The sequence below is a fragment of the Camellia sinensis genome, chromosome 1 (assembly GCF_055761805.1).
Source record: "Camellia sinensis isolate YWXY chromosome 1, ASM5576180v1, whole genome shotgun sequence".
Lineage (NCBI taxonomy): Eukaryota > Viridiplantae > Streptophyta > Magnoliopsida > Ericales > Theaceae > Camellia > Camellia sinensis.
This window is the reverse complement of record NC_138961.1, coordinates 6,926,549-6,998,637: the sequence shown is the minus strand read 5'-3', so window position 1 is coordinate 6,998,637 and position 72,089 is coordinate 6,926,549. Positions and strand designations below refer to the sequence as shown.

The window sequence follows — 72,089 nt, the reverse complement described above, 5'->3', positions numbered from 1 at the left end:
TCAAACCATTTCCAAATAAACAAACATGAAATGTTTCGTTCCAATTCAGGCGATCCAGTCTAATACTTATATGCTGCGTGCATCACATAGTAACCTAGGCTAATAACCGGAATAAGAACATACAATGTTTTCAAAAATAGATATCATGGTTAGTAGAGGCCGGTCTTTGACCGGGCGAGCGGGGGTGCTCACGAAGTGACCTTCCCCAATCGTACCCAAGTTCCCGAGTCGAGGCAACTTTGGTGATGACGGACACGTGGCCTTTGGCACCGAGTCAGGGTTTCCTAAATTTCCCATTAAAAAATATTTAGGTGGCGACTTTGTATCTGGCAAAGCAGTCCATGTTTGGCACTTCTTTCAAAAATCTGTTTTCTCAAAACGATTTGCCGGATTTGGACTCTTTGGTTCAGATTAAGAACCGTGACACAAATCGAGTCCGAGCTGTAGCGAGGTCCCCCGCGGGCTTGTTACACTCTCACAACTGATGGAGCCGATACTAGGTCCTGAGTGGTAACAGCATACACGCGCCCTGTAGGCCCCTGATCCACCTACTCACTTCTAGGAGCAAAAGACTGCTGCACAGACTGGGATGACGAAGCTCCCGGATTGGCCCTCGAGGCCTGCATAGACTGAGTTGGCTGAAAACCCTGCGTCTGCCTAGAACCAAATGCTCCTGATGTGGCGCTCAACTGCGGGAAAAACCTCTTCAGGTGCCCAGGCTGACCACACTGATAGTAAGACAAGGCTGGCCCCTGCCCTGACTCTGGCCCTGAGGTCTAGCTGAAGAAGAAGTAGCTCGCTGACCCCCTCCCTTCTGTGGGTAAACCGAAGACTTGTGACCCAGCTGGCCACATGTAAAACAAGTCAAGCCTCCCTGACTAGCCCTCCCGGAGCCTGCACTCGGCACTGGAAAAGTCGATCTAGCCAAACCACCCTGAGACTGCTGAGGGTTAGAACCCCTCTGTCTTCTGCCGTCACCCTGACCATCTTAGCTCCTCTTGGAGCCTCTCTGTCCTTCCTCCTCCTCCTGCATCATAATCCCCATATGAGCTACAACATCTACCAGGCGTCTATACTCTTGAATAAAAGACCCTCCAACCCTCAACTTGAGTCCACGCCTCAACTTCCGCTCAAACTCTAAGCAACGGCGTTCCTCGGACGCCACAAGTTTAGGTGCAAACCTGGACAGACTAGTAAAAGTAGCCTCAAACTCGGCCACTAACAAACCCTGCTGTTTAAGCTGGCAAAACAGCTCCCTCAGCTTTTCCCTAGCAGCTGAAGATAAAAACTTCTTCTGGAAAACATTCACAAAAGCCTCCCATGCGCCACCAACACTGCCTTTCTCGTACTTCCACCATTGACCCGCATCTCCCTTCAGTTAGAAGGATGCCAAGGTCACATTTAATGCCTCATCCTCGATGCCAAGCATCTCGAACGTCTTCTCCATCTGTTCCAACCACTCGTCAGCCTTAAGTGGCTCATTCGGATCCCCAACAAATTCATCCGGATTAGATCGGAAGAATTTCCTCTTCAAGAAAGAAGGCCCTGCCTTAGTAACGTGGGCCTGATCCTGATTCCCAGCTCTGAGAATACCCAAAGCTCCTACTATTTCTAGGGCCAAGGCACTCATAGCCTGCTGACCCGCTGGCTCGGCTACATTGGCCTGACCAACTCCCTCTTGCTGTGCCGGAATATCATCCGATAAAGGCATCTCCTGCCTACCACGCCTGCCACGCCTACCACGTCCTCGTCCTGACATCCTAATAAAGGTAACCAAGACTATTAGCACATTCACAAATGTGCCGAAGCTATAACACTCACGTCCTAATCCATGGACAACTGTAATTCACTCCATGTAAGCACATAATCACATAAGCAATTACGAATTTCATTTCCGGATAATGACAGTCCCGAGGCGTTACTAGAGTTCCGGTTAGAAACAGCATTGATCAAGTGTTTTTCCAACAAGACTCCCAGAAACCCAAGGATCCAATCAACATCCTAGAAATTACATTCCATACCCATATAGTCACATAAGCATGTTATTAATTAAACATATAACATATGACACTACATCTAAGTCCTTATCAAGCGAGACAAACCCATTGTGATCCTAATCACTTCCCACATACCCAAAGTATTCGAACCCGATACGCTCTGATACCAAGTTGTAACGCCCTCAAAATAATACATAATATCTATCAATTAGACATGCAGTAATATAAGAGAACCAACACCTTTCCATTCATCAGAGTAGTTCTTACAACAGTATTACATGTTAACAACAAAAGCAAATGCCCTACGGGCTTACAGCTTTCCAAGTCAACACTTGGTTACACAAAAGAAGAGTATTAACTCCATACAAAATAGCCCTTGGCTTGATATACATGTAATACAAACAAAATAATCAAAAAGAGTCTTCAACTCCCTTAACCATCCAAACTATGTCCTCGGAAGTGGCATACTACCTGTACCTGAAAATAATGTCCCATATAGGGTGAGCCAACGCCCATTAGAGATATGCTAAACACAGTATGAGAAGTAACTAAGACATTAGTAATTGATAAATGTTTAATTCCCATAAATCAATTCATACACCATTTCCATTACATGAGCACTATGTCCATGTTTCATTTCGTTTTCCATTTCTTATCAAGTTCACACTTTACAACAACGACTCAGAACCTGGCCAACAACTTACATGAGACAGTGACTCATATTAAACGTTTCTCATTTTACAATAGAAAAGCATATGAACTATATCAACACTTTCATAGATGAGCATATAAGCTATATCAACATCTCAACAGATAAGCATACAAGCTGTATACACACTTCAACAGATAAGAACATGAGCTATATCAATACTTCCATAGATAAGCATATGAGCTATATCAACACATTAACTGATAAGCATATGAGCTGTATCAGTGGAATCCATCCCCTATCTCCTCCCAAACAATATCCGGTTTAGAGGTCCATCCTCTATCTTCCCCTAAACCGTGGAGTACATCCCTTATCTCCTCACACACAACACAACGTATATACACATAGGTCATATACACAATCAATCAATACATAACGTTAATGTATTCTATCAACCGTCATACTCTATGACGCGTCTAATTGATTAGTTTTAGTTTGCCTAATCATCAAGCATTGTCTACAACAATCACAGCTACCCTCCACCGCTAGCCCAAAGAAATTATTTCTAAACAGATAATAAAAGCTCCAACAGATAAAATATCAATGTTTTCAAAAGTGAGCGATTAATAAATCCAACTCCACCATTTTACAATATAATGAGCCAATTTCATTATTTCCAACTCAATTCCATATAATCACAATTTTTCCAAATTAATTATACCAATTAATTTATACAACAAATTAGGGTTTCTACCATATTTCCCAATATTGACCCAATGGCCTATATATCAACAACCAACAACAATATCATTATTTTGAAATCCAAAATACACATTTTAGAATCAAAATAACAAAACCCTCTTTTAACATTTTCAAACCCTAACTTCCCAAAATCAACCATTTAACAAAATGCCCAAAAATCTAGGTCAAAACCCATAGTAGTGAGTAGGAATCCCTACCTCAAAAGTTGACACCCAACGAAAAAGATGAAGAAAACGAAAATGCTCCAAATCTCGAGATTCTTAGATCAAACGATAGCCCTCGACGATCAACAACTTTTTTATAAAGGCCAAAGGTGAGGAAACAACTCCTACTAGATCAATACCTAGAGAGAAGGCAAGGTTCTAGAGAGAGAGGCTCTCCAATGGAGTTTTGGAAAAGTAAGAGAGAGAAGGGATGTGAAAAAGTGATTTTAAAAAGTCAAAACTCGGAGCCTTAAACTAGTCGCCCCGCTCGAGCGTGGAAACCCCCGCTCGAGCGTCACTCACAAACTTCCGCTCGAGCGGCCAAACCCCCGCTCGAGCGGCGGATACGCACTCCCAGCACTTTTGCAGAACCAGGTCCCCGCTCGAGCGTCACACACAAACCCCCACTCGAGCGTCCAAACTCCCGCTCGAGCGGCCAACACTACAGTGGAAATACTGGGAGGGTGATTTTCCCGCTCGAGCGCCAAAACCCCCACTCGAGCGGAGAAGCTACAACAAAGGCCCCGCTCGAGCGTCAAAAGCTCCGCTCGAGCGGACAGGCCAAAAACTGGGCAACTACTCTTGGTTCCTAGCTCAACCAACCTGTTTCAAACCTGCCCAACACAACCCAAGACTCAAATACAAAGAGTAAAGGATGCAAACAAGACAAACACAACAACCAACTCCACGGAACCTAAGTCCGGATACAACAATTAAAGAAAAGGGAAACTGGGATCGCTATACATTATATGGGTGTTAGGTTATCTAAGCTACACCCAGGATTATAGGCTGCATTATACTAGATATCCAACAGTACTAGAAGGGTATAGATGCTAATTTTATATATGATATAAAGGACTTCAAATCCACTAGAAGTTATGTGTTTACCCTCGGAGGGGCAGCCGTATCTTGAAAATTTTCCAAGCAAATGTGTATATCGAGATCAACGACGGAATCTGAGTCTATTGCTTTGGATAAAGCAACTGAAGAAGCTAAATGGCTTCTCCAGTTCGTTGAGGATATTTCACGTTGACTGAGACCTGTGCTTGCTATCTGTATTTATTATGATAGCTAATCGGTGATTGAACAAGCACCGAGTCATATGTATAATGGAAAGTCCAGACATAACCGTCGTAGACATAATTCCATAAGACAACTACTTCCTAATGTCATTATTTCTCTAGACTATGTAAAGCTTAAGGACAACATTGCGGATTCGCTAACCAAAAGGTTAACTCGAGAGTTAGTAGAAACGTCGTCAAGAGGAATGGGGTTAAGGCCTTTAGTATTGTTATTGGAACAGAAAGCCCAACCTAATTGACTGGAGATCCCAAGATCTAGGTTCAAAGGGACAATCTAATTTCGTGTAACAGGTGAGTCACTGAAGAAGTAAATTCTCTTGCCCATTCCTTTGTACAGTGATACCCTATGGGGGTGGTAGGTTAAGCTAATGTTTTTAATGACCTAAGTGATATGAGTAATCAACCGTGGTATAATGAGATACCTTATATAGGTCACCTATGTGAGTGCGAAGTGGGGTTTCTTACGCAGGGCTTCTTTTTTAAGAATTGGTGAGGTCAAATTCTTTAAAGCCACTCACTGAACCAGGCTAGCGTTCCAGGGCCATACTGGACACACCAGTGAAAACAAGAACAATGGTTGGACTAACTCCTGTGTGAGGTCTATTGTCTCGATTTACACAAACGGCAGAACAGTTCAAGATATCACGTTCACTGGTCAGCTAGTAAATCCGATAGGCTTTCACTACGAAAGGTTCAAGGCCAACAGCTACCTTTTCTGATGCAGGGTTTGTCTGTGTGCTCTCTCTCTGAGTCTTTGTTGTAAATATTGTCAGTTTTCTTTATTCGGTCAATTTTTATTCATGTGGAGGAGTGTTGGAAAAAATGGGTTTTTTGGTAACTTTAATGTGAAATTAAAGTAGATCCCAACCATTGGTTAAGGTTGGATTAAATGGGTTTAGATTATTTGTAACAAGGTCTTTACACCACAAAAAGAATGACCAAAAACCATTAAGAATTGAATGAGAAATTGTCTCATAAAGTTGACCCATAAATAAGGTATTGGAAATTGTGTATAACTACCAATCCCACATTTATTGTAGAGGAAAGCTTTGATGGGTATTTAAATCTCAAGATTTTGACAAGGACATGAGCCCTTTGGGGCATCCAATTTTCCAAAAGAAGAGAATTATGGATGCTTCAAGGATGGGCTTGGGCCAAGACTATGATCCAAGTTGGTTATAAAAAAATTACCACATGTGCGCCGCCCGCCTGCTCGCTCAGGCCGGGCGAGGTCCGGATCCGGGTCCGTGGTCCGTGGTCCGTGATTCGTGATCCATGGATCATGGGTCTTGGATCTTAGAACTTGGGACTTGCTGGAATGGGTTAGGTTTGGGCTGGGCCGGATTAGTGGTCCACCAACCTAATATTTTTGGGCCAAGTCTGCTGCAGATATACACACTTGTGTGTATAGAATATATATCTCATATCTTATTGTCCCATCAGTTTTGGTCCATTACTCCAGCAGTTTTGCAAGAGTAATGAGCATTGGTTGCCATTCTTCATGAGCATTGGTTACTAGCCTTCATGGCTAGAGGCTCCTTCTCTCTCCTCCATTGTGTATAAAATGAGGCCTATCTTTCTTGGTTTGTTATCGAATTTTTGCCTTCCAATCATATAGTCAATTTACTTGCTCTTATAATATTCTTCCTGTATGAGAGAGTGCTACCATTATCAGTTCGCCAAAGCTAACAGAAGGTGCTTCTGCATTAGTCGATCTAAACCGTCATATCCAAGGATACATAAGTCGACGTATCTCCAGCACCCACGGTGAGGCGATTAATCTGTTTTAAGGAGACTGTGGTACCATACAGGCTTCGATTTGATTTCTCGTCTTTCAATATATCATGTGATACGTATTTTTGTTTCATGTTCTATAATGTAATTTGTCAAGTATTTATTTATTTGCTTTGTTTAATTACACAAATTGTACAACAATATGTGAAATAGTGGCCAATACAAATTTACAATTGGCCAAGGAAGAAAAAGCTCTGTAGAAAACACAATAAGTTCATATGTTTGTTTTTTTCTACCATGCAATGTGAAAACCATCATTCTTGACCAAAAGTTGGTCTTTGCTATGTATTAGACATGACGTTTTTATACTCCAGATTGTCTTCGAAGTGGATATGTAAACAACTATCATTTTGACTTTGTTATTGGTCAATGTGTGTTCTTTGAAAGCCCTTTTGCTATAATTTTTTAAGCTTTGAAGAACTCCATCTTGCACCTACAACAACTTCGAAGAAAAAAATATAATGGTGGTTGTGAACCTTCGAAGCTTTGCCGAGTATTTCCAAGGATGTAATTAGTCCTTTGTTGGCACCTTCGACCTTCGAAGGATCATTTTAGCCCTCTAGTAATACCTTTAGAGGATGGTTTTCATTCTTTAAATTACAGCTCTTCAAGAATTCGAGACGTCTTATAATTTATTTTTGCCATGATGTTGGCTACTATCAAGTGAGACATTTGTTACTTTTACATGGCGGTAAACTTCGAATCATTTCGGAGTGGCTTCTAAGCATTCTGAATTAGTTTTGAAGTAGCTTCAAGGAGGCTTTAATATGTTCTTCTTTATAATGAACCTTCTAGTAAGCTTCGAAATGTGCTAGAAAAGCTTTGAAGGATTCCAAAAGAGTTTTGAAGAGGTTTTCTTAATAATGAACATAGTAGTGTTGCCATGTCATTGAAGTATTAGCCATGGTTTTTGGACACCATACACAGTGAGTACATGCATTCATTGATTACAAATTGGTGTCTCATATTGAAATTTTGAACTTGCCACCTAAGAAAGTACAAAGCTTCTACTCATGACTCATACCAAACATGATTGGTATGTATTGTGTCCAAATCGAATTGGTGCTTCTTGATTCGAATTGATCACTTTGAAGCACTGATATTGAATTCGAAGCACATGCCTTTAGTGTAATGTCCCTTTGAAGCACTTCATTGGTGCTGTTGTGATATTCAAAGCACTTTATTACTCATATCAATTCTGTGCTTGGTGTGGCTCTTCAAAAATTCAAATAAACATCATTTTTAAAAAGCCGCAGGGGGTAATGTCGGCACCATAAATAGTAATGTTATTATTATTACTATTATTATTATTGCAGGACACATGGCACTCTCTTGATCAATCAGAAGTTAAGAGAAGTTACAAAGTTAGTGGTCTTGCATGGTGGAACATGGAAGACAATGTGGAAGAAGTTAAAACATATGTGAAGAGTATGATGGACAAAGTGACTTAGTGGAAAACATGGAGGGATATGTGGCATTGTGAGAATGAAGAGGAAGAGTGGGTATTTTTAGGTGGTTATTGAGTAGTTATTGCTAGAAGTTTTTTTCCCTATAACTAGCCATTGATGGCTACATTGGAGGGCAACCAAAACTAGATCCAGAAACCAGTTTATTTCGACTTTATATTTTCTAGTCTTTTTACATTTCCAGTCCTTTAATTTCCAATCTTTTACTTTCCTGTACTGCACTTCAAATTTCTAGGAGTAGTTTCAAGCTAGTCTGTTGCTGTAAATCCCTTTGAAGCTGTGAAAGTGTGAATGTACAATTGTCAACTCTCGTTTACTTAATGAAATTTGCTTTATGACACTGTTTTTCCCTATACTTTTGGTGATTAGGTTTTTTGAATTTTCTCCTAAAACAAGCCACCAGTAAAAGTCCTCTTCAATGAGGCTAAAAAAACTTCAAAGCAATTGTCTTTTAATTGGTTGGCATTTAACATTTCTATAAGGACTTATTGATTATTGTTGGCACACTCAAATTATATTTTTAACTTTTGAAAGCCAAAAAAAGCCAATACTTAGCAAATGTGAGTTTCTTCTTCTTATATATATTGTAACACATATCTCACACTTTTACCCGTGTCATATCCGATGGACACGGGTATTATAGGAGAAATAAAAGAGTCCATGTAACACAATAAAAGTGCCATGTGTGTGCGTGCACACACACACACAAAGAAAAAAAATCAGTTAGAACAAGTTAACAGAGATAGATGGAGGGTTGAAACTATATCAATGTAGAAGGTTTAGAGTTTAAATTGAGCAAATTAAAAATTCAAGGTTTGATTTGTTATAAAAGTCACACTCTAGATTTTATTTTTGTAATTTTTCCAATTATTTTTTGTTTTGCTACAGTTGAATTTTTTTTTTTTTGGTTGTATTACTTTAATTGTTCAAATTTTATTTTGACATAGCCAAAAACTTCAATTGTCCAAATGTTATTTTGACGCAACCAATTCCAAGATTAAATTTTTTTCATTGAATCTACTCATCAAAAAATTTCTTCTGATCATGATTTAGAATTGTTGATGTAGCAAAAATGGCTTTGCAAAATATTTGTTTATGTCTAACTAATATTTTTTTTTAATGAATGATATACATTGAGGGTGTGATGCTCAAGTACACTAAGATGTGAATATAACCCCCCCCCCCCAAAAAAAAAAAAAAGGGGAAAAACATCAGTCCTTAGCCAAACCTCCAATTAAATTCCATGTACATATAGAAAATATATAATATTTATCATATACTTTTCGATAACAAATGCATATGTAACATAAAGGAATAAGATTGCCTCCCATTTTAATGAAAAAAATAGATTGATCTAATAATTAGAGTCACATTATTTTATTATATTTTCCTTTAAAGAAATAAATAACAAGTGTAATTTTAAAAATAAATCATCATTTTTTTTATTGCAAAAAACATAATAATAATAATATTAGGAAAATTCTATTATTACATAAAAATCATACATAAAATTTGACAAGAATGATATAGCAATGTTATATTTGTAAATAAATTCATGTTCAATGGTATATTATTTTGAAGTGAAAGATTCACAATTAGTCACATCATTATGTATAAAAATTATATATGAATTTTTTGTTTGTGTTAATGTATATATGGTATATATTCCTAGATATATTTGGTATTGATTTCCTAGATATATGTATTGCCATAGTTAGGTTTCTAGTAGAATACTCTTTCTCAACCTATATATACAGGCCTTCTATTGTATAAGATCAATTAATTGAATACAATACATATTATTTTCTCTCTCTCTCTCTCTCTCTCTCTCTCTCTCTCTCTCTCTCTCTCTCTCTACTATTGTAACATGGTATTAGAGTTAGGTTAAGTACCTAGTAATTTAGTTTCATTGGCGGGTGGCAGCCTTGCCTAGGCCGTCTGCCAGACCTCAATCCATTCCACTGCCATATTTTCTTTCAGTATCATTTCGTGGTAATCTCTTCATTTGTCCACTAGTTTATTCCTATCTGAAATATCTCTATCATATAAATATTTTTTTTACTCCCAATCTATTTTTTTGTGTGTTTCTGCTTTAATTTGTCTTTCTCTCTGTTTCAACCTTAAATAGGTTTCCATCTTCAAACCTATTTGAGTTTGAGGGGGGTATTATACTTATACCATGGTAAGCATGGTGATATACCATGTGAACCACCTAAGCCGTCCCTTCTAGCGCACTATCCAAGCCGTTCCCTCTAGCGCACAACCTAAGCCGCCTCTTGGCACACCATCCAAGTCATCCCCTCTGGAACACAACCCAAGTTGCCCCCTCTAACACACCATCCAAGTCGCCCCTTGGTGTACCACCAAAGCCGCCTCCTGGTGCACTCAATCATCTGTTACCATCATCGTTTAGCACCACGTCATAAGTTATGTGTGTGTCACGATTGTTGGTTCAACATTCAATTCTCTACATCGATCTGGCATGACCCCTTTAAATTGTCCCGACATTGATTCCGTTTAGTCTTTACAACGGTCCGACATGACTTCTTAAACTGTCCTGACATTGATTTCGGTCAGTTCCTATAACGGTCCGGCATGACCCCGTAAACTCTCCTAATATTGATTCCGGTCAATTCCAAAAATGGTCCGGCATGACCTTAAACTATCCCGGCATTAGTTTCAGCTAGTTCCTACAACAGTCTGACACGACCATAAACTGTCTCCCAATATTAGCTCCGGCCTCTGATATATCTCAATTGCCTTTGCGCTCCTGTTCAAACTTTGCAATCTATTTGCCTTTTATTTTATTTAATTTTATTTCATGTTTTAGTTTCTCTCTCCAAACTCAAGATGTTTATCCTCTTTGAGTTTAAGAGGGATATTAATGTATATATGGTATATATTCCTAGATATATTAGGTATTGATTTCCTAAATATATTTGTATTGCCCTAGTTAGGTTTCTTGTAGGGTACTCTTTCTCATAGTTATGTTTCTAGTAAGATACTCTTTCTCAGCCTATATATACAGGCCTTCTGTTGTATAGGATCAATTAATTGAATATAATATATATTATTTCCTCTCTCTCTCTCTCTCTACTATTTTAACAGTTTGCATAATTGTTACCATAATTAGCCATGTCATTAAAAATTGACATTTAATGACGTTTTTCTGTGACGATTTTCTAAATTTGTCACTAAAAATGACAATTAGTGATATTTTTCTGTGACGAATTTTTCAATTGTCATTAAAAACTAACAAGTAGTGATGTTTTTCTATGACAAATTTTTTAACTTTTGCTAAAAACTAGCAATTAGTGATACTTTTTTTTATTTATGAAAACACCCCTAAAAGTAAAAGTAAAAGTAAAAAAGACTTTGTGGTAACAATTAAAATGAACAAGACTTTTTGGCGGACCAAAAAATCAAGAGGATTTATTGGTGCACAGAACTTTTCAATCGATTCCCCTTTTTTGTATTGATGAATCTACACATAAAGACCAATACAACCTATATGAGTCCCAAAATAAATAGTTAAAATATCCAAAATACAACTTATATGAGTCTCACAGGCCTAACAATACTCTCCATATGAGCTGTAACCCTTTAACCAAATATCAACTATTGCACATATAGCATCGATATGTAGCGCAAGGCATGAGTTCGCACTATTAATGACCCTATATGCACAAATCTTGAATCTCATAATAGTTTTAGAAACTAGTCCTATTCCCATGGTCACGGACGTTGGTGGTTAAATTTTAGGAAAATCAATAAGGAAGAGGTGAGCAGAGCTAGGAATGAGGGAGGAGTTGAGATGTGGCAACGGTGGGTTTGTTGGAAGATAGTCATAGATGGTTTATCTAGTCATTTAACATTAACAATAGATTTGCAATATTTAAAATACAAAATTTGTAAGTGACATTTGATTTGGGCACATAATACTTTCACAGCTTTTATTACAAATCAATCGTCACACTTATTTTGAAATAGTTGAACATACATTGTTCTGCATATTTCTATGAATGACTGCATGAACATGATCAAATCAGAACAAGATAGATCCTTTTTCTCAAAACATGATCAAATTGAAACAGATATAGGTTGTTTTCATACATAGCTGCACATGCTCACATAAGATTCCAACTTGCAAAGCCATAAATTTTTCTTGCAGCTACCAATAACAAAAAGCGAATTGATATGACAAGCAAAGCCAGAGCGCCATTGGTTGATATTGCCTTTATCAAGCACATATAAGTTCCAAACAGAGCCAAAACTGAGATTTGAGGCCATGGCTTGAAGGGAAATTCATGCATGAGGAATAGGGTCATTACCACCAAAGCAATGAACACCACGGAGTTGAACAACATGAATGTACTGGACAAGAGTGAATACTATTTATTCAGTTGGAAGGTGCCAGTTATGTAGTTATGAACATAGCCCATTTTGGAAGCGCTTCCAAGGACGTGAAATGGGACTTGGTAGGTTATTGTTGTGAGTCGTGTGGCTATCAGTAGCAATACATTTCTGGATCCCATGATGGACTTAATGGTGCTTATATCTGATGACTGTTGGATAACCCTCTATAACTACAATCATCATTGTGCTCCATTCTTTGATTAACTAAATCACACATGTTCGATAACCCCATATGACTATAATGATCATTGTGCTCGATTCTTTGATCAGTTAAATCACAGGCTCTAGCTCCAGCTTTTGTAACAATTGTGTCAAATTTGATATCTATGTTCTCTGAATTAGGCAGATCACATGGGATGTCCAGAGCCTTGAAAGAAGTCAATGCATTGACATCCGCCAATTCCTTGTTGGGCAACACTCTTAATGTCTGCAATTACAGTATATGTGAGTTCCTCTGTATGAAAATAGAGCACAATAATATGAGAGATAATATACAAGAAAATGTAGTACATAAGCAAAAGCTCTAAATTTTTCAATTTTTTTTTCCTGTTTTTAAGGCTTTGTTTATTTCAATGTAAAATGTTTTACATTGAAAAATGTTATCATATAAAACTTTTTAAAAGAATAACTTTATCATTCTTACTATATTCCACTATTTGTTTGGATGATACCTTAAAAAGGAAAACAAATATGTTTTCAAGAAAAAAGTCTCAAAAGGTTTGTTTATCTGAGAACATTGACAACTGAGAACCGTATTGGTCGTTACTAGGTAAAGAGAAAGACAAGGTGGATCAGAGAGGGAGGCAAAGGGAATTCTCTTATTAAACGATGGTTGGAAATTGATGTCCATGGAAGAGGAGCTCCAACTTTTATAATGTAACTATTTATTAAATATGTTTATTAAATGATGGTTGAATATTGTGGTGTATAGAGTGATATAACTGTTTATTAAATATGTTTTTGAATAATTATTTTATAAGTACCACCATGGAGGTCACATGTCTTGGGGGACTTAAATAACCATTGGCACTCTGAATTGTCACTTTAGTGACCCTCTGACGATCCCACGCCTTAGGAGACTTAAATAACCATTGGCCCTCTAATTAGTCACTTTGTGGCCCTCTGTTCTGTTTTATACCGTTGTTATGATTGTTTTGCATATACGATTTTTGTATTATATATCTATTATTTTAAATAATTTATTCGAACCAAACTATTCATTGTTTAGCCTAAATAATTATCCATGGTGATTTGTATACCTTATACTCTTAGTATAATATTCCTCACTCTGCCATGTGCTTATAGCTATTAAATCCTTTTCAGGTGAAGAAACTTAAGGAAGAATGTGAATATCATGTTTCGTTTCTTTTCTTTTCTTGTGTTTGTTTGTAATTATTATCTGACTTATGTTACACAAATAATCCTTCTCATATACGTTTCGGATTATCTGCCATGTGCTTATAATTATCCTCACTCTACCATGTGCTTATAGCTATTATTTCTTTTCTTTTCTTTTCGTTTCAAATATATTTTTTGTTAAGTTGTGGAAGACAAAAATATTTCATCACCAATAATAATTTTTTTGTTATGGTATTGAAGGATACAAAAATATTTTATCACTAATCATTTCTCTTTATTAAAATGCCTTGGTTTTGTGTTTCGAAGCATTGAAACTGTGACTCCAAGAGATACACTCTGACGCTTATCACTCATTTTCTTGTATACAGACCTTGAAGTCGTGACCCAAGAAGACACTTTCTACAAACCCTCATTTCTCTCTCGCACTTGAGTCTACTCCTCTCTCACAAGTATTGAAGTCGTGACTCAAGAAGACACTCTGTAAACCATTTCTTCTATTTCACGCTAAAACCCCTCTCTTCTGTCTCACACTTAAGCCCTTTGTGCATGTCAGCATTGAAGCTGTTATCCAATAAGGCACCCTATGTACGCAAGCACTTTTTCTCATTGTCTGAACCAACTCTACCCTTTTCGTCTAGAACACCCATTTCAGAAAAATCGAAGGTCAAAACCTCTCTCCACAAAAAAAAAAAAAAAAAAAAAACCAAAAAAAAAAGATAATTAATGTAGCTATTTTTTGTGAGAAAAAATACAGAGAAACAAATAATAAAAAATTTGTAATTTTCAAAATTAATAGAAAACATTATCTTGTTTAGTATGGAGTTTTCAATAACTAATTTTTAAAATTTGGTGATAAAATTTATTTTCGTTTTAGAATGTAACCCAAACATGACCAAATATTACTTTTGTCGTTTCTTTTAATTCTTCTCAAAACTATAGGAGATGAAAAAATAAATTCATCAGAAAAAAAGAGGCCCCAACTTTTTTTCTTGTTGGCGCCAATTATTTTAGCTCATTGGAGACGAACATTTTTGTCACAAAATTTAAAGTTTTTTGCGACAAAAGAAATTCGTCACCAATAAATTCAAAACTTATTAGACGATGTCGTTTCATTTTCTTATTTATTTGGTGACAAATATATTTTTTGTCTGAGAAGGATAAGTTATGGGAGACGAAAATATTTTGTCACCAATAAACTCTTCATGCTCGTTTTATCTTTCTGTTAATTAGGCGACAAATATATTTTTGTCTCAGAAGGATATGTTTTGGGAGACAAAAATATTTCGTCACTAATAAATTCTCCATGTGTCGTGTTGCATTTTGATTGATTGTACGACGAATATATTTTCATCTCATATGGTTAAGTTGAAGGAGACGAAAATATTTCATCACCAATAAATTCTTCATCTCCACACAACGTTGTTTTTGTATTTTTGTTGATTAGGCAACAAACATATGAGTTTGAGACGAGAATATTTTATTACTAATTATTTCTCTTTATTAAAATGTCTTCAGAAACTAAGGCTTGGTTTGTGATACACTAAATAATACAAAAAGTCAAAAAGTCACTATTCTATTTAAGTCACATCATCTTATTTAAATCACATCACTTCTCTAACACATCACATCAAACCCAACCCAAACCCAACCCATATAAACCAATAAGTCAAAAAGTACACTTTTTTAGAACATCCCAAACCAACCCTTACACTCTCACCTTAATCACTTACTTTCGCACACACACAAATACTAAAGTCGTGACCCGAAAAGACACCCTCTACAAACCCTCATTTCTATCTCGCACTTGAGTCTCCTCTCTTACAAGTATTGAAGCTGTGACTCGAGAAAACAATCTCTATAAACCATCTCTTCTATTTGGCACTGAAGCTCCTCTATTCTCGCCGTTTGTGCATGCAAACATTATTATCCAAGAAGATATTTTGTGCAAAGCTATTATTCTTTCTCACAGTAAGCCCCTCACCACAAAAAGAAGAAAAAATAATAATAATTAAACAAGGAAACAAAATACAAGAAATTTAGGCTATTGTGACAAAATTTGGTGACAAAAATTTTTTGTCTTAAAATTTAACCCAAAGATGATAAAATATTAATTTTGTCATTTGTTTTAATTTTTCTCAAACGTATAGGAGACGAAAAAAAATTTCATTTGGAAAATTCAGGCGTCAATTTCATTTGCTTTGGCGCGAATTATTTTAGCTCATTGGAGACGAACATTTTTGTCACAAAATATTTTTTTTTTTTGAGACGAACGTAATTCGTCACCAATAAATTCCCTACCTATTAAACGATGTCGTTGCATATTTCCATTTATTAGGCGACAAATATATTTTTGTCTAGGAATGAGAAGTTATGGAAGACAAATATATTTCGTCACCAATAAACACTCCATCATGCAAACGATGCCGTTTCATCTTTCTATTAAATGGGCGACAAATCTATTTTTGTCTTGGAAGAATAAGTTGTGGGAGATGAAAATATTTAGTCACTAATAAATTATGATTGATTGCGCAACGAATATATTTTTCGTCTCATAAGGTTATGTTGTGGAAGACAAAAATATTTCGTCACCAATAATAAATTCTCTGTTCTTGTATTTAAGGAGACAAAAATATTTTATCACTAATTATTTATCTTTATTAATATGCTATGGTTTTGTGTTTCGGAGCACTAAAACCGTGACCCCAAGAGACACACTCTGACCCTTATCACTCATTTTCATGTGCACGGACACTCAAGTCGTGACCCAAGAAGACACTTCCTACAAACCCTCATTTCTCTCTCGCACTTGAGCCTACTCCTCTCTCACAAGTATTGAAGTCGTGAAGCAAGAAGACACTCTGTAAACCATTTCTTCTATTTTCGATCTAAAGCCCCTCTCATACGTCTCACAATTAAGCCCTTCATGCATGCCAGTATTGAATCTATTATACAAGAAGGCACCCTATGCAAAACCGACTATTCTTGCTCATAGTGAAGGCGCCTCTTGCATAAGCACTTTTTCTTATTATCTGAACCAACTCTACCCTTTCCGTCTAGAACACCCATTTTAGAAAAATCGCAAGTCAAAACCCCTCTCCACAATAAAATAAAATAAAAAATAAGATAATTAATGTAGCTATTTTTTGTTGTGAGAAAAAAAACAGAGGAAAAATTAATAATAATTTTTTAATTTTCAAAATTAATAGAAAACATTACCTTGTTTAGTATGGAGTTTTCAATAAGTAATTTTTAATTTTTAATCTATATTTTTTTAGTGAACATTTTTTAATATTATAATTTTTTTTTTACTTTTTAAATCCCTTTAATTTAAATGAGAGCAAATTGCAGCAGTTGTCCCGGTACTTTGGTCCTTGTGTCATATAAATGGTATGTGTCATATCTATATCTATCTATCTATCGATCTATATATTACTATCTATATCTATCTATCTATCTATCTATCTATATATTAAGCAAAACGGAGTTTTTAACCCTAAGTCTTGTGGGAGCTCCAATCTCCCAATCTAAATTTCTTGATTTTTTGATTAAAAAAAAAAAAACCATAGCATTTATTAACTTCTCCCAACCCCCAAGTCTTACTCTCATAATAACATTTTAATGCATTAAGAACAATCATAAAAAAAAAATTCTTTGAAATCCAACACATATAAATTCCTTGAAAAGTCCCAACACATATGATTATTATCCCTCATAATAACACTTTAATGCACTAAGGACAAGCATAAAAAAATTTCTTGAAATGTCTAACACATATGAATATTATCAAAATATTAAACTTTATCTAATATAATACAAAAAAAGACATTTAATTCCTTGAAAAATCTAACACATTTGATTATTATCAAAATATTAAACTTTAATATAATATAAAAAAGAAAAAAAGAAGACATTTAAAAATCGCAATTCACATATATAGATAACTAGCCTATCACCCGTGCTATGCACGGGATAATTAGAGGTATTTATATTTGTTTTAGATTTTATTTTTAATATATAAATTCATTTTTTTTAAGATTTTTTATAAAAATAATTTAACAATCTTATCACTAATCATAGTGTATGAGAGAAGTTGAAAAGGGTACTGCAGTAACTATACACAAATTGTATCTATATGAGGGGATTTTAAATGCTGATCAAGGGATTTTGACCAAATCAATAAATGCAGGCATGTGGATTGAAAAAAAATTAATAAATGCTGATCAGGGGATTTTGACCAAATCAATAAATACTTAGTGTTTTTTTTAATAAAAAATTTAAAAAATTCAGATTGAAATTATTTAGAGCCATTGAACAAACTACAAACACGTTTTTCTTTTTGTGAGTTAACTTCAATCATATTAAAAAATCAAATTATAAACAAAAGAAGATAACTTCAATCACACAAATTACAATTTTTTTAATGCTATCTAACTACAATGACATTTTTTTCATAATAAAAAAAAATAATTGAAAAAAATAACCATTAAAATAGTAAATAAAGAAAGATTATTTAAAACCATTGAACTAACTACAATCACATTTTTCTTTTTGTGAGTGTTTATGTTTATCTAACTTCAATCATATTAAAAAATAAAATTATAAACAAAAGGAGATAATTTCAATCATATAAATCACAATTTTTTTAATGCTATCTAATCATCATCAATAATTAAAAAAATGCAATAATTTATTTTTCAAAAAACATAGTGAGTTAAAAAGATCAATTACAATTTTTTTTGGTCAAAATACAATCTAATCATCATCAATAATTGGTACATTATGTGACCGTAATGAGTATAATCCATTTTATTTTTCAAAAAACACAGTGAGTTAAAAATCAAATCACAAATTAAGTGAAATGATAGTTAAAAAAACACAATAATTTTTTTTCAAAAAACACAGTGAGTTAAAAAAATCAATTACAATTTTTTTTTTCAAAATACAATCTAATCATTATCAATAATTGGTACTTTAAAAATCAAATCAAATCACAAATATTTTTATCCTATCTAACTACAATCATATTTTTTTCATAAATAATTGTAAAGAAAAACCATTAAAACAATAAATAAAAGATTAAATCACATTAAAAAAAAAAAGAACCATTGAACAAACTACAATCACATCACATTTTTTCCATAATAAAAAAAATAAATAAATGAAAAAAAGAACTATTGACTAACTATAATCACATTAAAAAAAAAGAACCATTGAACTAAGTACAATCACATTTTTTTTCTTTGTGAGTATTTATGTTTATCTAACTTCAATCATATTAAAAATAAACTTAAAATAGTAAATAAAAAGATTAAATAACATTAAAAAAAAAAAACCATTGAACTAACTACAACAATCATATTAAAAAAAAGAGCCATTGAACAAACTACAATCATATCACATTTTTCCCATAATAAAATAAATAAATGAAAAAAAAAACTATTAAACTAACTACAATCACATTAAAAAAAAAAAAGAATCATTCAACTAATTATAATCACATTTTTCTCTTTGTGAGGGTTTATATTTATCTAACTTCAATCATATTAAAAAAATCAAATTATAATTTTTTATTCGCTAGACAAATCACAAATATTTATGCGCTATCTAACTACAATATTAAAACAGTAAACAAAAGGAAAAGTCAAGAAGGAGAAAACAAAAAGAAAACTTACTGTTTGCATACGTGGTCACTGAAGTTGAATGTAACGCCCTCAAAATAATATATAAAACCCATCATTCTTGACATACATCAACATGTGATAAATAAACATCTTTCTATTCATCAGAGTAGTTCTTACAAAAGTATTACATGTTAACAATAAAAGGAAATGCCCTACGGGCTTACAGCTTTCCAAGTTAACACTTGGTTACAAAAAGAAGAGTGCTAACTCAATACATATTAAGCCCTTGGCTTGAAATTTTACATGTAATACATCAAAAGAAAACAATCAACCAAAAGGTCTGTCTGCCTCTAGCCTCCCAAGCTATGTCCTTGGAGGTGGCATGCAACCTGTACCTGAAAATGATGTCCCATATAGGGTGAACCAACGCCCAGTAGAGATATGCTAAACACAATATGAGCAGTAACTAAGACATTAGTAATTGATAAATGTTGACTCACATAAACCAATTCATAAACCATTTTCATTACATGACATATGTATACATGTTTCATTTCATTTTTCCATTTCTTATCAATTTTCTCAATCCACAACTACGCCTCAGAACTTGGCCAACAATTTAAATGAGGTAATGACTCAAATTAAATATTTTCCCACTTTACAATAGATAAGCATACTAGCTGTATCAACATTTCATCCAATAAGCATATGAGCTATATCAACACATCCACAGATAAGCATTTGAGCTATATCAACACTTCCACAGATAAGCATATGAGCTATATCAACACTTCCACAGATAAGCATATGAGCTATATCAACACATCAAATGATACACATTTTAGTGTTGTATCAACGGAGTCCATCCCTTATCTCCTCCCAACAACATCCGGTTTAGAGGTCCATCTCCTATCTTCCCCTAAACCGTGGAGTACATCCCCTATCTCCTCCCACACGTCACAATGTATATAAACACATATCATATACACAATCAATCAATACATAAAGTTAATGTATTCTATCAACCGTCATACTCTATGACACATCCAATTGATTAGTTTTAGTTTGCCTAATCAACATGCATTGTCTACAACAATCACAACTACCCTCCACCGGTAGCCCAAAGCAATTATATCTAAACAGATAATAAATGCATTAACAGATAAATTATCAATGTTTTCAAAAGTGAGCGATTAATAAATCCAACTCCACTAGTCCGTCTCATAATGAGCCAATTTCATTATTTACAACTCAATTTCATAAATCCATAACTTTCCAAAATTAATTATACCAATTAATTTATACACAAATTAGGGCTTTCTTCTCCATTCCTCAATATTAACCCAAAGGTTCAAATATCAACAATCAACAACCATAACCTCATTTTGGAACCCAAAATACGTATTTAGGAATCAAAATAACAAAACCCCCCTTTAAACATTTTGGAACCCTAAGTCCCAAAATTACCCAACTCCAACACTTCATCTATAGCGGTCCCGGGTTTTACCCTTTGTTGTACAATGATCCGGACGTGTGTCCGTGGATGTTAGCAGTTGTTATTATGTTGTTTACATCCTTTACTCTTTATAGTTGAGTCTTGGGTGGTGTTGGATAGGTTTGTAACAGGATTGGCTGAACTTGGAAACCAAAACTAGTTGCCCAAATTTTGGCCTGTCCGCTCGAGTGGGGCTCTTGACGCTCGAGCGGGACCTTTTGTCGCTTGTCCGCTCGAGCGGGAGTTTGGGCGCTCGAGCGGGGAAAATACCCATCCAGTATTTTTTTCTCTGCAGTGGTCGGGCGCTCGAGCGGGGGTTTGACCCTCGAACGGGCCCTTTTGGTTTTGCCTTTCCGCTCGAGCGGGGAGTTGGACGCTCGAGCGGGGACCGGGTCTGTCGAGATGCTGGGAATGTGCATCCGCCGCTCGAGCGGGAGTTTGGCCGCTTGAGAGGGAGTCTGTGAGTGCCGTTCGAGCGGGGGTTTGGCCGCTCGAGCGGGGCGACTGGTTTAAAGCTCCGTGTTTTGACTTTTTAAATCACTTTTTCCCATTCTCTTCTCTCTCTTACTTTTCCAAAAACACTATTGTTGAGCCTCTCACTCTAGAACTCTACCTTCTCTCTAGGTATTGATCTAGTAGGAGTGATTTTCTCACCCTTGGCCTTTACAAAAAAGTTGTTGATCGTCGAGGGCTATCTTTTGATCCGAGAAATTCGTGGTTTGGAGCATTTTCGTTTTCTTCATCTTTTTGGTTGGGTGTCATCTTTTGAGGTAGGGATATCCTACTCCTCTTTATGAGCTTTGTCTTTAAATTTTAGCATTTCAATATGTTGGGGTTGGTTTGGTAATTTTGTGAAGGTTTGGGGCTTTTGTGTAATTTTACAAAAGTTAGGGTTTTGTTTATATAAACCTATATGCATGATTGGCATAGAAAGAAATGAGATTAATATTGATCTATTGAAGAAAATGGAACCTTAGGGTGGTAATGTTAATTATGGAAAATGCCCTAATTACATTGACAAATTAATTAGTGAAATTAATTTGAGAAATGGGAAATTGATTTGGAAATGTTGAGATTGGGAATGTATGAGATTAAAAGGTGTAATTGGATTATCTATCGCGCACCTAGTTGGAATGTTGATTATATATCCATTTGTTGCATTTATATTCTGTATAAAAATAACTGCTTTGGGCTATCGGTGGAGGATAGTCTTGATTGTTGTAGACAATGCATGATGATTAGGCAAACGAAAACTAGTCTGAGGAATGTGTCATTGAGTATGACGGTTTAGTGAATACATTGACTTTATGTATTGATTGATGATGTGTATAATAATTGTTTATATGCATAGTGTTGTGTTGGAGAAGATAGGGGATGAACTCCACGGTTTAGGGGGAGATAGGGGATGGACCTCTAAACTAGATGATGTTGGGAGGAGATAGGGGATGGACTCCGTAGATAGAGCTCATATGCTTATCTATTGATGTGTTGATACAGCTCATATGCTTATCTTTGGGAGTGTGATATAGTTCTTATACTTATCAGTGGAAGTGTTGATATAGCTCATATGCTTATCTGTTGATGTGTTGATATAGCTAGTAGGCTTGTCTATTAAGAAATGGGAAAATATTTAATATGAGTTACTGTCTCATATAAGTTGTTTGGCCAGGTTCTGAGCCATGGATATGAATTGAGAATTGAAAAGAAGTGGAAAAATGAAATGGAACATGGACTCGAATGTCATGAAACTGTAATGTGTTATGAAGGAATGTAAAAGTATTGACCATCTATCAACTGTTAATCTTTTAGCCATTGTTCATAACTGGTTTAATATATTTCTACTGGGCTGTGACTCACCCTATATTAGAACATCCTTTTCAGGTACAGGTAGCATGCCACCTCCAAGGACATAGCTTGGGAGGCTAGAGGCGGACAAACTTTTGTTGTCTTTCTTTCTTTTAATGTATTACATGTAGATTCAAGCCAAGGGCTTAATGTGTAATTGAGTTAGTACTCTCTTTTTGTAACCAAGTGTTAACTTGGAAAGCTGTAAGCCCTTAGGGCATTTGCTTTTGTTGTTAACATGTAATACGTTTTGTAATGAAATACTCTGATGCATAGAAGAATGTGGACCTTTTATATATCAATGCATGTCTATATTGATGGGTTTAATGTTATTATTTTGAGGGCGTTACATTATCAAAACAACCAAAAATCTATATCAAAGACCATAAGAGCGAGTAGGAATCCCTACCTCAAATTCGGAGCTCAAGGGAAGAAGATGGAGAAATTGAAGATGCTCCAAATCCCAAAATTTTCGGATCAAAAGATAGCCCTCGATGATCAACACAACTTTTACAAAGGTCAAAGGTGAGGAAACAACTCCTGCTAGATCAATCCTAAGAGAGAAGTTAAGGTTTTAGTGAGAGGAGCTCTCAAAATAACTTTTTGGAAAAGTAGGAGAGAGAAAGGATGTTGAAAAATGATCCAAAAAGTCGAATCTCGGCTTTATATAAAAGTCGCCCCGCTCCAGCGTGGAAACCCCTGCTCGAGCGTCACTCACAGACTCCCGCTCAAGCGTCCAAACTGCCGCTCGAGTGCCGGATACACGCTCCCAGAACTTATGCTGAACCAGGTCCCCGCTCGAGCGTCCAACTCCCCGCTCGAGCGTCACACACAAACTCACGCTCGAGCGTTAAACTCCCCACTCGAGCGCCCAACACTACAGAGGAAAATACTGGAAGGGTGATATTCCCACTCGAGCGCCAAAACCCCCGCTCGAGCGGACAATCAACAACAAAGGCCTCGCTCGAGCGTCAAAAGCTTCACTCGAGCGTACAGGCCAAAATCTGGGCAACTAGTTTTGGTTTCTAAGCTCAACCAACCTGTTTTAAACCTGCCCAACACAACCCAAGACTCAAATACAAAGAGTAAATGATGTAAATGAAATATGTACAACAACCAACTCCACGGAACCTAAGTCCGAATACAACAAATAAGAAAAGGGAAACCGAGATCGCTATAACCTCTCCCCCTTAAAGAATTTTGTCCCTGAAATTAAGTACAAGTTTTTAAAAAACAAGTTTTCTCCATTTCCAACAATATTATAACACAATATTAAACAACTCGACCCATTACCAGTCAATCCCATCTCTTTTCAAGAGGCAATCTCCACATATCTTCTATTATGCATTATCAACATGCATCTCAAAACATTTTCAATGCCAAAAATATTTTTGCATTTCTAAACATCATTAACATATACAATGTTAAAATCAACTTCCATCATAAGGCAAGTTCTACAACATACTTCCATAAACCAAAACATACACCATGTTTTACAACTCAAGACATATATAATGCTCTTAAAGTTCAACAATATTACAAAGTCTCAATACATGATTATACATCAACAAACAAGTCCAGATAATTCTCACGGACATCCGCCTGACGTTCCCAAGTGGCTTCCTCCACTCCGTGATGCTTCCATAGAACTTTTGCCAAGGGAATGGTCTTGCCTCCCAAGACTTGATCCCGCCTATCCAAGACCCGAACCGGTCTCTCCTCATACGAGGCATTCTCATCTACCTCCAAGTCAGTCCAATCCAACACATGTAATGGATCTGGCTCGTACTTCCGAAGCATACTAACATGAAATACGTCATGTACCTCGGACAACTGCGGTGGCAAAGCCAAACGATACGCAACCTCCCTAATCCTCTCAAGGATCTCAACGGGACCGATAAACCGAGGGGATAACTTCCCACTCTTCCCAAACCTCATCAAACCTCGCCTAGGTGATATTTTTAAGAAAACATGATCACCCGTCTCAAATGCCAAAGGCCTCCTCCTACGGTCGGCATAACTCTTTTGGCGACTCTGGGCTGTAACAAGCCTCCTACGGATAAGCTCAACTTTCTCTGTCGTCTCTCTAACCAACTCCGGGCCCAACAAAGGTGCATCACCCACCTCGGCCCAACAAACTGGAGACCTACAAGGTCGGCCATACAAGGCCTCAAACGGTGCCATACCGATACTCGACTGAAAACTGTTGTTGTAGGCAAACTCCACCAAGGGCAAGTGCCTCTCCCACGTCCCATTGAAGTCAAGGACACAACCTCGAAGCATATCCTCAAGGATCTGAATAGTATGCTCGGACTGCCCGTCAGTCTGAGGGTGATAAGCCGTACTAAAGGTCAACTTAGTGCCCAAGGCACTCTGCAAACTCTACCACAACCTAGCAGTAAAACGAGGGTCTCTATCTGAGATGATCGTCACTGGGACCCCGTGCAATCTCACTATGTCCCGGATATACAAATCAGCTAGATGATCTACCGAATCTCTCACGCACATAGGAATGAAGTGCGCCGACTTAGTCAACCAGTCTACAACCACCCAAATAGTATCACTATCCCGCTGAGTCCTCGGAAGACCTACAACGAAGTCCATAGTGACATGCTCCCATTTCCACTCGGCAATAGGCAAGGGTTGCAACAAACCCGCTGGCCTCTGATGCTCGGCCTTCACTTGCTGACAAGTAAGGCACCTGGACACAAACACTGCCACATTCCTCTTCATTCCCCACCACCAAAACTGGCGACCCAAATCCCGATACATCTTGGTGCCTCCCGGATGCACCGCAAGGTGCGAATGGTGAAACTTTCGGAGTACCTCCTCTCGGCAAGACTCCGGCACAAACAAACGGTTTCAGTATCTCACACTCTAGTCGGGATACACCGCCAAACCCTTCTCAACCTTCCCACTGGAGATCTTCTCTCGGAGGGATTCTACCTCAAGGTCACCTCCCTGTGCCTCTAACACTCGTGTCACAAGTGTAAGCTGCGCAACAACTGAAAACAAGGCCACAGCCTCAACGGATTCGCCCAGAAACAAATTAAACTCGCTAAGTGCACCCAACATCTCATATTCCCAGATGGCTATACAAGCTACATCACTAATGGGTTTTCTACTAAGGGCATCGGCCATAACATTGGCCTTTCCCGGGTGATAGTGCAACTCAAAATCATAGTCCTCAATGAACTCCATCCATCTTCTCTGCCTCAAATTTAAGTCTCTCTGTGTAAACAGATACTTCAAAATTTTATGGTCCAAGAACACCTCGAACCTCTCACCATAAAGGTAGTGCTTCCAAATTTTCAAGGCAAAGATCACTGCTGCTAACTCTAGGTCATGTGTAGGGTAATTCTTCTCGTGTATTTTCAACTGACGTGAGCCATAAGCTACCACTTTCCCCTCTTGCATCAACACACAACCCAAACCCTCTCGTGAGGCATCACAATAAACCGCATAACCCAAACCTCTCTCTAGAATAATCAAAATCGGAGTAGTGGTCAATCTAACTTTCAACTCCTGGAACGACTTTTCACAAGTCTCACTCCATACAAACTTGACCCCTTTCTGCGTCAACCTTGTCAACGGCGAAGCTAGCCTGGAGAAATCTTTCACCGGCGATAATACCCAGCTAATCCCAGAAAACTGCGGATCTCAAAAACACTCTTAGGCTGTGCCCAATCTTGCACTGCCTCTACCTTGGATGTATCAACAGACACCCCTTCCTCGGATACCACATGGCCTAAGAATTTGACCTCTCTTAGCCAGAACTCACACTTCCCAAACTTGGCATACAACTTCTGGGCTCTAAGCAACTCAAGCACCACTCTCAAGTGTTCCTCGTGCTCTTCCTCAGAAGGCAAATAAATCAGAATGTCGTCCACGAAAACGACCACAAAACGATCTAAGAATTCCCGGAAGATCCGGTTCATCAAGTCCATAAAGACTGCCGGTGCATTGGTAAGCCCAAATGGCATTACCAGAAACTCATAATAGCCATACCGCGCACGGAATGCCGTCTTCGGAATATCCTCCTCCCTGACCCTTAACTAGTGGTAACCCGATCTCAAGTCTATCTTAGAGAAACAACGGGAACCCTTCAACTGGTCAAACAAATCATCTATTCAGGGCATAAGGTACTTATTCTTGACCGTAGCCTGATTCAATTTTCGGTAATCGATGCAAAGTCTCAAGGCACCATTTTTGTTTTTAGCAAAGAGGACCGGTGCTCCCCACGGCGAAACACTAGGGCAAATAAAACCCTTATCTAGCAATTCCTGGAGCTGAATCTTCAACTCACTCAACTCGGCTGGGGAAAACGATAAGGTGCCATAGAAATCGGCACCGTGTCGGGCACTAAATCAATAGAGAACTCTATCTCTCGGTGAGGTGGCAAACTAATGAGATCTTCTGGAAAAACATCCGAATACTCACAAACCACTCTCGGTAATACAATCTGGGTCTCATCACACTTACCACTCATAAAGCTAGCGAGAAGACCACTAAGCTCACTCCGCCCTCGCGGATCATACACCGGTGGCAACACACTACCAACTCGGTCTCCCAAGAAATGGAAACACTCCCCGCTCAAGCTACATATTGTGACCCTCTGGCGGTAGCAATCGATAACAGCCCGGTATGACGATAGCCAGTCCATACCCAAAATAACATCAAATCCCGTCATGGGCATAACTACGAAAGGAAACGGAAGCCTACGATCGGCGACCTCTATATCATAACATCTACATCCGTGTTTCAAAATCAATTCACCCCCAACAGGTGATACTACACAAATAGGAGATGCTAATAGTGCCAACTCCAAATCCAACACAGATGCAAATGCAGCAGATACAAAAGAATGAGATGCACCTGTATCAATCAACACACTAGCAACTGAGTTGCAAAACAGAAAGGTACCTCTCACAACTGATGGAGCCGGTACTAGATCCTGTGTGGTAACAGCATACACGTGCCCTGTAGGCCCCTGATCCACCTGCTCACCCCTCGGAGCATACGACTGCTGCACAGACTGGGACGACGAAGCCCCCGGATTGGCCCTCGAGGCCTGCACAGACTGAGCTGGCTGAAAACTCTACGTCTTCCTAGAACCAGACGCTCTCGACGTGGCACCTAACTGCGGGCAAAACCTCTTCAGGTGCCCCGGCTGACCACACTGATAGCAAGACAGTGGCTGACCCCTAGCCTGACTCTGGCCCTGAGGTCTAGCTGAAGAAGAAGCAGCTCTCTGACCTCCTCCCCTCTGCGGGCAAACAGAAGCCTTGTGGCCCAACTGGCCACACTTGTAACAGGTGAACTCACCCTGATTTTCTCTCCTCGAGCCTGCACTCGTCACTGGAAAGGTCGATCTAGCAACACCGCCCTGAGACTGCTGAGGGTTAGAACCCCTCTATCTCTTGCCATCGCCCTGACCATCCTGGCTCATCTTGGAGCCTCTCTGCCCTTCCTCCTCCTCCTGCATCATGATTTCCATATGGGCAGCAGTATCTACCAAACGCCCAAAATCCCGAGTCATCGAACCCCCAACTCTCATCTTGTGTTCCCGCCTCATCTTCTTCTCAAACTCGAGGCAACGGCGTTCCTCGGACGCCACAAGTTCAGGTGCAAACCTGGACAAGCTAGTAAAAGTAGCCTCAAACTCGACCACTGACAAACCCAATTGCCTAAGCTGGCAAAACTGGTCTCTCAGCTTCTTTCTGACAGCTAGAGATAAGTACTTCTCCTGGAAAGCCTCTACAAAAGCCTCCCATTTTCCACCAATACGACCCTTCGTGTACTTCCACCATTGACCCGCATCCCCCTTAAGCTGGAAAGACGCCAAGGTCACTTTCAACGCTCCATCCTCGATGCCTAGCATCTCGAACGTCTTTGTTATCTGCTCCAACCACTCATTCGCCTTAAGTGGCTCCTTCGGATCCGCAATAAACTCGTCCGGATTTGACCAGAAGAACTCCCTCTTCAAGAAAGAAGGCCCTGCCTCAACAACTTGGGCCGGCACTTGAGCCTGAACCGGATTCTCAGCTCAGAGAATACCCATTGACTCCCTCAAAGCATCGGCTATCCCACGGGCTAAAGCGCCCATAGCCTCCTGACCTGCTGGCTCGGGCACATTGGTCTGACCATCTCCCTCCTGCACTGCCGGAATCTCATCCGGTATTGGCACTTCCTGCCTCATAGGCCTACCACGCCTACCACCTTGTCCTCGTCCTGGCATCCTAATAAAGATAACGAAGGATGTTAGCACATTCACAAATGTGCCGAAGCTAAACACTCGTGTCCTAACTCATGGACAACTGTAATTCATTCCACGTAAGCACATAAACATATAAGCAATTACGGATTTCATTTTCAGATAATGATAGTCTCGAGGCGTTACTAGAGTTCCGGTTAGAAACAGCATTGATCAAGTGCTTTTCCAACAAGACTCACAAGAACCCAAGGATCCAATCAACGTCATAGAAACTACATTTCATACCCATATAGTCACGTAAGCATGTTATCACATAAGCACCTAACATTACATCTAAGTCTCTAATCAAGCGAGACAAACCCATTGTGATACTAATCACTTCCTACGTACCCAAAGTATTCGAACCCGGTACGCTCTGATACCAAGTTGTAACGCCCTCAAAATAATATATAAAACCCATCATTCTTGACATACATCAACATGCAATAAATAAACGTCTTTCTATTCATCAGAGTAGTTCTTACAAAAGTATTACATGTTAACAACAAAAACAAATGCCCTACGGGTTTACAACTTTTCAAGTTAACACTTGGTTACAAAAAGAAGAGTGCTAACTCAATACATATTAAGCCCTTGGATTAAAATTTTACATGTAATACATCAAAAGAAAACAATCAACTAAAAGGTCTGTCTGCCTCTAGCCTCCCAAGCTATGTCCTTGGAGATGGCATGCTACCTGTACCTGAAAATGATGTCCCATATAGGATGAGCCAACGCCCAGTAAAGATATGCAAAACACAATATGAGCAACAACTAAGACCTTAGCAATTGATAAATATTGACTCACATAAACCAATTCATAAACCATTTCCATTACATGACATATGTGTACATGTTTCATTTCATTTTTCCATTTCTTATCAATTTTCTCAATCCACAACTACGGCTCAGAACCTGGCCAACAATTTAAATGAGGTAATGACTCAAATTAAATATTTTCCCCCTTTACAATAGATAAGCACACTAGCTGTATCAACATTTCATCCGATAAGCATATGAGCTATATCAACACATCCACAGATAAGCATTTGAGCTATATCAACACTTCCACAGATAAGCATATGAGCTATATCAACACTTCCATAGATAAGCATATGAGCTATATCAACACATCAAATGATACACATTTTAGTGTTGTATCAACGGAGTCCATCCCCTATTTCCTCCTAACCCCTATCTTTCCCTGAATCGTGGAGTACATCCCCTATCTCCTCCCACACGTCATAATGTATATAAACACATATCATATACACAATCAATCAATACATAAAGTTAATGTATTCTATCAACCGTCATACTCTATGACACATCCAATTGATTAGTTTTAGTTTGCCTAATCAACATGCATTGTCTACAACGATCACGACTACCCTCCACCGGTAGCCCAAAGCAATTATATCTAAACAGATAATAAATGCATTAACAGATAAATTATCAATGTTTTCAAAAGTGAGCGATTAATAAATCCAACTCCACTAGTCCGTCTCATAATGAGCCAATTTCATTATTTACAACTCAATTTCATAAATCCACAACTTTCCAAAATTAATTATACCAATTAATTTATACACAAATTAGGGCTTTCTTCCCCATTCCTCAATATTAACCCAAAGGTTCAAATATCAACAACCAACAACCATAACCTTATTTTGGAACCCAAAATACGTATTTAGGAATCAAAATAACAAAACCCCCCTTTAAACATTTTGGAACCCTAAGTCCCAAAATTACCCAACTCCAACACTTTATCAAAACAACCAAAAATCTATGTCAAAGACCATAAGAGTGAGTAGGAATCCCTACCTCAAATTCGGAGCTCAAGGGAAGAAGTTGGAGAAATTGAAGATGCTCCAAATCCCAAAATTTTCGGATCAAAAGATAGCCCTCGACAATCAACACAACTTTTACAAAGGTCAAAGGTGAGGAAACAACTCCTACTAGATCAATCCTAAGAGAGAAGTTAAGGTTTTAGTGAGAGGAGCTCTCAAAATAACTTTTTGGAAAAGTAGGAAAGAGAAAGGATGTTGAAAAATGATCCAAAAAGTCGGATCTCGGCTTTATATAAAAGTCGCCCCGCTCGAGCGTGGAAACCCCCGCTCGAGCGTCACTCACAGACTCCCACTCGAGCGTCCAAACCGCTGCTCGAGCGCCGGATACATGCTCCCAGAACTTATGCTGAACCAGGTCCCTGCTCGAGCGTCCAACTCCCCGCTCGAGCGTCACACACAAACTCACGCTCGAGCGTCACACACAAACTCACGCTCGAGCGTTAAACTCCCCGCTCGAGCGCCCAACACTACAGAGGAAAATACTGGAAGGGTGATATTCCCGCTCGAGCAGACAATCAACAACAAAGGCCCCGCTCGAGCGTCAAAAGCTCCGCTCGAGCGTGGAGGCCAAAATCTAGGCAACTAGTTTTGGTTTCTAAGCTCAACCAACCTATTTCAAACCTGCCCAACACAACCCAAGACTCAAATACAAAGAGTAAATGATGTAAACGAAATATGTACAACAACCAACTCCACGGAACCTAAGTCCGGATACAATAAATAAGAAAAGGGAAACCGGGATCGCTATATTGAAAGTGTAGAAGTGAGAAGTCAAGCAAGAGAAAATAAAAAGGAGACTCACTGTTTGCAATAGGTATGTGAAAAGTTAAAAAGAGTGTGTGTATTGGAAAAGTTAAAAAGACTTGGAAGAATTTAGTAAGTGTTAAGTTTTTTTTCAAAAAAAATAAAAAAATTAAGAAATTAAAGTTCAGATATTTAAACTCACACAAAATTTGTGGGTTAGAGATAGATATAAATAAATAGATAGATATAGATATAGATATTTATATTCTTTTAAAAAAAATTTAATATACAAATTATTTGTTTTGAAAAAGATAGTGCAATAATTATGAGATAAGTCAAAAAATCTTGTGGGTTGAGAGAAGTTAATAAATGTTGAGGTTAATTTTTTTTTTTAAAAAAAACAAAAAATTAGAAAATTAGGATTGGCATATTGGAGCTCTCACGGGCCTTGGGGGTTAGAAACCTCATTTTACTTAATATATAGTATAGATTGTAAACACAATCCGTGCATAGCACGGGTGATATGCTAGTATCTATATATTAAAGAAAATGGGATTTCTAACCCCCAAGCCTTGTGGGAGCTCCAATATCCCAATATAAATTTCCTAATTTTTTGATTTAAAAAAAAAACTCAGCATTTATTGACTTCTCCCAACCCACTTTTTGACTTCTCCTATATCTACTCCTACGCCCTTTTCAACTTCTCTCATACTATAGCGATCCGGTTTTCCCTTTCTGTATCTGTTGTATTCCAGAATTTAGTTCCGTGGAGTGGTTAGTGGTATCCATCTTGTTGTCGTCCTTTAATTCCATTTGTTTGAGTTTTAGGTTGTGATGGACTTGGTTGTTACAGATTGGTAGAGCTTTGGCTCCCATTGTTGTTGCTCAGTTTTTGACTAGTCCGCTCGAGCGGGTCTTTTTCCGCTTGAGCGGAATTTACACCTTTCCAGTATTTCGTGTCCCTGCAAAACTTCTGCAGGTGTGATTTCTATGCTCGACCGGGTTTCCTGCGCTCGAGCGGGCTCGTTGGGGCTTGAGCAGATAGTACATTTTTGGTAAAAGTTCTAGAAGGGGGGAATTTGCGCTCGAGCGGACTGATTTTTCATGCTCGAGCGGATGTGCTTTATCTTTGTGTCTTGGCGCTCGAGCGGGCCTTCTTGCGCTTGAGCGGACCTTGTGTTTTGTTCTTGACGCTTGAGCGTTGTGTTTTTCGCTCGAGCGGACCTATCGTATATCAGAAGGCAGTTAGGCATTTTTGAATCACTTTTTACATTCGCTCTCTCTCTCTAGAAACTCCCTTCTCTCTAGGGTTTGATCTAGTTAGAGTGCTTCCCTTTCCTTCAGCCTTTGTAAAAATTGTGTTGATCGTCGAGGGCTTCGTTTTGATCCGAAAAGTTTGGAGTTTGGAGCACTTTGGTTTTGGTCTCTTCTCCATTTGAGCTCTAACTTCGAGGTAGGGATATCCTACTCCATTTTATGAGCTGTGTTTAAATTTTGGTATTTCGATATGTTGGGGGTTGTTGCGTAATTTCGAAAAAGTTTGGGGTTATTGTGTAATTTTCAAAAGAGGGGTTTTCAAAGTTTAAAACCTTTTTTGTATGTAATACATTGGAAAATGGACTTGATGTTGGATTAATGATGAAAATGGAACCTTAGGGTTGGTGTTGTAATTATGGGAAAAAGCCCTAATTGTTGTTAAATTAATTTGTACAATTAATTTTGAGAAATGAGAAATTGAATAGGATATATTCAAATTGGAAATGTATGGGGTTAAAGGGTGTAGTTGGATAAATTTATCGCTCACCTAGACGAAATGTTGATATACTATCCATTTGGTGCATTTATTTTCTGTTTAGAGATAACTACTTTGGGCTATCGGTGGAGGATAGTCTTGATTGTTGTAGACAATGCATGATGATTAGACAAACTAAAACTAATCAATGGAATGTGTCATCGAATATGACGGTTGAAAGAATACATTAACTTTATGTATTGATTGAATATGTATATGATAATTGTTTATATGCATTGTGTTGTGTGGGAGGAGATAGGGGATGTACTCCACGATTTAGGGGAAGAGAGGGAATGTACCTCTAAACCGGATAGTGTTTGGGAGGAGATATAGGATGGACTCCGTAGATACAGCTCATATGCTTATCTGTGGAAGTGTTGATATAGCTCATATGCTTATCTATGAAAGTGTTGATATAGCTCATATGCTTATCTGTTGATGTGTTGATATAGCTAGTATTCTTATCTATTATGAAATAGGAAACGTTTAATATGAGTCATTATCTCAATTAAAATATATGGCCAGGTTCTGAGCCAGGATTGTGAACTGAGAAAACGAAAATGAAATGTAACATGGACATGATTGTCATGAACTGTAATATGGTGTGTTTTGGAATATAAGTGTGGACCATCTGTCGAATGCTATTATTTTAGTCATTGCTTATAGTTGGTTTAGTATATTTCTACTGGGCTGTGGCTCACCCTTTAAGGGACATCATTTTCAGGTACATGTAGCATGCCACCTCCAAGGACGTAGCTTGGGAGGCTTGGGACTATGGGACTGTTTTGTGTTTTTAGTTGTATTACATGTAAATTCAAGCCAATGGCTTAAGATGTAATTGAGTTAGTACTCTTCTTTTTGTAATCAAATGTTGACTTGGAAAGCTGTAAGCCCGTAGGGCATTTCCTTTTGTTGTTAACATGTAATACTGTTGTAAGAACTACTCTGATGAATAGAAGGGTGTTGATTTTCTTATATCACTGTATGTCTAAATGATGGGTTTTATGTATTATTTTTTAGGGCATTACACATACACTATGGCTAGTGATGAGATTGTTAAATTATTTTTATAAAAAAATCTTTAAAAAAATAATTTGTATATTAAAAAAATATCTAAAACAAACATAAATTCTTATTAAATCTATTTATTTATCTATCTATCTATCTATCTATCTTTCTATCTATCTATACTATATATTAAGTAAAATGAGTTTTTAATCCCAAGGCTTGTGGGAGCTTCAATATCCCAATTTTAGTTTTCTAAATTTTTTATTAAAAAAAAATCAGCATTTATTGATTTAGTCAAAATCTCTTGATCAGCATTTATTAACTTTTTTCAATCCACCTGTCTTTCCACATGCCTACATTTATTGATTTGGTAAAAATTTCCTGATCAGCATTTAAAATCCCCACATACAAATAATTATAGATACAATCCGTGTATAGTTATTGCAGTACCCTTTTCATGTTTGCATACGTGTCACTGAAGTTGAAAGTATAGAAGTGAGAAGTCAAGCAGGAGAAAATAAAAAGGAGACTCACTGTTTGCAATAGCTATGTGAAAAGTTAAAAAGAGTGTGTGTATTGGAGAAGTTAAAAAGATTTGGAAGAATTTAATAAGTGCTAAGTTTTTTTTAAAAAAAAAAATCAAAAAAATTAAAAAATTAAAGTTCAGATATTGGAACTCACACAAAACTTGTGGGTTAGAGATAGATATAAATAAATAGATAAATATAGATCTAGATATTTATATTTTTTTAAATTTTTTTTTAATATACATATTATTTGTTTTGGAAAAGGTAGTGCTGTAATTATGAGATAAGTAAAAAAATCTTGTAGGTTGAGAGAAGTTAATAAATGCGGAGGTTAATTTTAAAAAAAAAATTAAAAATTAAAAAATTAGGATTGGCATATTGGAGCTCCCATAGGCCTTGGGGGTTAGAAACCCCCTTTTACTTAATATATAGTATAGATTGTAAACACAATCCGTGCATGGTGATATGCTAGCCTATACTATATATTAATCAAAAGGGGATTTTTAACCCTCAAGGCTTGTGGAAGCTCCAATATGCCAATCCTAATTTCTTAATTTTTTGTTTTTTTTTTAAAACAAATTGGTGATTGGTTCAAAGATTATAATTACACTATTGATAAATAGAGGAGATAGAGGGTGGGGAAGCACGACCAACTAGAATAAAGCAATAAATGAGATGAGAGAGAGAGAGAGAGAGAGAGAGAGAGAGAGAGAGAGAGAGAGAGAGGGGCTGTGGCTATGTGTTTATGTGGTGTGTATACGTGTGATGATAAAAAGGGCATTTGCCTTTGGGACTACCTCCTCGGTCAAGCCCCCAGGTATTTACACGCCGCCACCACTTTTTGCTTCCCGAAGAGACCCATGTAATTATTGTATCAATGGCTCTTAATTTTTTTCTCTCTCTTAATTTATTTGTTTTGTTTTTCTAAAAAAAAAAAACAAACACTTATTAAATTTTTTCAAATCTTTATAAGCTCTCCAATACACAAACTTTTCTTAACTTTTCACATACCTATTGTAAACAATGAATCTCCTTTTTGCTTCCTCCTTCTTCAGTTCTCACTTCTACACTTTCAATTTCAGTGACCACGTATGCAAACAGTAAGTGTTATTTTTGTTTTCTCCTTCTTAACTTTTTCTTTTGTTTATTATTTTAATATTATAGTTAATCAAAAATTAGTTCAATGGTTTTTTTTAATGTTATTTAATCTTTTTATTTACTATTTTAATTTTATTTTTGATTTTTTAATATGACTAAAGTTAGATAAATATAAACCCTCACAAAAAGAAAAATGTGATTATAATTTCTCTTTCTTAACTTTTTCTTTTGCTTACTGTTTTAATATTGTAGTTAATCAAAAATTAGTTCAATGGTTTTTTTTAATGTTATTTAATCTTTTTATTTACTTTTTAATTTTATTTTCAATTTTTTAATATGATTAAAGTTAGATAAATATAAACCCTCATAAAAAAAATGTGATTATAATTAGTTGAATGATTCTTTTTTTTAATGTGATTGTAGTTAGTTTAATAGTTCTTTTTTTTATTTTTTTATTTTATTATGGGAAAAATGTGATACGATTGTAATTTGTTCAATGCCTTTTTTTTAATATGATAAATAAAAAATTAAAAATAAAATTAAAATAGTAAATAAAAAGATTAAATAACATTAAAAAAAATCATTGAACTAACTACAACAATCATATTAAAAAAAGAGACATTGAACAAATTACAATCACATTTTAATTTTATTTTTAATTTTTTAATATGATTAAAGTTAGATAAATATAAACCGTCACAAAAAGAAAAATGTGATTATAATTAATTGAATGATTTTTTTTTCATGTGATTGTAGTTAGTTTAATAGTTCTTTTTTTATTTATTTATTTATTATGGGAAAAATGTGATGTTCAATGGTTTTTTTTAATGTTATTTAATCTTTTTATTTACTATTTTAATTTTATTTTTAATTTTTTAATATGATTGAAGTTATTTACTATTTTAATTTTATTTTTGATTTTTTAATATGATTAAAGTTAGATAAATATAAACCCTCACAAAAAGAAAAATGTGATTATAATTAGTTGAATGATTGTTTTTTTTAATGTGATTGTAGTTAGTTTAATAGTTCTTTTATTTATTTATTTATTTATTATGAAAAAAATGTGATGTGATTGTAGTTTGTTCAATGGCTATTTTTTTAATATGATTGTTGTATTTAGTTTAATAGTTTTTTTTAATGTTATTTAATCTTTTTATTTACTATTTTAATTTTATTTTTAATTTTTTAACATGATTGAAGTTAGATAAATATAAACCTTCACAAAGAGAAAAATGTAATTATAATTAGTTGAATGATTTTTTTTTTTAATGTAATTGTAGTTTGTTTAATAGTTCTATTTTTCATTTATATATTTTATTATGGGAAAAATGTGATGTGATTGTAAGATAACGCATAAAAATATTTGTGATTTGTCTAGCGAATAAAAAATTATAATTTGATTTTTTAATATGATTGAAATTAGATAAATACAAACCCTTACAAGGAGAAAAATGTGATTATAATTAGTTGAATGATTATTTTTTTTAATGTGATTGTAGTTAGTTTAATAGTTCTTTTTTTTCATTTATTTATTTTATTATGAGAAAAATGTGATATGATTACAGTTTGTCCAAATATCTTATATAGATGTAAAACTACTCACATAATATGAGTCTTATACTATATGAGACATTTGATAAAAATTTTGATAAAATTTTTTGAGACTTCTAATATTATAATCGGCCTTAATTATTCTCCCCAGAGGTCACATCATTAATTGACAACATTTATTTGTGAAGTTAATCGAAGAGGGGCCCGGAGCGTTGCTACTGCCTTATCTATATTTATGATGGTTGCCTCCATCCTCATGAATATTGCTCTGAAAGAAGAGAATTGTATGAAAAAAAATTGTTAGAAATTCTAAATAATCTATTTAAAGTTTTATCACATTTTTTATATTGGTATAGGATCTATATAAGTCCTACATTTAAATAAAATATTTGACAAAAAGAAAAATATAATTATAATTAGTTGAATGATTCTTTTTTTAATCTGATTGTAGTTAGTTTAATAATTCTTTATTTATTTATTATGGAAAAAATGTGATGTTCAATGGTTTTTTTTTAATGTTATTTAATCTTTCTATTTACTATTTTAATTTTATTTTTAATTTTTTAATATGATTGAAGTTATTTACTATTTTAATTTTATTTCTGATTTTTTAATATGATTAAAGTTAGATAAATATAAACCCTCACAAAAAGAAAAATGTGATTATTATTAGTTGAATGATTCTTTTTTTTTAATGTAATTGTAGTTAGTTTAATAGTTCTTTTTTTATTTATTTATTTATTTATGGAAAAAATGTGATGTGATTGTAGTTTGTTCAATGACTCTTTTTTTAATATGATTGTTGCAGTTAATTCAATGGTTTTTTTTAATGTAATTTAATCTTTTTATTTACAATTTTAATTTTATTTTTTATTTTTTAATATGATTTAAGTTAGATAAATATAAACCCTCACAAAGAGAAAAATGTGATTATAATTAGTTGAACGATTTGTTTTAATGTGATTGTAATTTATTTAATAGTTCTTTTTTTTCATTTATTTATTTTATTATTGAAAAAATGTGATGTGATTGTAAGATAGCGCATAAAAATATTTGTGATTTGTCTAACGAATAAAAAATTATAATTTGATTTTTTAATATGATTGAAATTAGATAAATACAAACTCTCACAAAGAGAAAAATGTGATTATAATTGGTTGAATGATTCTTTTTTTTTTAATGTGATTGTACTTAGTTTAATAGTTTTTTTTCATTTATTTATTTTATTTTGGGAAAAATGTGATGTGATTGTAGTTTGTTCAATAGCCCTTTTTTTTAATATGATTGTTGTATTTGGTCTAGCCAAAAAAAAAATTATAATTTGATTTTTTAATATGACTCAAGTTAGATAAACATAAACACTCACAAAGAGAAAAATATGATTGTAGTTAGTTCAACGGTTCTTTTTTTTTAATATGATTGTAATTAGATTAATGGTTCTTTTTTTTCATTTATTTATCTATACTATAAATTAAGCAAAAGAGAATTTTTAACCCTCAAAGCCTGTGGAAGCTCCAATATGCCAATCCTAATTTCTTAATTTTTTGTTTTTTTTTTAAAAAAAAAATTGGTGATTGATTCAAAGATTATAATTATACTATTGATAAATAGAGGAGATAGAGGGTGGGGATGCACCACCGACTAGAATAAAGCAATAAATGAAATGAGAGAGAGAGAGAGAGAGAGAGAGACTATGGCTATGTGTTTATGTGGTGTGTATATGTGTGATGATAAAAAAGGCATTTGCCTTTGGGACTACCTCCTCGGTCAAGCCCCCAAGTATTTACACGCCACCACTTTTTGCTTCCCGAAGAGACCCACGTAATTATTGTGTCAATGGCTCTTAATTTTTTTCTCTCTCTTAATTTTTTTGTTTTGTTTTTTGTTTTAAAAAAATAAACACTTATTAATTTTTTTCAAATCTTTATAAGTTCTCCAATACACAAATTTTTCTTAACTTTTCACATACCTATTGTAAACAGTGAATCTCCTTTTTGCTTCCTCCTTCAGTTCTCACTTCTACACTTTCAACTTCAGTGACCACGTATGCAAACAGTAAGTGTTATTTTTGTTTTCTCCTTCTTAACTTTTTCTGTTGTTTATTGTTTTAATATTATAGTTAATCCAGAATTAGTTCAATGGGTTTTTTTTAATGTTATTTAATCTTTTTATTTATTATTTTAATTTTATTTTTGATTTTTTAATATGACTAAAGTTAGATAAATATAAACCCTCACAAAAAGAAAAATGTGATTATAATTTTTCCTTCTTAACTTTTTCTTTTGCTTACTGTTTTAATATTGTAGTTAATCAAAAATTAGTTCAATGATTTTTTTAATGTTATTTAATCTTTTTATTTACTATTTTAATTTTATTTTTAATTTTTTAATATGATTGAAGTTATTTACTATTTTAATTTTATCTTTGATTTTTTAATATGATTAAAGTTAGATAAATATAAACCCTCACAAAAAGAAAAATGTGATTATAATTAGTTGAATGATTTTTTTTTAATATGATTGTAGTTAGTTTAATAGTTCTTTTATTTATTTATTATGGAAAAAATGTGATGTGATTGTAGTTTGTTCAACAACTCTTTTTTAAATATAATTGTTGTAGTTAGTTCAATGGTTTTTTGTTAATGTTATTTAACCTTTTTATTTACTATTTTAATTTTATTTTTAATTTTTTTAATATGATTGAAGTTAGATAAATATAAACCCTCACAAAGAGAAAAATGTGATTATAATTAGTTGAATGATTTTTTTTAATGTGATTGTAATTTATTTAATAGTTCTTTTTTTTCATTTATTTATTTTATTATGGAAAAAATATGATGTGATTGTAAGATAACGCATAAAAATATTTGTGATTTGTCTAGCAAATAAAAAATTATAATTTGATTTTTTAATATAATTGAAGTTAGATAAATACAAACCCTGACAAAGAGAAAAATATGATTATAATTAGTTGAATGATTTTTTTTTTTTAATGTGATTGTAGTTAGTTTAATAGTTTTTTTTTTCATTTATTTATTTTATTATGGAAAAAATGTAATATGATTATAATTTATCCAAATATCTTATATAAATATAAGACTACTCACATAATATGAGTCTTATATTATATGAGACATTTGATGAAAATTTTCATAAATTTTTTTGAAATTTCTAATATTATAATCGGCCATAAATGTTCCCCCGAAAGGTCACATCATTAATTGACAACATTTATTTGTGAAGTTAATAGAAGAGGGTCTTGGTGCGTTACTACTGCCTTATCTATATTTACGGGATCTGGGGGTGCTGCTGCGAGGGGCTCACAGCAGTTACTGCTGTTAGCCGAAACGACGTCGTTTCATGCATATTCAACCCAAAAAAAAAAAAAAAAGGAAGGAAAGTTTGGTTTTTTGGAAGCTTGAACCCGGACAAGTTGAAAAAGCAACAGAGACCTCAACCACTGTGTGACTTACTCTCCTCTTTGATATTGTGGATATATATTATATTTATTACAATTTTTATTCCAGCATAAAAAAAAATTGACAACCTGCACTTACTACCATCTCTATTCCAGCATAAAAAAAAAAAAAATTACAATCTGCTCTTACTCCAATCTGTGTTTCAACATTAAAAAAATATTTACAATTTGCTATTATTACAATCTGTATTCTTGCAAAAAAAAAAATAAATTACATTCTGCAGCCATAATAAAGCTTATAAAATAAAACACAAATACAATGAAACATAATAACAGTGATTTCTCCTTAAATAAATCTTAAATTGATATCCAATTTGTATAATTTGATGCTCTATTATGTATCAAACACAAATAAAATAAAACATAATAACAGTGGAAAAGATTTATTTTGTTTAATTTAAATATTCAAAAAATTATTTTAACAAACAAATTTAAATAATTTAAATATTCAAAAAATAAAAATAATTTAAAATGTTAATATTTTAAATTTAAAAACAACTTTACACTCAAATCGTAAACAAACACGTAAAATAAAACTCAATTAATAAATTATTGTTAATAATTTATGTATTTTAAGTTCTTTTTTTTTTTTTTTTTTGCAAATATTTTTTCATGTGTTTTTTATTTTTATTTTAATTTTCAGTGAAATGATAAAAAGTGAGGTTTTATTTTATTAGGATGTGTATTTTAAATAATTGAATTTTAATTTACTTTTAAATATTTAATTTAATTTAATTTAATTTAATTTAATTTGAATTTGAATTTTATTTTAATTATAATTTTAATTTTAATGTTATTTTAAATATTTAAATAATGTAAATAATCTAACAAATTTATTTTGCAAAAAATTTAAATATTCAAAAAATTATTTTAACAAAAAGATTTAAATAATTTAAATATTCAAAAAATTTAAATAATTTAAAATGTTAATATTTTTAATTTAAAAACAACTCTACACTCAAATCGCAACCAAATACATAAAATAAAATTTTATTAGTAAATTATTTTTACAATTCATAACCAAATACATAACTTGAAACTCTATACTACTTTTAAAACTCTACACTCAAATCATAACTAAATACATAACAAAAATATTAAAAATTTTAAAAATATTTTTATAAATAGAGTTTGAATTTATTTTTATAAAATATTTTAACAAAAACCAAAAAAATGTTTTTAATTTTTTTTTTCAACAGCACAGCTTTGGCTTCCCAAACGGTGCCTAAATAGTATAGTTGTTGAGGTCTCTGTTGCTTTTTCAACTTGTCCGGGTTCAAGCTTCCAAAAAACCAAACTTTCCTTCCTTTTTTTTTTTTTTTTTTTGGGTTGAATATGCATGAAACGACGTCGTTTCGGCTCATAGCAGTAACTGCTGTGAGCCCCTCGCAGCAGCACCCCCGGATCCATATTTACGATGGTTACTCCATCCTCCGGAAGAAGAGAATTGTATTAAAAAAATATTAGGAATTCTAAATAATCTATTTAAAGTTTTATCACATTTTTTATACAGGTATAGGTTCTATATAAGTTTTACATTTATATAAAATATTTGATAAAATGAAAATATGATTATAATTAGCTGAATGATTCTTTTTTTTTAATGTGATTGTAGTTAGTTTAATAGTTCTTTATTTATTTATTTATTTATTATGAAAAAAATATGATGTTCAATGGTTTTTTTTAATGTTATTTTATCTTTTTATTTATTATTTTAATTTTATTTTTAATTTTTTTAATATGATTGAAATTATTTACTATTTTAATTTTATTTTTGATTTTTTAATATGATTAAAGTTAGATAAATATAAACTCTCATAAAAAGAAAAATGTGATTATTATTAGTTGAATGATTCTTTTTTTTAATGTGATTATGGTTAGTTTAATAGTTCTTTTTTTTTATTTATTTATTTTGGAAAAAATGTGATGTGATTGTAGTTTGTTCAATGTCTCTTTTTTTAATGTGATTGTTGTAGTTAGTTCAATAGTTTTTTTTAATGTTATTTAATCTTTTTATTTACTATTTTAATTTTATTTTTGATTTTTTAATATGATTGAAGTTAGATAAATATAAACCCTCACAAAAAGAAAAATGTGATTATAATTATTTGAATGATTTTTTTTTAATGTGATTGTAGTTTATTTAATAGTTCTTTTTTTTTCATTTATTTTTTTTATTATTGAAAAAATGTGATGTGATTGTAAGATAGCGAATAAAAATATTTGTGATTTGTCTAGCGAATAAAAAATTATAATTTGATTTTTTAATATGATTGAAGTTAGATAAATACAAACCCTCACAAAGAGAAAATGTGATTATAATTAGTTGAATGATTCTTTTTTTTTTTAATGTGATTGTACTTAGTTTAATAGTTCTTTTTTTCATTTATTTATTTTATAATGGGAAAAATGTGATGTGATTGTAATTTGTTCAATACCTCTTTTTTTTAATGTGATTGTTGTATTTGGTCTAGCCAAAAAATATTATAATTTGATTTTTTAATATGACTCGAGTTAGATAAAAATAAACACTCACAAAGAGAAATATGTGATTGTAGTTAGTTCAACGATTCTTTTTTTTAATATGATTGTAATTAGTTTAATGGTTCTTTTTTTTATTTATTTATCTATCTATACTATATATTAAGTAAAAGGAAATTTTTAACCCCAAGCCTTGTGGGAGTTCCAATATCCCAGTCTAAATTTCTTAATTTTTTGATTTTTTTAAAAAAAATCTTAGAATTTATTAACTTTTCTCAACTCCCAAGTCTTATCCTCATAATAACACTTTAATGCATTAAGAACAAACATAAAAAAAATTCTTTGAAATCCAAAACATATGAATTCCTTGAAAAGTCCTAACACATATGATTATTATCCCTCATAATAACATTTTAATGTATTAAGAACAAGCATAAAAAAATTTCTTAAAAAGTCCAACACATCTATCTATACTATATATTAAGCAAAAGAGGGTTTTTAACCCAAGCTTTGTGGGAGCTCCAATCTCCCAATCTAAATTTTTTGATTTTTTTATTTAAAAAAAAAATCTTAGCATTTATTAATTTCTCCCAAGTCTTACCCTCATAACAACACTTTAATGCATTAAGAACAAGCATAAAAAAAATTCTTTGAAATCCAACACATATGATTATTATCAAAATATTAAATTTTAATATAATATAATAAAAAAAAGACATTTAATTTCTTGAATAGTCCAACACATATTATTATTATCAAAATATTAAACTTTAATATAATATAAAAAAAGAAAAAAAAGAAGACATTTAAAAAAAAAATTAAAAATCATAATCTATCTATCTATCTATATATCTATATCTATACTATATATTAAGCAAAAAGAGGTTTTTAACCCCAAGCCTTGTGGGAGCTCCAATCTCCCAATCTAAATTTCCTGATTTTTTGATTTAAAAAAAAAACTTAGCATTTATTAATTTTTCCCAACTCCCAAGTCTTATCCTCATAATAACATTTAATAAATTAAGAACAAGCATAAAAAAAAAATTTTGAAATCCAACACATATGAATTCCTTGAAAAGTCCCAACACATATGATTATTATCTCTCATAATAATACTTTAATGTATTAAGAACATATATATAATAGAAAGAAAAACAAGCAGAGTTTGTTGATTACCGGACGAAGGAAGAGAGTGCGATGAGGCAAAGATAACACTTTAATGCATTAAGAACAAGTATAAAAGAAATTTTTTAAAAAGTCCAACACATATGATTATTATCCAAATATTAAACTTTAATATAATATAATAAAAAAAAGACATTTGATCCCTTGAATAGTCCAACACATATGATTATTATCAAAATACTAAACTTTAATATAATATAAAAAAGGAAAAAAAGAAGACGCTTTAAAAAAAAAAATTAAAAATCATAATCCATCTATCTATCTATATATATATCTATATCTATATTATATATTAAGCAAAAGGGGGTTTCTAACTCCCAAGGCCTGTGAGAGCTCCAATATGCCAATCCTAATTTTCTAATTTTTTGTTTTTTTTTATAAAAAAAAATTAACCTCAACATTTATTAACTTTTCTCAACCCACAAGACTTTTTGACTTCTCTCATAATTACTGCAGTACCTTTTTCAAAACAAATAATTCGTATATTAAAAAAAATTTAAAACAAATATAAATATCTATATCTATATCTATTTATTTATTTATTTATATCTATCTCTAATCCACAAGTTTTGTAGGAGTTCCATATCTGAACCTTAATTTCTTAATTTTTTTGATTTTTTTTGAAAAAAAAAAACTTAACACTTATTAAATTCTTCCAAGTGTTTTTAACTTCTCCAATTCACACACTCTTTTTAACTTTTCACATACCTATTGCAAACAATGAGTCTCCTTTTTGTTTTCTCCCGCTTGACTTCTCACTTCTACACTTTCAACTTCAGTGACCACGTATGCAAATAGTAAATCTTCTTTTTGTTTTCTCCTTCTTAACTTTTTATTTTGTTTACTGTTTTAATATGTAGTTAGATAGCGCATAAAAATATTTGTGATTTGTCCAGCGAATAAAAAAATATAATTTGATTTTTTAATATGATTAAAATTAGATAAATATAAACCCTCACAAAGAGAAAAATGTTATTATAATTAATTGAATGATTTTTTTTTTAATGTGATTGTAGTTAGTTTAATAGTTTTTTTATTTATTTATTTATTTTATAGTTTGTTCAATGGCTCTTTTTTTTTAATATGATTGTTATAGTTAGTTCAATGATTTTTTTTAATGTTATTTAATCTTTTTATTTACTATTTTAATTTTATTTTTAATATGATTGAAGTTAAATAAACATAAACACTCACAAAGAAAAAAAAAATGTGATTGTAATGTGATTTGATTGTAATTTGTTCAATGGCTCTCTTTTTTAATATGATTGTTGTAGTTAGTTCAATGATTTTTTTTAATGTTATTTAATCTTTTTATTTACTATTTTAATTTTATTTTTAATATGATTGAAATTAAATAAATATAAACACTCACAAAGAAAAAAATGTTATTGTAGTTAGTTCAATGGTTCTTCTTTTTTTTTTTTAATGTGATTGTAGTTAGTTAATGTTTCTTTTTTTCATTTATTTATTTTTTTATTATGAGAAAAATGTGATGTAATTGTAGTTTGTTTAATGGTTCTTTTTTTTTTTAATGTGATTTAATCTTTTATTTACTGTTTTAATGGTTTTGTTTACAATTATTTATGAAAAAAATATGATTGTAGTTAGATAGAATAAAAATATTTGTGATTTGACTTTATTTTTTTCTGATTTGATTTTTAAAGTACCAATTATTGGTAATGATTAGATTGTATTTTGAAAAAAAATTTGTAATTGATTGTTTTAACTCACTGTGTTTTTTGAAAAAAAATTATTGTGTTTTTTTAATTATCAATTCACTTAATTTTTGATTTGATTTTTAACTCACTGTATTTTTTGAAAAACAAAATGGATTGTACTAATTAGGGTCACATCATTTACCAATTATTAATGATAATTAGATTGTATTTTGACCACAAAAAAAATTATAATTGATCTTTTTAACTCACTGTGTTTTTTGAAAAATAAATTATTGTGTTTTTTTAATTATTGATGATGATTAGATAGCATTAAAAAAATTTTGATTTGTATGATTGAAGTTATCTATTTTTATTTATAATTTTATTTTTTAATATGATTGAAGTTAGATAAACATAAACACCCACAAAAAGAAAAATGTGATTGTAATTTGTTCAATGATTCTAAATAATCTTTTTTATTTACTATTTTAATGGTTATTTTTTTCAATTATTTTTTTTATTATGAGAAAAATGCCATTGTAGTTAGATAGCATTAAAAAATTTGTGATTTGTATGATTGAAGTTATCTCCTTTTATTTATAATTTGATTTTTTAATATGATTGAAGTTAACTCACAAAAAGAAAAATGTGATTGTAGTTTGTTCAATGACTCTAAATAATCCCAATCTGAATTTTCTAAATTTTTTATTAAAAAAAAACACAGCATTTATTGATTTGGTCAAAATCTCCTGATCAGCATTTATTAACTTTTTTCAATCCACATGTCTTTTCACATGTCTACATTTATTGATTTAGTCAAAATTTCCTGATCAGCATTTAAAATTCCCTCATACAAAATAGCTACTGCAGCACCTTTTTCAACTTCTCTCATACATTATGATTAGTGATAAGATTGTTAAATTATTTTTATAAAAAATCTTAAAAAAAACATAATTTATATATTAAAAAAATCTAAAACAAATATAAATATCTATAATTATCTCGTGCATAGCACGGGTGATGGGCTAGTTATATATTAAGCAAAAGGGAATTTTTAACCCCAAGCCTTGTGGGAGTTCTAATCTCCCAATTTAAATTTTTTGATTTTTTGATTTAAAAAAAAATCTTATCATTTATTAATTTTTCCCAACTCCCAAGTCTTACCCTCATAATAACACTTTAATGCATTAAGAACAAATATAAAAAAAATTCTTTAAAATCTAACACATATGGATTCCTTAAAAAGTCCCAACACATATAATTATTATCCCTCATAATAACACTTTAATATATTAAGAACATATATATAATAGAAAGAAAAACAAGCAGAGTTTGTCGATTACCGGACGAAGGAAGAGAGTGCGATGAAGCAAAGCCTGGCATAGATATTGAGAGCTCCAAGCACGTGGGGCTTGTAGGTAAAACCGCCATGAAAGCTACCGACAAAAAGCAAGAAGAAGAGGGGAGGAGGGGGGGGGGGAGGGGGTTTGAATAAAAGGTAGGTGATGGTATGCAAACGGAGAAAGGTAAAGAATAAAAAGGTTATTTGATAGAGAGAGAGAGAGAGTGCGGTTGATGGAAAAAAAGAAAAGAGTGGGTAATGGGTTATTGTACTGGGAATTCTCAATCTAAATTTTTTGATTTTTTGATTTAAAAAAAAAAATCTTAGCCTTTATTAAAGGCTCCCAAGTCTTACCCTCATAATAACACTTTAATGCATTAAGAACAAGCATAAAAAAAAATTCTTTGAAATCCAACACATATGAATTTCTTGAAAAGTCCCAACACATATGATTATTATCCCTCATAATAACACTTTAATGCATTAAAAAGAAGTATAAAAAAAATTTCTTAAAAAGTCCAACACATATGATTATTATCAAAATATTAAACTTTAATATAATATAATAAAAAAAAAGACATTTAATTCGTTAAATAGTCCAACACATATGATTATTATCAAAATATTAATATAAAAAAGAAAAAAAAAGACATTTAAAAAAAAATAAAAATAAAAATCATAATCTATCTATCTATCTATCTATATATCTATATCTATACTATATATTAAGCAAAATGAGGTTTTTAATCCCAAGCCTTGTGGGAGTTTTAATCTCCCAATCTAAATTTCCTAATTTTTGATTTAAAAAAAAAAATCTTAGCATTTATTAATTTTTCCCAACTCCAAGTCTTACCCTCATAATAACACTTTAATGCATTAAGAACAAGTATAAAAAAATTCTTTAAAATCTAACATATATGAATTTCTTAAAAAGTCCCAACACATATGATTATTATTCCTCATAATAACACTTTAATATATTAAAAACATATATATAATAAAAAGAAAGGTAAAGAATAAAAAGGTTATTTGATAGAGAGAGAGAGAGAGAGAGAGAGAGAGAGCGCGCGATTGTTAGAAAAAAAGAAAAGAGTGGGTAATGGGTTATTGTACTGGGAATTCCCTTGGGTTTTTTGACTATGGTCGTCAAGTCAAACACTCTGACCCGTCTGATGTAAAACACGTGTCTGCCTCATTATAAAATTTACAAAAACTATTGAGTAATGGTAGATGTAAAAATATTAAATTTTAATATAATATAATAAAAAAAAGATATTTAATTTCTTGAAAAATTCAACATATATGATTATTATCAAAATATCAAATTTTAATATAATATAAAAAAGGAAAAAAAGAAAAAATTTTAAAAAAAAAACATTTAAAAATCACAATTCACCTATATAGATAATTGTAAACACAATCCGTGCATAGCACGGGTGATATGCTAGTACTATAAATTAAGCAAAAGTGAGTTTTTAATTCTCAAGGCCTGTGGAAACTCCAATACCAATCTTAATTTCTTAATTTTTTGATTTTTTTTTTAAAAAAATTGATGATTGATTCAAAGATTATAATTACACTATTGATAAATAGATGAGATAGATGGTGGGGAAGCACGACCAACTAGAATAAAGCAATAAATGAAATTAGAGAGAGAGAGAGAGAGAGAGAGAGAGAGAGAGAGAGAGACTGAGACTGAGACTGAGACTATGGCTATGTGTTTATGTGGTGTGTATATGTGTGATGATAAAAAAGACATTTGCCTTTGGGACAACCTCCTCGGTCAAGCCCCCAGGTATTTACACGCCACCACTTTTTGCTTCCCCAAGAGACCCATGTAATTATTGTGTCAATGGCTCTTAATTTTTCTCTCTCTTAATTTTTTTGTTCTGTTTTAAAAAAAAAAACACTTATTAAATTTTTTCAAATCTTTATAAGTTCTCCAATACACAAACTTTTCTTAACTTTTCACATATCTATTGTAAACAGTGAATCTCCTCTTTGCTTCCTCCTTCTTCAGTTCTCACTTCTACACTTTCAACTTCAGTGACTACGTATACAAACAGTAAGTGTTATTTTTGTTTTCTCCTTCTTAACTTTTTCTTTTGTTTATTGTTTTAATATTATAGTTAATCAAAAATTAGCTCAATGATTTTTTTTAATGTTATTTAAACTTTTTATTTACTATTTTAATTTTATTTTTGATTTTTTAATATAACTAAAGTTAGATAAATATAAACCCTGACAAAAAGAAAAATGTGATTATAATTTCTCCTTCTTAACTTTTTCTTTTGCTTACTGTTTTAATATTGTAGTTAATCAAAAATTAGTTCAATGGTTTTTGTTAATGTTATTTAATCTTTTTATGTACTATTTTAATTCTATTTTCGATTTTTTAATATGATTAAAGTTAGATAAATATAAACCCTCACAAAAAGAAAAATGTGATTATAATTAGTTGAATGATTCTTTTTTTTAATGTGATTGTAGTTAGTTTAATATTTTATTTATTTATTTATTTTATTATGGAAAAAATGTGATGTGATTGTAGTTTGTTCAATGCCACTTTTTTTTAATATGATGATTAAAAAATTAAAAATAAAATTAAAATAGTAAATAAAAGATTAAATAACATTAAAAAAATCATTGAACTAACTACAACAGTCATATTAAAAAAAGAGACATTGAACAAACTATAATCACATTTTAATTTTATTTTTGATTTTTTAATATGATTAAAGTTAGATAAATATAAACCCTCACAAAAAGAAAAATGTGATTATAATTAATTGAATGACTTTTTTTTAATGTGATTGTAGTAAGTTTAATTGTTCTTTTTATTTATTTATTTATTTATTATGGGAAAAATGTGATGTTCAATGGTTTTTTTTTAATGTTATTTAATCTTTTTATTTACTATTTTAATTTTATTTTTAATTTTTTAATATGATTGAAGTTATTTACTCTTTTAATTTTATTTTTGATTTTTTAATATGATTAAAGTTAGATAAATATAAACCCTCACAAAAAGAAAAATATGATTATAATTAGTTGAATGATTCTTTTTTTTTTTAATGTGATTGTAGTTAGTTTAACTGTTCTTTTATTTATTTATTTATTTATTATGGAAAAAATGTGATGTGATTGTGGTTTGTTCAATGACTCTTTTTTAAATATGATTGTTGTAGTTAGTTTAATGGTTTTTTTTTAATGTTGTTTAATCTTTTTATTTACTATTTTAATTTTATTTTTAATTTTTTTAATATGATTGAAGTTAGATAAATATAAACCCTCACAAAGAGAAAAATGTGATTATAATTAGTTAAATGATTTTTTTTTAATGTGATTGTAATTTATTTAATAGTTCTTTTTTTTATTTATTTTATTATGGGAAAAATGTAATGTGATTGTAAGATAACGCATAAAAATATTTGTGATTTGTCTAGCGAATAAAAAATTATAATTTGATTTTTTAATACGATTGAAGTTAGATAAATACAAACCTTCACAAAGAGAAAAATGTGATTATAATTAGTTGAATGCTTGTTTTTTTTAATGTGATTGTAGTTAGTTTAATAGTTCTTTTTTTTCATTTATTTATTTTATTATAGAAAAAATGTGATATGATTGTAATTTATCTAAATATCTTATATAGATGTAAAACTACTCACATAATATGAGTCTTATACCATATGAGACATTTTATGAAAATTTTGATAAATTTTTTTGAAAATTCTAATATTATAATCGGCCTTAAATGTTCTCCCGAAGGGTCACATCATTAATTGACAACATTTATTTGTGAAGTTAATCGAAGAGGGGCCCGGTGCGTTACTACTGCCTTCTCTATATTTACGATGGTTACCTACATCCTCCTGAATATTGCTCTAAAAGAAGGGAATTGTATTAAAAAAATTGTTAGAAATTCTAAATAATCTATTTAAAGTTGGAGTTTTCTTAAGTGTGCAAGTGCACACCATGTGCCACTTAAAGTTTTATCATATTTTTTATATAGGCATAGGTTCTATATAAGTCTTATATTTATATAAAATATTTTATAAAAAGAAAAATATAATTATAATTAGTTGAATGATTCTTTTTTTTTAATGTGATTGTAGTTAGTTTAATAGTTATTTATTTATTTATTTATTATGGAAAAAATATGATGTTCAATAGTTTTTTTTTAATGTTATTTAATCTTTTTATTTACTATTTTAATTTTATTTTTAATTTTTTAATATGATTGAAGTTATTTATTTTAATTTTATTTTTGATTTTTTAATATGATTAAAGTTAGATAAATATAAACCCTCACAAAAAGAAAAATGTGATTATAATTAGTTGAATGATTCTTTTTTTTAATGTGATTGTAGTTAGTTTAATAGTTCTTTTTTTTAATATGATTGTAATTAGTTTAATGGTTCTTTTTTTTTTCATTTATTTATCTATACTATATATTAAGTAAAATGAGGTTTTTAACCCCCAAGGCTAGTGGGAGCTCCAATATCTCAATCTAATTTTCTAATTTTTGATTTAAAAAAAAAACCTTAACATTTATTAATTTCTGTCAATCCCCATGATTTTTGGGAGATTTAGTCAAAACTCCCTCATAATTAAACTTTAATGCATTAAAGACCAGCATAAATACAATTACTTGAAAATTTCAACACATTATATATACAAAAATGTTTCATGCCCCATTTTCCCCCACCCCTTTTGACCCCCTCTTTCTCTCATTGGTTACATTTTCTTTCTTCTTTTTTTTTCCTACTCCCCCAATCACCACCCGCCACGGGTGTGTGGGGGTTGTGGGGGTGGTGATTGAAAGGGGTCTCTATCATGGCTCTTATATATATTATATTTTCTATATCTATATCTATCTATCTATATCTATATCTATACTATATATTAAGCAAAATGAGATTTTTAACCCCCAAACCTTGTGGATGTTTCAATATCCCAATCCGAATTTTCTAAATCTATACTATATATTAAGCAAAAAGGGGTTTTTAACCCCTAAAGCTTGTGGGAGCTCCAATATCTTAATCCTAATTTTCTAATTTTTTGATTTAAAAAAAAACCTTAGCATTTATTAATTTCTCTCAATCCCCATGCCTTTTGGTAGATTTAGTCAAAAGCCCCTCATAATTAAACTTTAATGCATTAAAGACTAGCATAAATAAAATTTCTTGAAAATTTCAACACATCTATCTATCTATATTATATTATCTATATCTATATATATACTGTACGGGAAAGAAATACACCTTCTCGTATAATCCTGTTGACTAAGTCCACGCTCCTCCGTACGACGTCGCTTTATCACCTGAAAACACAAATGTGAGCTAGCCGGCGAGTGTGTGCCGGAAACCTCTCTAATGCCTAAGTCAGTAAACTTGACAAATAGACAAAGCTCTGTGTATTCAGAAACAAAGTTGTGTGTTATGTTCTGTTACCTCCTCCAAGGTGATGTTTGTGAGCTTTTTATAAGTTTCGTGTGGCACAATCCTAGTAGGACTCTTATTCCTCCATGCAGAGTCCTCCTAGGATTCATACTCCTAAAGGATAATGCTTATCCTTTTACACCCCCCCCACTGCTTAAACCAAGTGTGATGGTTTTCACCATGGCCGAACTGCCATACAACCGAGATAAACCTGGCTATACTGAACCATACAGTAGGCCGTACTAACGGTAGTTCGGTTCTGTTTCCTGCTACACCATACCTCGGTTCTCTCATGCACGAACCATGGTGTGTTTGGACCGATCTACCGAATAGCAACATTCCGACCGACCTACCCAGAATACACCATGACCGGACTATCTCCGCGACCGGCCTAACTCCAATCTACTCCGGACCGGAGTAGCTTTACATGTCCTTTCGAGCCGAAATAACTTTATCTTCCTACGGCCGGAGTAACTTCAATATCTTGGGCCGGAGTAACTTTATCACCTTGGGCCGGAGCAACTTTATCTTTCTCTTGGGCCAGAGTAACTTTTCGGCCTTTTTACCCAGTCTTTCATACTTTGGGCCATAAAGTCCACTTCACAGCTCGGCCCAATTTTAACCGAAAATTACCCTCTCAATTGCCCCTTAATTCCATCTGCTCAGCATGATTGGGATTACCAGTCTACCAACCGCGCTGAAGTTTTAAAGCCTTTCCAGTCGAGCTAATTACCCTTTAGCTTCTCCAGCCGAGCTAAAAAACTCTTTAGCCTTCCAGCCGAGCTAATTTCACTCCGGGCTCCGTTTGTCCGGTCAAAACGTCTCTTCAATCACGACTGTAACGCTTCCCTTTCCAATGACACGTGGCAGGTTCTGATAGGCTGGGAGCAGCTGTCACGCCGCCCTCGTAATACGAAAAATTTGAACAATCCCGCCCTTTCGTCCATTAACCAAAACAACCTTTTTATTTTTTTGAATCACTTTCTCCACTATTCTTTCGTCTTCTCTCTCTGTGCCTTTGTTTCTTCCATTATCAAGCTCGTGTTCTTCATTTGCTGATACTGTTGCCGACTCCAGTCCTCTTTTATTCCATCTGGTAAGCAAATCCATCTCCCTTCCATGTTTTACCTTCGTATCTGTTCAATGCATTATGTTTAGTGTGTTTTTGCAAAACATTTCTTCCATTTTTGCTACGCTTCTGTACTTTCAGTAGAACTCATGTGTGTATGAATTATCCTGTAGAAAACTAGGCTTAGATCCAAAATTATGTACCAACCGAACTAGGATACTGTTTGTCCTCTATATAGGTAGATCACTTTAGACTATAACCGAACTAGAACTTGCAGACATAATCAGCAGTCTCAGTAGGTTATCAACTCTTAGGTCTCTCTAGCCGAGATAAGTCCACCGAACGAAGTTTGAACTCCTTAATTTAGGAACCTCGGTTTCTAACCGAGCTAAGCCTAAGCCAGCTTTCCTAGTTTCTGAGCCGAACTCAGAAAAGCTGCCCCTAGAGGCTCAATCGAAGTAACAAGACTCATTGTACAACCGATTTAGGCCTTTGGGGCTAAACCAGCTTTCTTAGTTCTCAGACCGAACTCAGAAAGCTGCCCATAGACGATGAACCGATCTAAAAATTGATTGCAAAGCCAACACGCCGAGATACTTGCCAAGGTCTGGCTAGTAGAAACAATGCTCAAACCGAGCTACCAAGCATTTTGCTGAACCGAGATAGAACCCGTCCACAAAGCCGAAGTAGGACTTTTTTACCTCGCTTTTAATTTGTAGCACGGTCCAATGATCTGTGCTTAACCCCTGTGTTTTCTTTGCAGACTTAGGTTGCCCAGGCACTCCTACGTGCGCTCAACCGAGCTACTGAGCACAATATTTACACCAAAAATAACTTATTCTTAAATTATACGATAGATGGGGAAGTATAGACACTTAGTAAATACTCCGGGCGGCCTAGCCGAATTCAGGAAAGACTACCAAATTCCTGACGACGTCCAACTGGTGCTGGCTGAAAAAGACATCATTCCCTGGGACAATGAAGGCTTCGTCCCCTTCACCCTTTTATCTATCATTGAAACCGGACTACGGTTTCCGGTTCAACCGTTGATCTGTGAATTTCTTAGGCAGACCAGATTATGCCCCACCCAACTGTCCACCAATTCATACCGCATCATTATGGGAATAGCCGCACTGAACCATCAGGCCGGACTAAACCTCGGGCTGGCCGAAATCTTCCATCAATATTCAATTGGCTCAAAGGGCGATGGGTGGGTTTATTACCTTAGGATACGCCGTCGCCGAGAGAAGATAATTAAATACACATCGGACAAAGACTTCAACGACGATGATTTTTTCTGGGTCTCTGGGAACTTTGAGGATTTTCAAGCCCAAATTCCTGGCCGACCTATAAATTATAAAAAAGGAGAGCCCGGTAATTTAACTTCAGTCTACTTCCTTGCATTTTTCTTTTACTTCGGTTTTTTTAATGTTTCAGCCGGTCTAACAGTTTGTCTTTTCTCGCAGATTTTGCCCACCTTCGCTCTTTATACAGTTATCCAAACCTTGCAATTTTGCGAGCCGCACTACGATGTCCTGAACGTAGTTGGGCCAAATTGCTGCAATTCGAGCCGACCTACCGATACAGTGGTCGCCGGAAAGCCAGAGTAACTGACTTTCTTCTTGAAGACGCCCCAGAACCGGACCCATCCTTGCCCGAGATCAGACTGATCCCACTGACAGCCGAAGAAGAGATGGCAAAAAAGAACAGAGTCAGGGCTCTTTTAACCGAGACAACCAGGCCCGAAGTAACGCCACCCAGTCAATCGCAGCCTGCTGTTGTGGCCCTCCATTCTCAACAGCCGTCCTCTTCTCGCCGGACCAAGCGCGCCCGGACTGCTGAAACCGAACAAATTTTGGTTGATGAAGAACCTGCTCTTCCACCGAGCTTGCCACCAAGCCCCCAACCGGAGCCTTCTGACCGAACTACCGGTAGCTGGGCCCCAAAACTTAGTTTCAACGACCGAGACATCCGAGATACAGACTCGGTTGTTGCTGAGAAAGACCACCTGTTGGCCATTAATCTGGCCAAGAGTGTGTGTCTGCCAAAAGATATGGAGCACCACCAGAAACAGCTAAACACCGAACTGAAGGCCATCCGGTCTACGACTAAATCCATGATTCTGGTAAGCAACTTCGGTCGTTTTGCTGTCTACTTTCTTTTTTCAACTTCTACTTCGGTTTAAAGGGAGAACTTTGCTTTGTCAGGCCCTTCAGAAAAACCAAATCACCCATAGGAAAGTACTGGAGCTTAGGAAAGTAACTAGGCAAGCAGCGGCAGAGGCTGAGGCAAAAGCGGCCGAGCTGGAGGAGGCCAGAAAAGAAATGGCCGAACTACGGAGTGAGGTCGGCAGACTGACCGGAATGGTTAGTTCGGCCGAAGCCGAAAAACAAAAGACTGCTATTGCTCTGAAGGACAAGTACCTGCGCGAGCTGGTAAAACTTGAAAAGAAAAAAGACGCCGAAATAACCCAGGCGAAGGAGAGCGCAAAAGAGGCTGAGAAGAAAGGTTTCAAAAAGGCTGAGGATGTATACGTCAAGCAATGTGAGGCTGCCAAGGAGTTGTTTTTTAAGTGCGGCTGGAGGGGAGCCGTTGAGAAGCTCGGTCATGATCCTCAGACCGAGGTTTTCGACCCTCCAGCCTACTTTATACCAAAATCCCTTGCAGAGTATGCGAATGTTATGCAGCAGCAGTTTCTAGAGGACTCAGATTCCGACGACTCCTCTGCTTCCGAAGATACTCCGGTTGTTAGTGCAGACCCATCACTTCGGTTGGAGCCCATGGTAGAGGACCTACTTATTGAACAGCCAAGTGAAACCGTGGTTCCAACCGAAACCATCCTGGCAACCGAGAGCGAACTTCCTCTTGAAACCGGTCTTCAAGTTGATGGTGATGCAGCTTTTGATGCTGAGATTGAAGAACTTTTTTCCTGACTTTGTACTTTTTCTCTTTTGTTACTTTTTGTCTTTGTAACCGAACTATGCCCCTTTGTAATGACTTTTCAATGAATGAAAATTTTGCTCAACTCTTACTCCGGTTTCGTTTGCGTGTTTGCAGTTGAATTTTTTATCTCGGTTTTTGCTAGTCAAACTAACCATGCTTACCAGCCAACCACTCCTTGGCCGATATAATTACTTCGGCTGAGGAGTACACTGTTTAATACAGCCAACAATTCTTTAGTCATGCCCTTACTTCGGCTGTAGAGTACAAAGAGTTGGTTTATTTCAGCCAACCATTCTTCAGCCTTAAACTTACTTCGGCTGAAGAGTAACAAGAGTTGGTTTTTTCCAGCCAACCACTCTTCAGCCTTAAACTTACTTCGGCTGAAGAGTAACAAGAGTTGGTTTATTCCAGCCAACCACTCTTCAGCCTTAAACTTACTTCGGCTGAAGAGTAACAAGAGTTGGTCTAATCCAGCCAACCACTCTTCAGCCATACGCTTACTTCGGCTGAAGAGTAACAAGAGTTGGTTTAATCCAGCCAACCACTCTTCAGCCATACGCTTACTTCGGCTGAAGAGTAACAAGAGTTGGTTTAATCCAGCCAACCACTCTTCAGCCATACGCTTACTTCGGCTGAAGAGTAACAAGAGTTGGTTTAATCCAGCCAACCACTCTTCAGCCATACACTTACTTCGGCTGAAGAGTAACAAGAGTTGGTTTAATCCAGCCAACCACTCTTCAGCCATACACTTACTTCGGCTGAAGAGTAACAAGAGTTGGTTTAATCCAGCCAACCACTCTTCAGCCATACACTTACTTTGGCTGAAGAGTAACAAGAGTTGGTTTATTCCAGCCAACCTCTAAGTTAGTTTTTTCCAGCCAACTTAGAATGATGTTTGGTTATTCCGACCAAACGTCCTGCAACCTGGATCCTTATCCTGGACTTAGGAAGGGTGTTGGTTTAATCCAGCCAACCTCTAAGTTAGTTTTTTCCAGCCAACTTAGAATGATGTTTGGTTATTCCGACCAAACGTCCTACAGCCTGGATCCTTATCCTGGGCTTAGGAAGGGTGTTGGTTTAATCCAGCCAACCTCTAAGTTAGTTTTTCCAGCTAACTTTAGAATAAAATGCTTGCAATATACCTAATCTTTACTAAAGCTAACTTTTACAAAGAACAACTTGTGCTGAAAAGAATTGCTTGTTTTATTGAAGAAAGAAAAAATTACATATGTTTGAAAAAGAAAAGCTAAAAGTAAAATAACTTGAGATTGGCCGTATTCCATGGCCTAGGGATTGCCTTGCCATCCTTGTCCTCTAGGTGGTATGCCCCTTTGCCTGCTAACCCAACCACCTTGTAAGGACCTTCCCAGTTTGGCCCTAACTTGCTGTCTCCTGGTGTCAAGGTGTTCCTCATTACTTTGCGCAGTACCCAATCCCCAATCTTGAATTGTCTTGGATGCACCTTTTTGTTATATTTTCTAATTAACTCTCGTTGGTATGAGGCGATGTGAACCAGTACTCTTTCTCTCATTTCTTCCGCAAGATCAAGTTCCAATGATATGGCTTCTCCATTCAAGTTTGGGTCAAAATTTTCGCTTCGAATTGTGGGGAGGCCAACTTCTAGTGAGATTACTGCTTCCATTCCGTAAGCTAAGGAGAATGGTGTTTCTCCTGTTGATCGCCGAGGTGTGGTGCGGTAAGCCCATAAAACATGAGGAAGTTCATCTGCCCACTTGCCTTTTTCCTTTTCTAACCTTTTCTTTAGTCCATCCAAGACGACTTTATTTGATGCTTCTGCTTGGCCATTTGCTTGAGGATATGCCGGTGTAGAATTATAGAACTCTATCTTGTATTCTTCACAAAAGCCTCTGAAGATCCTGCCGTCGAATTGAGTGCCATTGTCTGAGATCAGGGCCTTTGGTATGCCAAATCGAGTGATGATGTTCTGCCAGACGAATTTCTTTACATCTCTTTCCTTGATCGATGCCAATGCTTCTGCTTCCACCCATTTTGTGAAGTAGTCCGTTGCTGCGAGAAAGAACTTTCTGTTGCCTGGTGCTGTTGGAAGTGGTCCTACTATGTCCAAGCCCCACATTGCGAAAGGCCATGGGCTAGTCAATGGTAGGAGTTCTCTGGCTGGCTGATGTATTTGGTGCGCGAATTTTTGGCACTTCTCACACTTCTTCGCATATTTTTCTGAGTCTGCTTGCATGTATGACCACCAATATCCTTGTGAAATGGCCCTGTAGGCTAGTGATCTTCCTCCTTGATGGCTTCCGCAAACCCCCTCATGTATTTCAAACAAGAATGCTTCCACTTTGCTGGGATGAACGCACTTTAAGTAAGGTCCAGAGAACGACTTCTTGTATAATGCTAAGGATGGGGAGAGCCAAAATCGCTGCGACTTTACTCTTATTCGGTTGGCTTCTTTTTTCTCTTCTGGTAAGATGCCGTCTTTTAAGAACAGGATGATGGGATCCATCCAAGAGGGGCCTAGTTCTGTGCAACATACTTCTTCTGCTTCGGGGTCTTCTATGCTTGGTCTAGGTAGGTAGTCGATCAGTGGTGGATGAGGTATGGAGGAATCTGCCATTGAAGCGAAGCCTGCTAGCTCGTCTGCTCTGCTGTTTTCCTCCCTGCTAATTTGCTCTATCCTGACTACGTCAAACTTCTTGATCTCTGTTCTGACTAACTCTTGGTACTTGGCCATCCTTTCATCTTTTGCTTCATAGTCGCCAGAAATTTGGTTCACCGCCAGCTGTGAGTCGTTGTATACCATTAGTTCGGTGGCCTTCATGTAGTGTGCTGACTTGAGTCCTGCGAGAAGCGCTTCATACTCTGCTTCGTTGTTTGATGCTGGGAAACCAAGGTTGATTGCTTGCTCTACAACCAGTCCGTCTGGAGAGATGCGGACTATGCCAAGTCCTGCACCATGCTGGTTGGATGCTCCATCCACAAAGAGCTTCCACATCTCTCCAACGAATAACTTCCAGCAAGTGGAGGGGTCAGATGATGTCGTGGGGTCAAAAATGGTGTTTTCTTCAAGGCCCATGCTTGCTGTCTGCCCCTCGTCATCTGTTTGGACTGCTGGTGAGTTTTGGTTTGTTTTGTCCTTGCTGTCTTTAGTTAGGTCTGCCTTGGGGTCTAACTGAGTGCTTTCTGCTAGGGGTTGCGTTATTCCGGCGTCAACTTCCATCCCTAGTTCGGTTGTCTCAGTTAGGTCGACTGGGCAGATATGATGACTTCCAGGAGTGAACTCTGCGACAAAGTCTACCAAAGACTGGGCTTTTACTGCGGTTCTGGGTTGGAACTTGATGTCGAATTGTCCCAACTCTACTGCCCATTTCAAGATTCGCCCACTAAAGTTTGCCCTCTCAAACAAAGCTTTTAGTGAAAAAGCTGTGAGGACGACTATGGTGTGGGCATGAAACTAGTGCGCCAGTTTCCTGGAGGCCATCATCAAGGCCAATGCTAATTTTTCCAAGGGCAAGTACCTTGTTTCGGCTCCCAGCAATGTCTTGCTGACATAAAAGATGGGCAGGTGTTGGATTCCTTCTGCACGAACCAACACTGCGCTAACTGCGTGCTGAGAGACTGCTAGGTACAAGAAGAGTTCTTCACCTGGTATTGGGGTAACAAGCAGTGGTGGGGAAGACATGTACTCCTTCAAGATTTCCAGAGCTCGGTCGCACTCTTCATCCCACTCAAACTTAGCTTTTAAATCTTGAAAGAATGGTCGTAATCTGTCTGACGACCTGCTTATAAACCGGTTGAGTGCAGCTGCCATGCCTGTGAGGTGCTGTACTTCTTTGACAGAGTTTGGTCTCTCCAACTCCTGGATTGCTTTGATCTGAGAGGGATCTGCTTCTATACCTCGGTTGGTCACAAGGAAGCCCAAGAATTTGCCAGATCCTACTCCGAACGCACACTTGGATGCATTAAGGCGCAACTTGTGCCTCTTTAGGATTTGAAACATCTCGTCTAGGTCCTTGAGATGGTCATTCTCATCCTTGCTTTTGACCACCATATCGTCGATGTAAGCCTCCATTGTTTTGCCTAACAATGGTTCAAACATCTTTGTGACCATCCGTTGGAATGTCGCCCCTGCGTTTTTCAGGCCAAATGGCATGACCTTGTAACAATACAGTCCTTTTGGAGTTGTAAAAGATGTGACCTCCTGGTCTGGTTCATGCATGGCGATCTGGTGGTAGCCTCTGTATGCATCCAGAAAGCTGAGTCGATTGTGCCCCGCCGTTAGGTCTACCAGTTGATCTATCCTTGGTAGGGGGAAGCTATCTTTTGGGCACGCCTTGTTGACTGTTTTGTAGTCGACGCAGACGCGCCATTTGCCATTCTTCTTTGGCACTACGACCGTGTTGGAGATCCATTTGGGGTAGTGCACTTCTCTAATTGCTCCTGCTTCCAGCAGGTTGCCTACTTCCTCCGCCACTATTTCGGCATGGTGAAGTGCCGATTTACGAGTGCGCTGAATAACTGGTCTGGCGGATGGATGGACATTGAGTTGGTGACAGATGAAGTTGGGATCAACGCCTGGCATGTCGTAGGGTGTCCAGGCGAACACTTCGATGTTAGAGGTCAAAAATTCCAAGACCTCTAACCTCTCAGTGCTGGATAATGACGAACCGAGCAAAAAGAACTTATCCGGGTTCTTTTCATCTATTTTTATTTCTACTAAGTCCTCCACTGCCTTCTGATCCGCTACCTTGCCAACATCTGCGAATAGTTCATTACTTTCTGGTTCTTCCACCGAATGAACGTACCCTTTGGCAGCGCGGCTGCCATTCGCCGTGGCAAAGCACTGTTTTGACATGATCTGATCCCCATAGACTTCTTCAATTATACCGGCGTCATTAGGAAACCGCATCACTTGGTGGTAGGATGACGCCACCGATCGCATGGCGTGCAGCTATGTTCTGCCCAAAATGATGTTGTAAGTGGAGGGGACCTTTAATACCCAGAACTCCACTTGTTTTGTTACACTTCCTGCTCTGACTGGAAGGATTATTTTGCCGATGGGCCATTCTGGCATGGAGTTGAATCCGATTAAGGGAGATACAGCAGGCGCCAAGTCTTTGTCTTGTAGCTTCAGTTGTTTGAATGTTTCATAGTACATGATTTCACATGAACTACCCTGGTCAATCAAAATCCGCTTGACGTCAAAATCCTTGACTCGGAGAGTGACGACTAGGGCATCATTGTGAGGACAGTATATCCGCTCCAAGTCTTTATCTGAAAAAGACATGATGTTTGTCGCCTCTGTCTTCCCCTTCTTGGTAGCTGGTTGGGCACTTCTCACTTCTCTAAAGTGTTCAGCCTTCTTGATTGAGCCCCTGAGTTCGTATACACGCTCAGGTTCAACAACTCCATGTATTACATTGATTATGCCCTGAGGTGGGGCGTCGATTGGCATTCCGTTGGGGTTGTGATGGTCCTGGGGGGCTGGCTGCGTCCCTCCTTCAATGTACTTATCCAGATGTCCCGCTGCCACCAATTCTTCCAAGTGCTGTCTTAGTGGCGTGCAATTCTCAGTTCGGTGCCCCTTTTCTTTGTGGAAGGTGCACCGCGATCTGTCGTCATAATCTTTCTGAGCTTCTCCTAGCTTGGCTGGCCACTTGACAAAAGGCTCATCTTTTATTTCGCTTAGAATCCGGTATATCGGTTTTTTGAACACCGTTGTTATGGCAGTGCGGATTCTCAACCATCTTTTATCTGGGTCTTCTCCGTTATCTCGTCTGCCACGACCGTTTCTGTTCTGACGGTCTACTGTATTGACCTTTGCTAAGGCTTTCTTTTCTGGCACTGCGGTCGTTCCAGATTTTTCTTTGGCACGAGCACCATCCTCTTCCACCCTGATGTGCTGATGCACTCTTTCCATCAGGGCTTCCATGGTGAGGGGTGGCGTCATGGTGATCGAGTCCCTCAGTCTATTCCCGACTGGAAGGCCTCTTTTATACTGGGCAATGGCGAGATTGGTGGGGCAATCCCCAATTTGATTGAATGTCTCCCAGTAGCGACTGTTGTAGGATCTGAGGGTCTCTTTATCTCCCATGTCGATGGAGAGTAGTTGGTCGATCTCCACTGGGGTTTTAGTGTTTGTTCGGAACCTCGTGACGAATGCTTCCTCCAATTGAGCCCAGGAGGCTATGCTGCCTTCTGGAAGTTTTTCGAACCAAGTCAAGCCTAGATCACCAAGGCTTGATGGGAAGAGTATACACATCAAGGCCTCGTTTCGCCTGTACACAGCCATGACTTGGCGAAAGTGGCTCAAGTGTGAGTATGGGTCTGTCTTCCCTTCATATGTATTGAATTTCGGCTGAAGAAAGCCTGATGGTAGGGGCGCGTTTTCAATTGCAGGAACAAACGGAGAAGTCTGTAGCCTCGCCAATGCTTTGTCCGTCGGTTGGGCGCGGTATTGGCATTCCAACCTCGACGCTTCCATGCGTGCGAGGAGCCAACCGCTGCAAAGCAGAAACTCTATGTGGATCCCTTGCCCTGGCATCCTCCTTGTATCGTGCTTTTTCTTTGAGCACGGTTCGTAAGTCGGATGACCTGGGTAACTCCGTCTATCTAGATCTGGTCTGGTGTGAATGCGACGACCAATATTTGCTTCCTTCAGTGTATGACCTTTCAGACCTCGTCCTCTCAGACCTGGAGTGACGAGTTCTAGAGGACAAGGATTGAGTGTCGCCTGTCCTGAGGCTTCTGTTTTCTCCTTGTGAGGGTGTGGTGTTTCTACTGCGGTTTTCTGAGTAACGAGGGGGCGTTTTGTTTTTGCGCCCCTCTCCTGTCGCCACTTCTTTCTTCTTCATCTGGCGCTTTAGGGCCTCAATGTCCGCCGCCATCTTCCTTATCAATTCGTCTTGTTCCTTCACACGATCTTCCAAAGCTTGAGGATCAATCCTCCTCCTTTGTCTGTCTGGGCTTTGTGAATGAGAGTGACGGGGGCTATGAGTCCGTCTCCCCCTAGCATCCCTCCTGGAGTTATGTCGTTGGGGTTCCAGGTCCGCCATGGGAGGTACAGAGGGTAATCCTTCACGCCTTGCGCCCCCGTCTGGAGTTAGTCCGTCAACGGCGGACTGCGGCAGTTCTTCCATGTGTGCCATTGTTTGGATGAAGGAGAAGCTTAGTCAAGAGGTTTCGTTCTGTCTGTTTTTCCCACAGACGGCGCCAATTGTACGGGAAAGAAATATACCTTCTCGTATAATCCTGTTGACTAAGTCCACGCTCCTCCGTACGACGTCGCTTTATCACCTGAAAACACAAACGTGAGCTAGCCGGCGGGTGTGTGCCGGAAACCTTTCCGATGCCTAAGTCAGTAAACTTGACAAATAGACAAAGCTCTGTGTATTCAGAAACAAAGTTGTGTGTTATGTTCTGTTACCTCCTCCAAGGTGATGTTTGTGAGCTTTTTATAAGTTTCGTGTGGCACAATCCTAGTAGGACTCTTATTCCTCCATGCAGAGTCCTCCTAGGATTCATACTCCTAAAGGATAATGCTTATCCTTTTACACCCCCCCCACTGCTTAAACCAAGTGGGATGGTTTTCATCATGGCCGAACTGCCATACAATCGAGATAAACCTGGCTATACTGAACCATACAGTAGGCCGTACTAACGGTAGTTCGGTTCTGTTTCCTGCTGCACCATACCTCGGTTCTCTCATGCACGAACCATGGTGTGTTTGGACCGATCTACCGAATAGCAACATTCCGACCGACCTACCCAGAATACACCATGACCGGACTATCTCCGCGACCGGCCTAACTCCAATCTACTCCGGACCGGAGTAGCTTTACATGTCCTTTCGAGCCGAAATAACTTTATCTTCCTACGGCCGGAGTAACTTCAATATCTTGGGCCGAAGCAACTTTATCTTTCTCTTGGGCCGGAGTAACTTTTCGGCCTTTTTACCCAGTCTTTCATACTTTGGGCCATAAAGTCCACTTCACAGCTCGGCCCAATTTTAAGCAAAAAGGGATTTTTAACCCCCAAGGCCTGTGAAAGCTTCAATATTCCAATCTGAATTTTCTAAATTCTTTATTTAAAAAAAAAAAATCATCATTTATTGATTTGGTTAAAATTTCCTGATCAGCATTTATTAACTTTTTTCAATCCACATATCTTTCTACATGCCTGCATTTATTGATACAATCCCCTGATCAGCATTTAAAATCCCCTCATACAAATAATTATAGATACAATCTATGTATATTTATTGCAGTACACTTTTTAACTTCTCCCATACACTATCATTAGTGATAAGATTGTTAAATTATTTTTATAAAAAATCTTAAAAAACATAATTTATATATTAAAAAAAATCTAAAACAAATATAAATATCTATAATTATTCCGTATATAGCACGAGTGATAAGCTAGTACTACTATAAGGTAAAACAAAGTTTTGAAAACTAGGGAGTGAAATGTATTTTTTAATGCTTTATCATAATAGTACTTTTATAATTTGCTAATTGTGTTAGAAAACATGTGTTTCTGCCCTCCAATTTATCCAAAAAAAAATATGTTTATTTGATACTTACAATACAAAATTAATGACAACAAAACAAGACATACCCCTTAAATACAGCTCAATTATAAATAATTAAAATTTACTTGATTGTAATATATTTTTAAATCATTTTTATCACTAATTCGTTAGTTATATAAATAAAAAATGTAATGTAATCATTTTTACTTATTTTTGTATTTACACACCACTTGTATTAGCTCTATTTGCTTTAAATCATCTTAGGATAAACTACTAATAGGTCATAATAGTTGAACTTAATTCTCATAAAATCTTACTAAAATTGTAGTTAAAAATAATTTTTTGTGACAATTTTTTGTATATGTCACAAAAAATTGACAATTAGTGACTTTTGCTGTTATGGATTTATAAATTGTCACTAAAACGTACAATTAGTAACAGTTTTCTGTGACGAATTTTTCAAACTGTCACTGAAAGTTGAAAATTAGTGACTTTTTTTGGGATGATTTTTTTAAACTGTCACTAAAACTTATAATTAATGATATTTTTTATGATAAAATTTTTAATCTGTCGTTGAAAATTAACAATTAGTGACGTTTTTTAGTAGTGTTTGATGAAAAACACTATTAATTATCATAAGACCTATTAGACAATAAGTTCACTTATTAAGACCTACACGCAAGTCTCCCCTAATCTTATTCAAAGATAAGTCAATATAATTATATACCAAACTTACAAGATTTATTATATTTTTTACAAATCTTAAAAATAGTCATTATAATTTACTTAATAAAAAATGGATTGGTATAGTTGAAGAATCATTCATCATGTAACCATGGAAGACTGGGTAAAAACACATTATCATATGCTTTGTATTAGAAAATATGAGACAAATTCATCAATGACTCTTAAACATTATATATACTGAGAGGGTAATTTATATGAAAATTGGGCCGAGCTGGGTAACGGGCCGTTATGGGCCACAGTACGAAGGCTGAGTAAAAAGGCCTTAAAGTTAGTCCGGTCCCAGAGCCTTGTTGTTATCCCGGTCCAAGAGAGCGTTGTAGACTACTCAGTCACCACCTGCAATGTTAGCTCGGTTGCGGCATGTTGCGATTAGCTCAATCGCCACGGCAGAATGGATAGCCTGGTCGCCACGGCTAGTATGGTTAGCCCGGTCATATCCCTTAAACCGAGGTATGCTGAGCCCTCTTCAGGACTTTGTTCTGGGTTAGTTCGGCTCGACTCTTCTATGGATAGCTCGGTCTTGGCATGCGAAGCCGAGGTGGAAGCAAGGAAAAAAAGAGCCGAACTGGCAGTTAGATCGGTCATACCTGCCTGTCTAGTATGGCAATGTTATTTCGGTCATATGGTAATCCGACCAGGGTAAAACCATCTCACTTGGTTTAAGCAGTGATGAGGGTGTTGAAGGATAAGCATTATCTTTCAGGAGTATGAATCCTAGGAGGACTCTACATGGAGAAGTAAAAGTCTTACTAGGATTGTGCCACACGGAACCTACAAAAGCTCACAAACATCACCTATGGAGAGGTAACACAACTTTGATTTCCGAATACACAACGCTTTTTGTCTATTTGTCTATTGAGCTAACTTAGGCATCGGAGAGGTATCCGGCATACACCGGCCGGCTAGCTCATGTTTGTGTTTTCAGGGAGTGAAGCGACGACGTACGAAGGAGCGCAATCTTGATCAACAGGATTATACGAGAAGGCTTATTTCTTTCCCGTACAATTGGCGTCGTCTGTGGGAATTAACAGAACGAACAAAACCTCTTGATTAAGTTTTCCTTACTAATAAAAAGTAATGGCGCACAATGAAGATTTGCCACAGTCCGCCATTGATGGACAAACCCCAGAAGGAGGTGGGAGGCGCAAAGGCTTGCCTCCTATCCCTCCCATGGCATACTTGGAGCCACAACGACAGAACCCCAGGAAGGATGCTAGGGAGAGGCGAAATAATAGCCCCCGTCACTCTCGTTCACAAAGTCCTGACAGACAAAGGCGAAGGATTGATCCTCAAGCTCTGGAGGACCGCGTGAAGGAGCAGGATGAATTGATACGACGGATGGCGGCGGACATGGAATCTATGAAGCGCTAGATGAAGGGAAAATGAGTGGCGACAGGAGAGGGGCGCAAAAGCAAGACGCCCCCTCGCCACTCAGAAGACTGTGGTAGGCATGCCACACCATCACAAGCAGAGAGTAGAAGCCTCAAGGCAGGCGATACTTAATCCAGAACCTCTAGGACTCGTTGCTCCAGGTCTGAGAGAACGAGATCTGAGAGGTCTTGCATTGAGAGAAGCACCTATCGGCCCTCACGCACGCACCAGACATCATCTAGGCAGACGGAGATTGCTAGATCGTCCGACTTAAGAACCGTGCTAGAAGAAAGGGCACGATGGAAGGAAGACACCAGGGCGCGCAACCCTCCCAGAGTTTCTTCCCTTCAGCTGTTGGCTCCTCGGACGCATGGAAGCGTCAAGGTTGGAATGCCATTACCGTGCCCTGCCTACGAACCAACAGACAAAGCATTAGCGAGACTGCAGACCTCGCCGTTCGTTCCGGCAGTTGAAAACGCGCCCCTACCTTCAGGCTTCCTTCAGCCCAAATTCACCACGTACGAGGGGAAGACGGACCCCTACATGCACCTAAGCCACTTCCGCCAGGTTATGGCGGTATATCGGCGAAACGAGGCTTTGATATGCATCCTCTTCCCATCAAGCCTTGGCGACCTAGGCTTGACTTGGTTCGAAAAACTTCCAGAGGGCAGCATAGCCTCCTGGGCACAATTGGCGGAGGCGTTCGTAACAAGGTTCAGGACGAACACGAAAACCCCGGTGGAGATTGATCAGCTACTCTCCATCGACATGGGCGAAAAAGAAACATTAAGGTCCTACAATAGCCGCTACTGGGAGACCTTCAACCAGATTGGGGACTGCCCTACTAATCTCGCCATTGCACAATACAAGAGAGGCCTTCCAGTCGGGAACAGACTAGGGGACTCAATCACCATGACACTGCCCCTCACCATGGAGGCTTTGATGGAAAGAGTGCATCAGCACATCAGGGTGGAAGAGGATGGCGCCCGTGCCAAAACAAAATCTGGCACGACCGCAGTACCAGAGAAAAAGGCCTCAGCAAAGGTCAACGCGGTAGACCGACCGAGCAGAAACGGACGAAGCAGGCGAGACAACGGAGAGGACCAGGATAAAAGATGGTTGAGAGTCCGCACTGCCATAACCATGGTATTCAAGAAACCGATCTATTGGATTCTAAGCGAAATACGCGATGAGCCTTTCGTCAGATGGCCAACTAAACTAGGAGAAGCACAGAAAGACTATGACGAAAGATCGCGGTGCACCTTCCACAAAGAAAAGGGGCACCGCACTGAAAATTGCACGCCATTGAGACAGCATCTGGAGGAGTTGGTGGCAGCCGGTCACCTGGATAAATACATTGAACGAGGGACGCAACCAGCCCCCCAGGACCACAATAACCCCAATGGGATGCCAATTGACGCCCCACCTCAAGGCGTAATCAATGTGATACATGGAGCATTCGAACCTGAGCGTGTATGCGAGCTCAGAGGGTCGATCAAGAAGGTTGAGCACTTAAGGGAGGTACTAAGCGCTCAACCTACCATCAAGAAGGGAAGAACGGAGGCCGCCAATGTCATCTCTTTTTTAGACAGAGACTTGGCCAGGATATACTGCCCTCACAACGACGCACTAGTCATCACTCTCCGCGTCAAGGATTACGACATCAAGAAGATTTTGATCAACCAGGGAAGCTCGTGTGAGATCATGTACTACGACACCTTCAAACAACTGAAGCTAGAAGACAAGGACTTGGCACCTGTCGTGTCCCCCCTGATTGGATTCAACTCAATGCCAGAGTGGCCAGTCGGGAAGATCATCCTTCCAGTCAGGGCAGGAAGCTTGACGAAACAAGTGGAATTCTGGGTATTGAAAGTCCCCTCCACTTACAACATCATCTTGGGCAGAACATGGCTGCATGCCATGCGAGCGGTAGCATCATCCTATCATCAAGTAATGCGATTCCCCAATGAAGCCGGGGTAATTGAAGAAGTCTATAGAGACCAGATCATGTCCAAACAATGCTTTGTCATGGTAAATGGCAGCCACGCTGCCAAGGGATATGTTTATTCGGTGGAAAAACCTGAGAGCAATGAACTGTTTGCAGATGTCGGCAAAGCAGCTGATCAAAAAGTGGTGGAAGACTTGGTAGAGGTAAGAATAGATGAAAAGAACCCGGATAAGTTCTTTTTGCTCGGTTCGTCGTTGTCCAGCACTGAGAGATTAGAGGTCTTGGAATTCTTGACCTCTAACATCGAAGTGTTCGCCTGGACACCCTACGACATGCCAAGCATTGATCCAAACTTCATCTGTCACCAACTCAATGTCCACCCATCCGCCAGACCAATCATTCAGCGCACCCGCAGATCGGCACTCCACCACGCCGAGATAGTAGCGGAAGAAGTAGGAAATCTGCTAGAGGCAGGAGCTATCAGAGAGGTGCACTACCCCAGATGGATCTCCAACACAGTCATGGTACCAAAGAAGAATGGAAAACGGCGTGTCTGCGTCGACTATAAGACAGTCAACAAAGCATGCCCAAAGGACAGCTTCCCCTTACCACGGATAGATCAACTGGTAGACCTAACGGCGGGCATAACCGACTTAGCTTTCTCGATGCGTACAGAGGCTACCATCAGATCGCCATGTACGAACCAGACCAGGAGGTCACGTCCTTTACAACTCCAAGAGGACTGTATTGCTACAAGGTCATGCCCTTTGGCCTAAAGAACGCAGGGGCAACATTCCAGAGAATGGTCACCAAGATGTTTGAGCCGTTGCTAAGCAGAACAATGAAGGCTTACATCGACGACATGGTGGTCAAGAGCAAGGATGAGAATGACCATCTAAGGGACCTAGGTGAGATGTTCCAGATTCTGAAGAGGCACAAGTTGCGCCTTAATGCATCCAAGTGCGCGTTCGGTGTAGGATCTGGCAAATTCCTGGGCTTCCTGGTGACCAACCGGGGTATAGAGGCAGACCCCTCCTAGATCAAAGCTATTCAGGATCTGGAGAGGCCTAACTCAGTAAAAGAAGTGCAGCATCTCACCGGCATGGCGGCTGCACTCAACCAATTCATTAGTCGGTCGTCAGACAGACTACGACCATTTTTTCAAGCATTGAAAGCCAAGTTCGAGTGGGACGAAGAATGCAACCATGCTCTGGAAAGCTTAAAAGAATACATGTCTTCTCCACCACTGCTTGTCACCCCAATACCTGGAGAAGAACTCTTCCTGTACCTGGCAGTCTCTCAGCACGCAATTAGCGCAGTGTTGGTCCGTGCGGAAGGAATCCAATATCTGCCCGTCTTTTATGTCAGCAAGACATTGCTGGGCACCGAAACAAGATACTTGCCACTGGAAAAACTGGCATTGACCTTGATGATGGCCTCAAGGAAGTTGTCGCACTATTTTCACGCTCATACCATAGTTGTCCTCACAACTTTCCCAGTAAAAGCTTTGTTTGAGAGGGTGAACTTTTTTGGGCGAATCTTGAAGTGGGCAGTAGAGTTGGGATAATTCGACATCAAGTTCCAACCTAGAACTGCAGTAAAGGCCCAAGCTTTGGCAGACTTCGTCGCAAAATTTACCCCAGGAAGTCATCATATCTGCCTAGTCGACCTGACTGACACAACCGGACTAGGGAGGGAAGTTGACGCCGGAATAGCGCAACCCCTGGTGCAGGATACTCAGTCAGACCCCAAGGCAGACCAGAGTAAAGAAAGCAAGGAGGAAGTGAACCATGCTACATCAAGCCAAGACTCACCAACAAATAAAGACTTGGTACCACCAAATGGCGAGGGACAGACAACAAGCAGGGACCTTGGAGAAAACACCAGCAACATTTCTGACCCCACGACATCATCTGATCCCTCCACTTGCTGGAAATTGTTCGTTGGAGAGATATGGAAGCTCTTTGTGGATGAAGCATCCAACCGGCATGGTGCAGGACTTGGCATAGTCCTCATATCACCAGACGGCCTAGTTGTGGAGCAAGCAGTCAACCTTGGCTTCCCAACATCGAACAACGAAGCAGAGTATGAAGCGCTTCTTGCAGGCCTCAAATCAGCATGCTACATGAAGGCAACCGAGCTAATGGTCTATAGCGACTCACAGCTGGTGGCAAATCAAATTTCAGGCGACTACGAAGCGAAGGATGACAGGATGGCTAAGTACCAAGACTTAGACAGAAAATAGATCAAAAAATTTGAAGTAGTAAGGATAGAACAGATTGGCAGGGAGGAAAACAGCAGAGCAGACGAACTAGCAGGCTTTGCTTCAATGGCAGATACATCCATCCCTCATCCGTTGCTAATTGACTACTTACCAAGACCAAGCATTGAAGACCCCGA

At 36.1% G+C, this 72,089-nt stretch overlaps 1 long non-coding RNA gene across 1 annotated transcript; it reads right to left on the bottom strand.

Moving 5' to 3' along the window:
• Positions 1 to 29,384: 29,384 nt before the first annotated feature.
• On the bottom strand, positions 29,385 to 48,655 carry LOC145789506 (uncharacterized). Its single transcript, XR_014327510.1, has 2 exons — positions 47,660 to 48,655; positions 29,385 to 29,645 (listed from the first exon to the last, which is right to left on the bottom strand). It is a non-coding gene; the product is annotated as an uncharacterized LOC145789506 (long non-coding RNA).
• Between the last annotated feature and the right edge of the window lie 23,434 nt (positions 48,656 to 72,089).